The sequence below is a fragment of the Ochotona curzoniae genome, unplaced genomic scaffold (genome assembly GCF_017591425.1).
Source record: "Ochotona curzoniae isolate NIBS_2020 unplaced genomic scaffold, NIBS_Ocur_1.0 scaffold_4683, whole genome shotgun sequence".
Taxonomy (NCBI): domain Eukaryota; kingdom Metazoa; phylum Chordata; class Mammalia; order Lagomorpha; family Ochotonidae; genus Ochotona; species Ochotona curzoniae.
The window spans coordinates 32,253,232-32,325,320 of record NW_024467121.1 but is presented as its reverse complement, the minus strand read 5'-3'; the positions used below and the strand labels follow the sequence as shown (position 1 = coordinate 32,325,320).

The 72,089-nt window shown below is 40.5% G+C and overlaps 1 protein-coding gene and 1 non-coding gene across 4 annotated transcripts; both read left to right on the top strand.

The window, feature by feature from the left end:
- Positions 1-36,323: 36,323 nt before the first annotated feature.
- TSNAX (translin associated factor X) lies at positions 36,324-71,643 on the top strand. Of its 3 annotated transcripts, none has more exons than XM_040967819.1 (6): positions 36,324-36,726; positions 37,154-37,261; positions 43,445-43,559; positions 48,122-48,252; positions 66,088-66,215; positions 69,834-71,643. In XM_040967819.1, exons 1-6 carry the CDS (start codon positions 36,711-36,713, stop codon positions 70,212-70,214), a joined length of 879 nt encoding a protein of 292 aa, XP_040823753.1. In that variant the 5' UTR covers positions 36,324-36,710; the 3' UTR covers positions 70,215-71,643. The 3 variants fall into 3 exon arrangements, with proteins under 3 accessions (XP_040823753.1, XP_040823755.1, XP_040823754.1); XM_040967821.1 differs by having other exon boundaries at positions 36,325-36,729; positions 37,160-37,261; positions 69,837-71,643; XM_040967820.1 differs by having other exon boundaries at positions 36,327-36,726; positions 69,837-71,643.
- Positions 48,358-48,461, top strand: LOC121148270. Its single transcript, XR_005882543.1, has one exon. It is a non-coding gene; the product is annotated as a U6 spliceosomal RNA (small nuclear RNA).
- Positions 71,644-72,089: the final 446 nt, after the last annotated feature.

Genomic DNA, 72,089 nt, shown 5'->3' with positions numbered 1-72,089 from the left:
AACTCCACTTCTTTAGTCTCTTCCTGCTGTAGCCTATACTCCTCCTGGCTGTGACCTTCTGGCTGCAAGGAAAAAGCTTTCTCAGGAGCCATGGCACGCTTGTATTGTGCTGTTTATCTTCTGTTCTCTGCAGTAATGACCACATCGTCCTAGCTGGATCTTGTCTTCAAAGCATCCTTAGGTGAGGTCTGCAATCAGTGGAATTTGTAGCTGGGATCTCTCAGCTTGATCAAAGGCCAAGTGGAACTTGCAGTACAATTTGACCTTCCTATTAATGGAAAACAGACTTTGTTTTAATCTGCCTTCTTTTATGGTCTGGTGCATGTGACCCACTTCCAAGCTCTTGCTATTTTTCACGTATTAATCCTCCACCCCCATTGCAGCATCAGTAGTTCCCAACTTGGCTATTTGCTGTGTTCTCTGTTGCTTGCTGCAATTCCTTGGTCCTTCATAGGAACTACAGGGGCCTAAGAAAAGCTGAAAGACTGCACTGCTTTTCTTTCTTTCTTTTTTTTTTTTTTACTTCCCAATTCCATCTATTTTAATCTGATATGATCTTAACTTATTTAACTAAAAGAAAATTATCAGGGCCCATTGTCTCTTTACTTCTTTATAAAAATTTCTTTATTTGGAAAGCAGAGTTCTATTCTGCCTATCTTAAAAAAAAAAAAAGTGTCCTATGGTGCCTTTTCCCCAGGCCTGCATCTATAGATTCTAGGGGAAGATAAGGAATTTGAAAAGTCCTCTATCTTGACTGTTTTACAAGACTATTGCCTTTTTTACAAGGCAATAGTTTTACAAGACTATTGCCTCTGCATGAAATCCGCATCTTAAATGCTGCAAGCCGTGTATTAGCTCTTTATGTTCTTTACGCATTCCCATGACAGTCCTAATTGCCATTCCCTGACTTCCTGCAGATTGGCATTTTGAACTAAGAAAACTAATTAGTAAGGCAGAAAATAAAAGGAGGAAAAAGGCACATTAATGTGGTCTAAGCTACTAGCACTGTCACAGATGTACTGGAATTATTAAATAGTATGATTTATAAATAATAATCTAGGTATTTTATTGTAAATAGAACATAATACAATAAGAGTTCTGTCTCAGGGTTGAGTGATGCACGCTGCAGAGAACAGCCTGTGTGCTGATTTGTGCATATTGCGGGGTTTGCATAAGGGAGTACCAAATACCATTATAGAAAAGAGAACTGTGACTTCTTACAGTCCCACCAGTGCTATCCTGGAACAGTTATTTTTATTAATTCAAGCATGGGTTCTCATATATACAGCTGCAGGATCTAGAGCTGAGCCAATGCAAACCAAAGAGACTGCAACTTCTGCTGGATCTCCTGTATGGGTGCAGAGGTCCAAACACTAGAACCATTCTCCACAGCTTTCCCAAGCCATGAGCAGAAAGCTAGATTGGAAGTGGAGAAACTGGGACTTAAATCAGTATCCATCTGGGATGACAGTGCTGCAGGGAGAGGATTAGTTCACATGGGCAGGAAATGTTTTTTAAAAATCAATAGAGCATGGCTCAAACTTTGGGGACCCTATACTCACATGGGAGACCTCAAAAAAGCTCCTGGCTCCTGGATTGAGCTCAGGTCAGTACTGGCCATTATGGTCATTTGGGGAGTGAACCAGCGGATAGAAGGCTTCTGTCTCTTCTTTCTGTAACTATGCCTTTCAAATAAAAGTAAATATCTTAAAAAAAAAAAAAGGATAACACAAACATAAAAGGCAGGCAGTTTCATTGGCCATTGCTCTATAGCCTGTTCCAGGTAATCTAGGAAGATAAAAAAAGACTAACCCTGGTCCCCAGTGTGGGACCAATAATACACTGCCACTTAAATTAGGACCTACACAGTGTGCATATGGAAAGCAGAAGAGCTTGGAATTTGGAATATCTAATTCATGACCAAAGGGGTAGAGCTCAAGGAAAATCTAATTCCCTCCTGCACCCTTTGACAACAGGTTGGTGGTCTTAAATTAACATCTCATGAGAAAATTCCTCTCTCCCAAGAAGTTCCAGGTTACCTTAGGTTCAACATGGCTGATCTGCGTGTTCATATGTATTCATGAATGCTCCATCTAGCTCTTGGAAAGGAATCTGCTAAACTCCGTGCTATTAGAGTTAAGCCACACAATCAGGGGGACTTCTTGGCTGTCTTCCTTGAAGAACTTAAGGATCCTAAAATCATCTCAGAAGACTTTTTTTTCCAAGGTTTTATTTTATTTTAATTGGAAAGGCAGATTTATAGAGATGAGAGACAGAAATATCTTCTGTCAGCTGGTTCACTCCCCAAATGGCCACAATGGCCGGAGCCATGCTGATCTCAAGCCAAGAACTACAAGCATCTCTCAGGTCTCCCACACAGGTGCATCGCCCCAGGGCCTTGGAACATCCCCTCCTCTACTGCTTTCCTAGACCACAAGCAAGGAGCTAGATGGGAAGTGGAAAAGCTGGGACACGAACCAGTGCAGATATGGGATCCTGGAGCATTTAAACCAAGAATTAAGCTGCTGAGCCATCATACCAGGCCCACCAGAAGACATTTTTAGTTTCAAGTTAATCCGTAAGTATTGATCCACAGTCAGGTGGGACAGGATGTCAACATTTAAACTAACCATAATACTAATGCAGACTAATCGTTGAATCAGGGTTAGGCAATATTTTATGAGATTCTGGAATCTTAACAGTTTCAAATTGACTACTCACTGATCAGGCCTTGAACACTTCCTAACACCTGCATACTGACTACTAAACATAGTTTTGTAAAGGATTCAAGTGCTATAAATCAAGCAGGACACCCATCCCATAGTATTCCAATTGTTATACTATGTTACCTAATCTGTCATGTGACAGGAGATATTATACTGTCCTAGACTTAAAGGATATATATGTTTGTTTGCATTCCTCTGGTGGGAGCTTTGGCTGCCCAGCCCTAAAGATGGTGCCTTGACTGTATGCCAGGGTCACGAGGAGGAGCCTAGTAGAACCAGGAACTTCATCCTGATTGGTCCCTAGAGCATGCTCACCACGTGTGTGGCACGTGATCTGTATTATGATTGGTGCGCTCTGCGCATACTGGATTGACCTTTACGCTGATTGGGTCATGAAGTGTATATATATTGTGAAGCTTGTACGGATTAGGGCAAGAAGAATAAAGTACCACAGAAAAGGACATGTACGGTATGAGAGTCTTTCCCTGCAGGTCAGGGAGCTCTCCACATTCCTCCAGACTCTGAATCTTTAAAACTATCTGCCTATGAGAAGACCCCAAAACTCACGAGAAGTCACAGTGCTGTTAGACTGTTCTGCCACAAAAGATTTTAAATTATCCTATTATTTTCAGAGAAATTATAGCACATATCAGAAGGAGCAACAGTTAGAAAAAGGGGTAGTCTTACCTATGTGGATGATATTGTTATCATTAATCCTCCAAAGGATACTTCTGGTGAAAATACCATCCAAAACCTTGACTATTTGGCAAGGAAATGATATGGAGTACCAGAAGAATTCCAAATTTCTAAAGAAACCGTAAACCATCTAGGTTTTACAATGTCCCAATATCCCAAGACTACAAACCAGTGATATATAATTTGGCTTCATTGAAGACTATAAAAATAACTACACAACTTCCTGAGAATGGCCAGATTCTTCTGGATTTGGATATACAACATTGGGCTAAAGGCAAAGCGATATGTTAAAAGGAAAAGAAACCTTGAGAAGAACGTGACCAGGTCTTTAAGTGTCTCAAAGAGGTCCTGTTAGAAAGTCCTTCTTTGAGATTGCCTGATATAGATAGGTTCCTTTTCCTGGATAGACATGTGATACAAGAACCTATATCCAAATCTTGGGACCATCAAAAGTAGTAGTAGCTCATTTTTCTAAACATTAGATAAAGCAGTAGCCACCCTGCTTACTGGAACTTGCAGCTACTTCCTTGCTGATGGGAGAGGCAGAAAAGCTAATTGTGGAACAAGCTGCTGTCTAGATCCCACAGTACGTTGAAAATGTTGGAAATACAAAGATTGGCTGACAGGTGGCCAGATGCTGTGGTACTTTCAATGTAACCAACAGGATGGGAAGTAGGCAAGAAGGGGGTACTAGTACATGGGCAGGCAATCTGGAAATTTTATTTCTGAGCTTGTTTCTGAGAGTATGTTCTACGAAAGTTTCTCTTGCAACATTGTACTCAGAGAGGCCAGACCACTACAAACAAGATACTAAGTTTAAAGCAAAAAAAAAAAATTTTTTTCTTAGTGAGATTTTTGAAGATACAGGGTATAAATATATATGTCACAAGCAGGAAGGGCCCTCCCACTCCTCCTTTGCCATATCCTGGACACTCCCCTAACACTTGCCATAAACCCTAGTAAGCTGCTTCTTGGGGAGGCAGTTTTTCTGTGGGAACTATACCTTCCCATTGTCTCCTTTACTTGTTACAAGTAAATAAAGCTTTCCTCTGCGCAACTCCCACGTTAGTTAGTGAAGCGAGTATTTGGCAACATCCCAAGTACACCGACACCTTGTGTTTGCTAATACAGACTTCGCTATTGCAAGCCGGTGAGACTCTGACCCCTGCCACATTGTTGCATATCCCAGGGTCCTCTGACACATGACTGCACTACATCGTTTTTGGTGACCAAGTGATTATGTAGGAAAGATCCCCAAGTGAAGCTCTACCTAATTCAGAAGAAAGACAACTTGTAGAGGCAGCAGCTTGTGGAAACGGTCAGTGGAAGGGGGATAAACAATAGTATCTTTAAATGACACTGTTGAAGCTAAGAGTTTCCCTTTGTAAGGATATTTACATAAAAGGCAGAAATAATGTCCTGACTAGGATACTGGCCAGAACTGGGAATAGGAAAGCCATAAATCATCTGTAATGACATCTGACATGGGTGAGTAGTCCATGCTCAGGGTCAACTGGGAAGAAAGAAAATTGCTAAGTCCAAAATTAAATATGGTAGAGAAATTCTTAAGTGGCTACAGTTTATATAAATGGCTATTGTATATTGCAGAGGACATCAAAAAGGAGATTCTGAAGTAATTTTTAAAAAAGCCAGCAGGGCCCAGCGGCAACATGGCCTAGTGGTTAAAGCCCTTGCCTTGAACGCCCCGGGATCCCATATGGGCGCCAGTTTTAATTGCGGCAGTTCCACTTTCCATCCAGCTCCCTGCTTGTGGCCTGGGAAAGCAGTCATGGATGGCCCAAAGCCTTGGGACCCTGCACCCGTGTGGGAGACCTGGAGGAAATTCCTGGTTCCCGGCTTCAGATTGGCGCAGCATCGCCCATTGTGCTCACTTGGGGAGTGAATCATCAGACGGAAGATCTTCCTCTCTCTCTCCTCTGTGTATATCTGACTTTGCAATAAAAATAAATAAATCTTAAAAAAAAAAAAAAAGCCAGCAGATTCTGCTGGGCCCCTCTATCCACGTGAGAGGTCTGGAGGGATCTCTTGGCTACTGACTTTGCCCTGGCTTAGTCCTATCTGTGGAAGCCATTTGGGGCATGAACCAGCAGGTGAAAGACCTCTTTCTTTCCCTCCCTCCCTTCCTCCTTTTCTCTCTTCTTCTGTGTATGACTTTCTTTCAAAATAATAACAATAACAACAACAACATCAACAATATGCAGGGGTCCGTGTTGTGGCTTAGCAAGTGAAGTTGACGCCCAAGATAGGAGTAATCCATTTGGTTACAAGTTCACTTCCTAAATGCCTCATATCCAACCCAGCTCCCTACTAATGGCCAGAGAAAAATAGCAGATGACAGTCTGAGTGCTTTGGCCCATGCCACCCATGCGGGAGCCTGGGTGAAGGTCCTGGCTCCTAGCTGTCTGGCCACCAATGGCTATTGTCATCATCTGAGGAGTGATTCAGAAGATGGAAAGTTTCTCTCTTTCTCTGTCTCCCCTTTCTCTAATGATGACTTTACAAATGAATAAATATTTAATAAAAAATAATGTGCAGACTGTGCCTCTCCTACTTCCATTACTGGAAGTGGAACAGATAAGGAGTACCTTACCCAGGAGAGACTAGCGGTTCCATTTCACAGTTATGTCTAACAGAAAACACTGGAAAAGTCTTTAATAGCCTACTAGCTGAAATTACCCAGAGATTTAGTCTGCCCTCGGACTGCAGAAAGAGGTAATAGGTGGTGGTTGGAAGCATCTCAGGGTTGAGGGATAACTTTACAATGATCTGGAGATTGCCTCTACTCAGCATCAGCTAAATCCTATCTGGATGGGACTCTACTTGGTTTATAACAACTCATTCTTCTCTTAAGTGCAAGAAAGCTCCCGAACCTTTCTGCTAGACATCTTGTGAGCAAGTATCGGACTTAAAACCAGTCTTCAAAAAGCACAAACATTGTTTGCAAGCATACCATTTCTACGGGGCTATCCCTGATGGCACAAAACCTAATTTTACAGCATAAGAGTTTCACTCCTGTCACCTGGGAGATGCTGAAGCCCCTGTTCAACAGAAAAACATTACAAAGAATGACCTTGGGCCCAGCGGCAGCGTTGGCCTAGTGGCTAAAGCCCTCACCTTGAATGCCCCGGGATCCCATATGGGCGCTGGTTCTAATCCTGGCAGCTCCACTCCCCATCCAGCTCCCTGCTTGTGGCCTGGGAAAGCAGTCGAGGATAGCCCAGAGCTTTGGGACCCTGCACCTACATGGGAGACCTGGAAGAGGTTCCTGGTTCCGGTTGTTGTTACTTGGGGAGTGAATCATCAGACGGAAAATCTTCCTCTCTGTCTCTCCTCCTCTCTGTATATCTGACTTTGTAATAAAAATAAATAAATAAATCTAAAAAAATGACCTTCTTTCTTTGCTTCTCAATAATGAGGAGTGAGAAGTGGTTATTATGGTATGGTGGGGTAAGTCATTGTTTGAGATGCTCATATCCCATGTCTGAATGCTAGTTCAAATCATGGCTCCTCTGCTTCTTCAACAATTTCCTGCTAACGCATCCGAGAAGGCAGTAAATGATGAGCCAAGTACCTAGGCCTGCGGCACCCACATGGGAAACCTGGATGAAGTTCCCAGCGTCTGGCTTTTGCCAAGTCCTACCCTGGCTATTAAAGGCATTTGAAGAGTGAATTTGCAGATGGGATCTTTGTGTCTTTCTTTTTTCTTTCCTTCTTTTTATTTCTTCTTCCTTCTTTCCTTCCTTTTCTTTTTCTTTTCTTTTTCTTTTCCTTTCCCCTTTCCTTCTCCCTTTCTCTCCCTCCCTCCCTTTCCCCTCTTTCCCTTCCTTCCCCTCTCCTCTGCTCTCTTCTCCTCTCCTCTCTTCCTCTCCCCCACCCTTCTTCCCTGCCTTTCAAATAAATACATAAATCTAAAAATATATGATCAATGAAGTGTTCCATTTTGTTGTCAAGGGCACAGGCTTGTATTTCATAAAATATTCTAATAAAGTTTATCTAGCAACATGGTACTCAGCAGAGGACAGGCCACCATAAGTGAGGAACAGTTAAAGCTGAAAGAAGCTAAAGTCACAGCTTTTGAAAAAGAAAATTGTTTTCATTTTATTTGAAGGGATCTGGCTAGGGATCTTGGATCTGCTGGCCCACTCCCCAAATGCCCACAATAGTCATGGCTGCACCACGCTGAAGCCAGGGTCAAAGAACTCCACCTGTCTCCCACATGGTTGGCTGGGACCTAATGTTTAAGACATCTTCTGCTGCCTCCCAGGATGCACGTTAGCAGGAAGCTGGACCAGAGCAGAGTTGTCAGTACTCCAAAAAGGCAGTCATACATCCTTATCTCTTTAAATACTATATATGCATATTACACACACATACATACACGCACATATATGAAATGTCACTGGATCAATGACTACGAAGGCTAGGAAGGCCCATGATTAGATCTCTAAAGGTTGGAAGCTGAAGAAAGCTAGCAGCATAGTTTTGGCACAAGTCTGAAGGCCTGAGAATGAAGCTTTATTCTAAATCTGAAGATGTGAGAACCAAGAACACCAGTGATATGAATCCCTGTGTGAGGAATGCATAAGATGAATGCTCCAGATCAAGAAGTCAGGTATCTGCATTATTTTCATTCAGGTGCTCATCACAACGGTTGATGGCTACTGACATTGGGGAGGTCAATTAACTTTACTCAGTATAACAAGTCAGGGTCTGCTGTGGTAGCCTAGCAGCTAAAGTCCGTGCCTTTCACTTGCCAAGATCTCATATGGGCACCAGTTCTAATCCCAGCAGCCTGCTTCCCATCCAGCTCCCTGCTTGTAGCCTGGGAAAACAGTCAAGGACAGCCCAAAGGCTTGAGATGCTGCACTCACGTAGAAGACCAGAAAAACTCATGGATCCTGGCTTTGGCTCAGCTTCAACTGTTGTGGCCACTTGGGGAGTGAATCAACGAACAGAAGCTCTTCCTCTTGGTCTCTGCTCCTCTCTGTATATCTGCCTTTCAATTAAGAAAAAAAAAAATGAAATACAGGAGCCACGGTGGTGGCTTAGTAAGCTAAACCTCCACCTGCACAGCTGGTATCCCATATGGGTGCCAATTCAAGTACTGGCTGCTCCACTCCCAATACAGTTCCTTGACTGTGACCTGGGAATGCAGTGGAGGAAAGCTCAGGTTCTTGGGACCCTGCACCTACATAGGAGACTTGGAAGAAGCTCCTGGCTCCTGGCTTCAGACCACTCAGTTCTGGTGGTTGTGGCCATTTTGGAGGTGAAACAGTGAATGGAAGATATCTTTCGCTCTCTTTTTCTCTCTCCTCTCTCTGTAAATCTGCCTCTCAAATAAAAATGAGTAAGGTTTTTTTTTTTTTTAATTCTAATGGTGATCTTTTCCAGAAACAGCACAACAGACATGTCCAAAATAATTTCTAATCAAATATCTGGGTACTTTGTGGCTCACTCAATAAAAATGGGAACTGGGGAGTGTCCTTTCTGCATTTCTGTGCCCCAGGCTGGTGGCCACTACTCCAAAAGTTCCAGTATAATCTTCATTTGCCCTGTGAGATCTTTGTAAGAACAGCACATCATGTAACTCTGTCCTGTAAGTCCTAGGGACATCTGTGCTTCCCCATGGGGGCTGAAGAAGGCCCTATCTGCATTTAAGTGCTCCAGACCTGCACCTGCTAGTATACAGTTGCTAGTATAACCTGCAATCACCCTGTGAGACCTGGATAAGTTACACTCTGAGTTATGGAGCTATGGGACTAGAACTATTGGAGTTATACTTCATAGATTTACCTGAGCCTTCCCTGGGGGAACCGTAATAAAGAATTCATTGTATTGTACAGTTCTGGCTATATAACTGTTTGTTCTACACCCAAGCTCACCAAGTGGTACTAGATTGGATCTACATTCTACTCCTGCTGCCAATGCACAATACCCAACATAACTTTTTCATAAAATGTGGGACTTGGGTAAGGTCTTTGCTGCATCCTTCAGCTCCAGTACTATGAAGACTGGCTCCATAAGTCATAGGAATGCCTATTCCTGCCCTCTGGGACGTGAGGGAGGTTCTATCTCCATTCTACTGCTGCATACCCATGGTTTTCAGGGCACAATCCCTACAGTAGCCTTCTTATGTGGGGTAGGACTCTGGAAACATGAATATGAGTGCTGAATTCCTCAGTCACCTGAACTAAGCCTGTGGGACCCCTAAAAGACCCTACATACATTAATTTCCTTGGGGTCTATGTTGACAGATGTAAAATCCCCCCAGAATAACCTGTATCCACCCCCCTGGAACCTGGGAAGTGTCCCCTTAACATTTACTGCTTGTGGTCCTGGGGACTTGGCGCTATTATCCATAACATCACCCACATGACCTGGGGAAGGTCTTATCCACATGACACAGTTCTAGGGACACCACCGCTGGTGCCACAAGTCCCAGATTCACTCAGCCTTGCCACCAGAAACATGAACACTGTCATCATATATCCCAGGGTGATTGACAACCAGCTTTCTGGAGCCTGAACACATACACCTTTGGAAGTTCATGTCCACTTCAAAGTCATCTTATTACTTCCATGGCCTACTGTAGACGAGACTATGGGACACTCAAAGACAATGCCACCATTCACAACAGGTGAAAAGAAAAAAATAACCACTCAGGGATTAAACTTCTGGAATCACCTATAAGCAAAGCCAAAGCATCTAGGAATCTGATAATCTGCTTTTTATTTGAACAGAAAAGTTGTTGCCAATGAAAACTATTCCATAAAGAAGAAACTATTACACCAGATATGGAGACAACAACGTAGGGACACAGGAAACATCAAGAAGCAAGGAAGCATGACACCACTAAGAAAACACGATTGTTCTCCAGAAATAGAACTTGATCTGAAGGAAATCTATGAAATGCCTGAAAAGGAATTCAAAATAATGACTCTAAGGAAACTCAATTACATGCAAGGGAACACAGATAGATAATTCAAAGAAATGAGGAAACAATGCATGGTATGAATGACAAAGTCAACAAGAAGAAATTATTAAAAATATTTTGTCAGACAATTTAGAGCTGAAAATATCAATCAATAACATTTAAGAAATAAAATTGAAAGTCTCAACAGTATAATAGATGAAAAGGCATGGACATTTTGATCCTAAGGACAAGGCTTTTGAAATAACACAGTCAGATTTTAATAAGATAAATAAATTTTAAAAGATTAAAAAGAATGAAAAAAAACATAACACATATAGAGTACCAGTAAGTAAACAAACATTCATAATACAGAAATACTTCAAGGAGAACAAAAGGAAAAGGGCACTCACAATCTATTGAATGGAATAATAACTGAAAACTTCCCAAGTCTTCAAAGAGAAATGCATGTTAACATACAAGAAGCTTAAAGGACCCCAGCCAGTCTCAACCAAACAGGAGTACTCCAAAGTATTTAATGGTTAAACTGTAAAAAGGAAAGGACAAGACAAGAACTCTAAAGACACTGAAAGCAAAATTTGAAGTAACGCATGAGGTGTAACCCATTAGATTAACAGCAGACTTCTCAACAGAAACCATAGAGATATGAAGAGAATGGAATGATTTGCTCAAGGTCTTGGCAGAAGAATTTCCAACCAAGGACACTGTTTCCAGTGAAGACAGCCTTTAGAAGGGAAGGAGAAACTAAATCAGACTAGCACAAATGTCATCACTAAACAAGCCACACGAGAAATTCTAAACAGGTCCCATTAGTAGTAAAAGGATCGTAACAACCATAGCGAAAACATATTTCAATAAAAGCTTCAATGACCGCAGATATGAAGAAGAGAAAGAGAGCCTAAATCTATCTTGAGAGAAAACTATCAAAACACAAAGACAAATTATGACAGGTAGACAGAGATTGAAATAGAAACAATGATTGTACTCAGCAAGCAATGAACAGAATGGCAAGTCTGATCTATAAATGTTAACCTCAAATGCAAGTGGTTTCAATTCCCCAGTCATACACACACACACACACACACACATACACACACACACACACACACCCCAGACAGAAATATATATTGGACACATGAATATAAAATAAAAAGACCCAATTACGGGCCCGGTGCGGTGGCGCAGTGGTTAAGGTCCTCGCCTTGCACTCCCGGGATCCCATATGCGCACCGGTTCTATCCCGGCAGCCCCGCTTCCCTTCCAGCTCCCTGCTTGTGGCCCGGGAAAGCAGTCGAGGACGGCCCAAAGCCTTGGGAACCTGCACCCGCGTGAGAGACCTGGAAAAGGCTCCTGGCTTCTGATCGGCATAGCATTGGCCATTGCGCTCACTTGGGGAGTGAATCAAGGACGGGAGATCTTCCTCTCTGTCTCTCCTCTCTGTGTATCTGCCTTTCCAATAAAAAAATAATAATAAAAATAAATCTTTAAAAAAAAAAGACTCAATTACATACTACAAGAAACTCACTTCAAAGATAAAGATATACACAGACTGAAAATGAAGAGTTGGAAAAAAATACAACATGAAAACCAAAAAGGAGCAGGAAAGCTATATTCATATTAAATTAAAGAGATACTAAAAAAACCGTTTAGGACCTGGCGTGTTGCCCTAGCGGCTAACATCCTCGCCTTGAACATGCCGGGATTGCATAGGGGCGCCAGTTCTAACCCTGGATGCTCCACCTCCCATCCAGCTCCCTGCTTGTAGCCTGGAAAAGCAGTGGAGGATGACCCAAAGCCTTGGGACCCTGCACCAGCATGAGAGACCTGGAGGAAGTTCCTGGTTCCTGGCTCCTGACAGGCATAGCGCTGACCGTTGCGGTCACTTGGGGAGTGAATCATCTGATGGAAGATATTTCACTCTATCTCTCCTCTCTGTATACATATCTAACTTTGTAATGAAAATAATAAATAATCTTTAAAAGAAAAGCTATTTGGGCCCAGCAGCATGGCCTAGCAGCTAAAGTCCTTGCCTTGAGTGTGCCGGGATTGCATAGGGGCAGCAGTTCTAATCCCGACAGCTCCACTTCCCATCCAGCTCCCTGCTTGTGGCCCGGGAAAGCAGTCCAGGACGGCCCAAAAGCTTTGGGACCCTGCACCCGTGTGGGAGACCTGGAAGAACTTCCTGGATCCTGGCTTCGGATCGGCATAGCATCGGCCGTTGTGCTCACTTGGGGAGTGAATCATCGGACAGAAGATCTTCCTCTCTGTCTCACCTCCTCTCTGTATATCTGCCTTTCCAATAAATAAATAAATCTTTAAAAAAAAAAGAGAAAAGCTATTTAAAAAGATAAAGATATTAGATATTGACAAAAGAATCAATTTACCAAGCAGTTTAACAATAAAAATATATATGTACCCAAAACTAAATAATCCAAATATATAAAACATATATTATTAGGACTCAAAGGAGAGATAGGCTTCAATACAATAATAGTGGGAGACTTCAACACCCCACTGCCATCACTAGATTATCCAGACAGAAAATCAACAGAGATACATCAGATTTGAGCCATACTACAGAACGAATAGATTAAGCAGACATTTACAGAACGATGCACACAACAGCTATAGAATATACATGCTTTTCATCAGCATGTGAAACATTTTCTGGCATAGACCATAACTTAGGACACAAATCAAGTCATGGTAAAACTTTTTAAATTGATAAAAACACATGTAAGTTCTCAGACCACAATGGAATTATACCAAAAATCATCAATATGAAGAATAGTGGAAAATTTATAAATATATAGAAACGGAACATGCTCCTGAATGACCAATGGATCTTCGACAGAAATAAAAACAAAAGCCAAAACATTCTTGAAACAAAATAAAATCACAACCTACCGAAATTTGTGGGGATATCCATGGATGTTGTGGAACAATAGGTTAAGCTGCTGCTGCATAAGTGGCCCACATTCCATAATGGAGTGGCTAGTTCAAGTCCTGATTGTATCCATGCTTCCTGTCCGGGTTCCTGCTAATTCCCAAGAAGCAGCAGATGACAGCCCAAATACAGTACTTGAATTCCTGTCACCCATGTATGGAACATGGATGGAGTTCTTGATTCTGGCTATGGATTGGCTCAGCTCCAGCCATTGTGGCCACTTGAGGAGTGAACCAGCAGATGAAAATCTTTCTTTCTTTCCTTCTCTCTGTAAATCTCCCTTTCCAATAAAAATAAATAAATCTTCCTAAAAAAAAAATTGTCCGTAGCAATGATTATATGTCCTTATGAATTACTATTTTTACATTTCAATATATACATACCATGTGTACTACAAGGTAATCAGCATTTCCTCTTCTTTAAAATTATTTTATGATTGAAACTCTTTTCTTATATTTATTCATAAAACAAACTTGGTTATTGTGAACTATACTTACCTCATGATGCTATAATGCTGTGTAACCCTAGAAACTCCTTCAATCTTACTAATTTTTCATATCCAATGTTAAAATTCCCTCTATTTACCCTACTTCTGGGTCTTCCATGTGGGTGTGCAGGGCCCAAGGCTTTGGGTCATCCTCTGCTGCTTTCCCAGACATAAGCAGGGACAACTTACATGGGAAGTAGAGCAGCCCAGTCACGAACTGGTACCCATATGGGATGAAGGCACGTGAAGAGAATTAGTCAATTGAGCCACTGTGCAAGATTCGTAACAATAATGTTAATTTTAAAAATTAAGCTGCTCAAGGTGGAGGAATCCACCATGGGGGGAGGGTTGTAAGAAAGGTGGGGGGAATCCCAGTGCCTATAAAACTGTATCACATAATACAATGTTATTAACAATAAAAAAATAAAATAAGTTATCTTCCCCCCCCAAAAAAATTAAGCTGCTATCTTCCAAATAAAGTATGATGATATAATACATATTGCCTCCTTTTGTAGCCAGCATGCTTTATTAACAGGGAAATATTGGAGATGTTTCTACTGAAGTCTATAACAAAGAATAGATGCCTATCTTCTATAATAAACTCGACCTGGCATTTATGAATTATTTGATGGTACTTGATTTTATTAAATATAATTTTACTTGTAATTTTTCCAGTGACACTGAGCTTGGGTTACAATTTTTTTTCTCACTTTTGTCTTTATCAAATTTTGAAATAATAATATTTTCCTAACTTTATAAAATGTTGAAAGGAGTAAACAATTTAAAAATAATATATTACATACATCTCTAAAGTTTGTAGTAAAAATGCTACACCTGAAGTCATGAGTAACTGATAAAATGGGATGTCACAGCATTACACTACACTCCTGAATGAGTAAATGCGATGAATCAGAAATCTGCAGCTATATAACATTTCAATTTACATTCAGTTGCTATTACGCTTATTCGAAGGATTTGTTTGTCAGTTTCTCCATTTGATCCTTAGATGTATCCTGATTCAGGATGATTAAAATCCTGATAAAAGGAAATAGAATGCTATCATATGGCCTCTCTAAGTCCTAACTTTTGGAATTAGTGGGGAGGGTAAAATACAATTTACTTATATATCAATCAAATATGCTACACATGTAACAATTCTTCTATATGCTAAAATATGCATGTTTGAAGGAAGAAGGAAACATTTTTGTTTCATTCTTAGAAATCAGTATACAATATTAATAAACAAATTCTTTCCATACATCATCTCACGTATCATCAGGGCCCAGAATAAGAAAGTACATGACTGAAATTTCTTTTTCTTTCTTTCTTCCTTCCTTCCTTCCTTCCTTGTTTCTTTCTTTCTTTCTTTCTTTCTTTCTTTCCCTTTTTTTTTTTTTCGGAAAGAGAAAGAAATTTATCGAGAGGAGAGACAAAAATCCTCCATCTACTGGTTCACTCTATAAGTGGCCACAATGACCAGAGTTGAGCCAATCCAAAGCCAGGAGCTAGGGGCTTCTTCCAGGTCCCCCATGCAGGTGCAGTGTCCCTAGGTTTTGGACCATCCTCTATTGCTCCCCCAGGCCACAAGCAGGGAGCTGGATGGAAAGTGGAGCAGCTGAGACATGATCTAGTACCCATATGGGATTTTGGCACTTGCAAGGTGAAGCTATTGCACCAGGCCCAACATGATGTTTCAATTCAGTGACAGTTTGTGTTCCAAAACAGGCGCATTTAACTCTCAAAACTATGTTATTTCGGGCCCGGCGCGGTGGCGCAAGTGGTTAAGTCCTCGCCTTGCACGCCCGGGATCCCATATGGGCGCCGGTTCTAATCCCGGCAGCCCCACTTCCCTTCCAGCTCCCTGCCTGTGGCCTGGGAAAGCAGTTGAGGACGGCCCAAAGCTTTGGGACACTGCGCCCGCGTGGGAGACCCGGAAGAGGCTCCTGGCTTCGGATCGGCATAGTATCGGCCCGTTGCGGCTCACTTGGGGAGTGAATCATCGGACGGAAGATCTTCCTCTCTGTCTCTCCTCTCTGTATCTGCCTTTCCAATGAAAAAATAATAAAAATAAATCTTTAAAAAAAAAAAAAAAGAAAAAAAAAACTATGTTATTTCTATAATACACTTATCAAATGTTATTTGAGTGTATGTTTGTTTATACCATACTCCAACATAAAGACATGTTTTGGCACTGATCATTTAAAATACCTATACCTAAGCACAAATCTCTGAAGTTGTATATGAACTACCAAGAGTCACATTTTTTTTTTACTATACAGGTTGATCACTGAGAACTAAGAAAATTCTTCATAAAATATGATGTGTGACAAACTGGATTTTCAGAAAATTTGAAAGCAGAAAATATATTACAAAAGAACTCATATTTTTACAGGTTTATCTAGGTACTTAGGAAGAATGCCATTGAAAATTAAAAATACGCATTTCATTTCTCTCCCAAATGCCAGGTAAGTGTACTTCTACTTTCCAGAGTCTTTAACAATTTCACCAAGACAAGAGGCTGATTTGAGATTAAGATCAGATGTTCTCCAGCAAACTACAGTCTGGGCATTACTCAGTTCTGAGTCAAGCAACAACATTGAGAGTCTCCTAAGCTTGTGTAAACTTTGACATGCTCTTGGTTAGGTACAACAGTGCTGCTCCCAGCTGGAGTGTGCAGAAACTTTGGACCTTCAGCATGTCATATTCACAGAGAAGCCGCAGGCGAAGTTTCGGCATGGCTCATGACAGAGTAGAGTCATCTGTTTTGCCCAAACATGTTGATTTATTTAGAGATTTTTTTACTTATCCTGACCAAACAAGTTAATCAAACCTAATTTGAGCCTAGCAGTAATAGGCCATGCAGTTTACCAGTAATAGAGGCAGAAATAAACTTTGTTTGAAGTCAAGTAGCTTGACTAATCACAGAAAGAATATGTTCTACACTTGTACACACCCTGCATCAGAACTTTCACTTACACTAATTCATCAATTTAAAGAAAGGAACACTTTTCATTACAGAGGGTTTAATCTGTACCTTTGAAAAGATGGCATGACAAAAAACAAATATACATCTAAGTCAAGTCACCATACGCTTATCAAGTGCTCATTATAAGCAAAATGTGATGCTTTAAAAAAAGGAAGTAGAGAAGACAAAAAGTGTCTCCTATTTGGGGCTGGGATAGAAGAGTGGTAAGTATGAGGATTTGGTCTTCTTCCAAGAAATCCCATTTCAAAGAGCCTAAATCCTTAGTGCTCCTCTAAGGGTAAGTAAAGGTAAAATGGACTTCTAAATGGCTATATCTTTCAAAAACACCTTGTATCCAACACTCACAATGTTTGACAAGTTTATCCTTGAAATTCTAGAAATTCTAGAAAAAAAGAAAGCCTAGAAACATTCTATCTCCTGACAAAAAAATAAACTGGATAGGCTGCTGGTTTCATCTCCTCAAACCTTAGGTAAGAGTAAAGCAAAGACTGAAACACCCAACAGAAAAACTATGAGAAAACTCAGTGGATATAGGATTCATTATCTTACCTGAATGAGGAGACGGCCCATGCGGGAGGAGGCCCAACAGGGCAGGAGCAGAATCCAAGGCAAGGCAGAGCTGCTTCCTACCACACTATCATGGGAAGATCGCCACAGAAGCAAATTTTAGATTTATTATTTATGAAAGGCTAAGTTATAGGGAGAGAGCCAAAGACAGAGTTCTTCTGTTCTCTGGTTCACTTCTCCAATGGCAATAATGCCTGAGACTGGGACATGCTGAAGCTAGCAGCCAGGAATGCCACACAGATCTCTTTTGTGGGTGGCAGAAGGCCCAAGGACGTAGGCCACTCTCTGCTGTTTTCCCAGGCACATTAAAAGGAAAATGGACCTGAAATGGAGCAGCTGGGACACAAACCAGTGCCCAGCATGGGGAAGGGTAGCTTAACCTGCTGTTCAACAATGCCCAGAAACATCTTTTGAAAAGTTAGTCTTCTTGGGCCAGCATTGTGGTACAGCGCGTTAATCCTCTAAGAGATAGCCTTAGAGCTAAAATTGTAATAGTGTGGGGTTGGCAGGAGTAAAAGAGCTATGAGATGGGGAAAAGTACTTGTTTCAAGTAGGGGAAGATACAGATATGAAGACTAAAAAAAATCAATTCAGTTTGGTCTTAAGATAATCGCCATAGCAAAAAACACAGAGAATAGATAAGTTCAGAACCAACAGAAGAAAATTTTAGACAACAGAATGTAGGAAGTAGGGGGGAGGGAAGAAATAAAACCCAAGTGCTATTGCTGGGAAATATGGAATTGGGAAATAAGGTACAACAGTTACAACTTAGATAAATTCAGCAATTAAAGACAGAGACACAGAGCAGGCTCCTGAAGTACATCTATATATCTATATCCCACATCCACTTGTTTAAGTTTGATACCTGCCTCCTACTCTGGGCTCCAGCTTCCTGCTGGTGCAGACTCCAGAAAGCACTGGTCCCAGCCCACGTCATTGGATTCTACCCCTCCACCCTCACCCACCCCCATGCAGGAGACTTCGATTGTGTTGCTGGCTCCTGGTCTGCAGAAGTTACATATCCTGCCTGTGGTAGCCAAAATTTCATTCCAGAATGGCCAAATCTTAATTAGAACAATAAAAGCAATTTGTCATAGGTGTGACAAGGAAGCTGGTATATGGCATGATATGAAAAAGTGACTCTCTTCTGCTTGGTGCAGGCATTCTCCAGAATGGGAAAATACTCCACCACTCACTGCTGAAGTGGTATCACACACTTTATGAGGATGGAAAAACAAGAAAACAAAATAGAAGTTAAACAGAGGTAAATAGATGGAGATTATTAAAAAAAAAAAAAAAGGATTACTTCCCAGCACAACTCCTGAGAAGAAAAAAAAAGAATCTTCCAGAGAAGGAGGACGTAGATTTATGATGAAAACCCTTAAATGCAGTATGGTCATGCTGAAAGATGAAGGTTTTTCAGATGCCTATGAGAGCAAACACAGTAGTGCTTCGGAGAATAGCTCGCGCATCACAGAAGTATCCAAGGAAAATGTGTGACAAATATTACCTTTAGCCACTGTAACAGAAGACATTCTTGAAGACAAAAACAGAGAGAGGAGGAAGCTTATACATTTAAAGAATTTAGGAAAATTAGAGGAAAAAAACCATTTAGACACTAATTAAATCCATGAATGCCTTAAGTGATGGTTTCTTTTTCATGAAATTGCCAGATTTTTGCAGCATTACTTAAAATTGCTTAATTTGGTATTAAGAAGGCATTTTTTTTCTATAATGAATACAATACACCAATGAATAAACAATGGTTTAAAAACAACCCGAAAAAAGGAAATGCTGAAGATGTCATTATATAAATGATGAATGGTTAAAAAAAAAAACTATTTGATTTTTGCAAATTATTTCATGCAAATCAATCATTTCTCCTTTGTTTATTATCTGGAATGCTTTTATTTAATCCTTTTTAAAAAGATTTATTTTATCTTTTTTAACTGAAAAGGCACATATACAGAGAGAAGAGACAAAGATCTTCCATCTGCTGATTTACTCCCTAAACGGCCACAACAGCCAGAGCTAAACCAATCTGAAGCCAGAAGCCAGGAGTTACTGAGTCTCCCACACAGGTACAGGGTCCCAACACTATGGACCATGCTCTGCTATTTTCCCAGGCCATAGACAGAGAGCTAGAAGGGAAATGGAATAGCTGGGACATCATTCAGCACTCATGTAGTATCCTGGTGCTTATACGGTGGAGGAATAGCTAACAGAGCCACCATTCTGGGCAAGAGGTTTATATTTATTTGCAAGGCAGTTACACAGAGCATTGAAACATCTGTTGACTCACTCCCCAAATAGAAGCAATGGCCAAATTGAGCTGATCCAAATCCAGCACCAGGTTCTTCTTCCAGGTCTCCCAAGTAGGTGCAGGAGCTCAAGTACTTGGGCCATCATTTGCTGCCTTCCCAGCTTCCCAGGGAGCTGCATCAGAAGTGGAACAGCAGAGACAAATATATGGTACCCTTATGGATGTCAGTGCCACAGGTGGAGGTAAGTGTGCTATGTTGATGCGCCAGCCCTTGGAATACTTCCCTAAAATATTATTTCTTCTACAAGTTTGGGAGGGGTTCGGGCCTTGGGGTTGGGGGAAAAGTAGCTCCTGACAGTGTGGCGGCTATAGGCCAAAGCCACTGCCGAAAGGCAATGACCGAATTCTTGGGTTTCTCCAGGCCCAAGAGAGCTCTTCCCTCAGGGTAAGTACACCATGAGGAAAATTTGGGAACTGGATTAAAGTCCTAGCTCCACCCTGCCACTAACATCTTGCAGCAGGACGAATTTGGGAGGGGTTTGGGCCTTGTGGTTGGGAGCAAAAGCAGTTCCCGACAGTGTGGCAGCTGTGGGTGGTGCCCCTGCCAGGGCCGGACCCAATGCTGGAGACTCAGGCCAAAGCCACTGCTGAAAGGCAGTGACTGAGTCCTTGGGTTGCCAGTGCACCAAGTGGTTCCAGATTGTGCCTGCTGGCCACCCTGCAGCAAACTCTGGGGTTTTTAGGATATGTAATTGCTGCCTATGGACACCCATGAATAAGGATAGTGTTAGTGTATGTGAGAGATGAATTCTAAGTGGTTCCCAGAAACAGGGTTATGAAACTTTTGGGCAAGCGTGGGGACTGAGATCTGATGGTTTGGAGGGGAGCATCCATAAGATCTATTTGGGCCAGACTGATTCACAAGCCCAATTAGCAATTCTGAGATGGGATGTTAGCATAGAGCATCACTGACTGCAACATACCAGTCCACACCAAAGCTATGGATGGGGGCCTGTCTGGCAGGGCTGGGTGGTGGAATAGTGGACTGGTCACACTTGGCAGGTCAAGACACTAACCAGCATGTGAGAGAACTCGGTCCGGGGGTAAATTCTATTGGGGAAGTATGGGCCCAATCCTGTGGAAATACAAGTCCTGCAGGTTAGCTCGCGAGCTGGGATAGTGGTGGACTGAGTTAGGAGTGACCATGGCACCTGCCATCACTTATGGCTAAAGGAACCAATAGCAGTCTGGGCAGGTCAAGGCAGCTGCACCCAAAGGTACATCCTAAAATAGGATGTGGGGTGGGCTAGGCTGCAACTGGAAGGGGGCAGACTGGACAGGGCCAAGCAAACCTCAACTCACAGAAAGAATAGAAATCAGGATGGAGTACATGTCATGCTGAACGAGGCTCTTACACTGAATGGTCTGCAAAGTCAGGGATACTAGGCCACAGTATGGAGAAGATGATGAGAAGGAGAAGTGTCTGATCAGACCTGCCCACTGGGGGCACCAGATGGCCTGGGAGGGGGTGAGGCTCACCTCTAATTAAAAAAAAAAAACACAAAAAATTTTGTATCAAAGGCAAAGGTTGAGACAAGTGGGGGTCTTAGCCAACTGGGTCAGGATAACTACTGGCATGCGAATAATCTATGGCTGGGAATAGACTCAGTTGGGGAGCTGTGAGAGCACACCTTTGCTGGGTTGAGGTTTCCATGGGAGAGTGCGGGGGCTGGAACAGGGGCTGCATTCTGCTCTGGATATGGATGCAATCTCCCTTGGCACAAGTGTGAACTGTACCTGGGCACACCAAGCCAGGCTAGATGCCAGCACCATCTGGTGCTCTGGAGAACCTGAGTAGATATAGGACGGACTAGGTTGGGTCTCTGTCCCTACTGAGCCATGTGTGAGCAGTGTCTGGGTTTGGATAAGCCTTGGCTGGCTGAAACATCCAACATCAAGAACTGGAATAGACTGAAGGCCAGCAATGAGGGCTGACCCATGGAACCACCAGTATGTGCAAGATCTGACATAGGGAGAGGTTCTGATGGAGGAGCTTGAGAAACTCCTCTGTGGGTATAGCATCCCTACAGGTGAGCGCAAGAACCACGATAGGGAATAACCCAGACCATGCCAGAGGAGGATACCCATGAGCATACATTTGGCATAGGTGGGGGGCAGACCAGGCTGAACCCATTCACATCACCTGCTGGTGAATATGACCACCAGAATAGAGTGTGGGTCAGGCCGGGTTCGGTCTTGACACAAACCAATGCACATTATGGAATGCCAAGGTGGGTTTAGCCATACCAGATGTGGTTGCAATGCCCGAACAGCACACATGAGAATCGGGGTGGGGGGGAGGAAGGGGGCAGAGCCGGCAAGGGGAATGTCAGCTCCCCTGCTGGACAACCACTCCCACTGGAGAGCATGAATGGGATGGGGCAGACCAGATCAGGCAGGGCTACAACACCTTTGGGCCTCAGATGAGCTAGGTTAGGGAACGGCCAGGTTGGGTTGACTGTTCCGACTGGTGCAAGCAATAATTAGAGTGAGTGAGGGTTGGTTGGGCTTTGCTGCAGCATCAGCTGGCACAGGCTGGCACTGGGAGCTTAATCTGTCAAATTCAACTCCAGAACCACATCAGGGAGTGGGAGTAGCCTAGTGAGGAGATAGTGGGCACCTCCCTCTTGGATTACCACTCCCAATGGAGAGCATGAAAACCAGGACAAGGACAGAGGTGGCTAGACAGAAAGGCACCTGCCAGTATGTGTGTGGGCTGGATAGTAGGGTTGTTTGGCTTGGACTAGACTTCAATGCCCATTGACATGTACGAGAGCTAAATGGGATGTGGGACAGACTGAACCAGTCTGCGGTACATACTGGCAAGCATAGAAACCAGGGTAAGGGGAAGGCCTGGTGGGGGTTATGGGGAGTCTCCCCAGCTAGGCTGCAGCTCCCACTGGTTTGTGTGAGAACTGAGTATGAAGTGGGCAGGATCGATCTGGACTACAAAACCCATCAGTTCACGTGGAAGACAGGGCTGGAAACAGAACTGACCCAGCAACTGAAATGACCAGCATGTGCCATAAGCTAATTGGGGCGACGGACTGTGCCAAACCCTATACTGGCAAGTACGCACAAGAATCAGGTCTGGGATCAACTCAGATGAAGTTTCTTTGGAGATTCCTCCAACTGAACTGCTGATCTCAGAACCCCAACCATGAAGAGAGTATGTCAGCCACTAGATTCTGAATAGATTTCATCATGATTGGAATGGCGAGACTGGCAGCAATTCAGAACTGTTGAACTATTAAAACTGCTTGAGCAGGACCCTTAGAGCACGCCTCGCATCGGGGACCTGGGATGGGAGGGAGGTTAGGCGGGGCTTTCCCCTTTGTTTCGCCTCTGACCCCAGATACAGGGGAAAAAAAAAATTTGTGTGAAAACAATGGTCTTACCCACTTTCCTGTAACCCTTGACCCTTTGTACCCTAAAACTAAGTAAGATCAATCAATCAATAAACAAATAAATACATACATATTATTTCTTCTCACCTAATATTGGGTTACTAATAAACAGAATATGAAATAGGAAAAATTAAAATAAATGCCACATATCTTTATCAGTTTTCTAAATGATAGTGGTTTTACATCTTTAAAGAACTTGGTGGGGGTGGAGTTATGATGTTATGAATTTAAATATGTTGGATATGTTTCAATCCACTAAAGTTATCCTCACTCTCAAATTATTTAATTTTTGCCATGTCTTCATCCTTAATACATTTGTTTAGCTTCTCCAACTTGTCTAATGAGTTTTTTTTTTAAAGATTTATTTTTATTATTTTTTCATTGGAAAGGTGGATATACAGAGAGGAGAGACAGAGAGGAAGATCTTCCGTCCGATGAGCGCAACGGCCGATGCTATGCCGATCCGAAGCCAGGAGACTCTTCCAGGTCTCCCACGCGGGTGCAGGGTCCCAAGTCTTTGGGCCGTCCTTGACTGCTTTCCCAGGCCACAGGCAGGGAGCTGGAAGGGAAGCAGGGCTGCCGGGATTAGAACTGGCGCCCATATGGGATCCCGGGCGTGCAAGGCGAGGACCTTAACCACTGCGCCACCACGCCGGGCCCTCTAATGAGTTTGTAAACCCAACTAATTCCTCACAAAATTTTTTATTCTTTTAAAAGATCAAGGAACACAAATAAAATTTTTCTGAGGAAATAGCTGAACTTAAAAATACTTCAGAGGGCTTGAAAAATCTAATCAAGCACGAGCAAAATCCAGACTATAGGAAACTCCATCATATAAGCAACCTCGTTTTTCTCAACATAGGAATAATCCCAGTCTATATGGCCAAGTATAAAAAGTTTTATGAACAAATGAAATATCTTTCAGCTGTTTGGATATGAACAATAGAAATAGTTCATACTGACTAGCTTAGTTTGAAATCCAAAAATTATTTCAAGTCAAAAAAAGTATATATTTTAAAAATAAATCAACATTTTAAAAATGTGTTTCCTGCCTCTTTTTTCCTAAAAGCTTGTGTTTAGCTTAAACCAGTGGCTCTCAGAAAAACTGGCATGAGGGGAATGCTTATTATTTATTTGCAGTATGTGTTCTAACACAGCAAATAAAAGAGCTCTGAAAGGGAGTAGGTTTTTCTTCCATCTGTCAGCCACTAGTGCCCCACCTGGGAGTGTCCAGGTTGCATCCCAGGCTCTAGCTCCTGACTTTAGCTTTGCACACTACAGATTCTGAGGAACAATGGTAATGGTTCTGAGTAGCTGAGCTCTTGCTGCTCTTGTAGGAGATGAGGACAGCCCTTCCAGCTCCTGGCTCTTGCCCAGGCTTGTCCCAGTCATTCTGGGCACCTGGGAAATGAGTCAAAAGACGGGAGCTTTGGCCCTATGTCTCTGCTTTTAAATAAGTTTAAAAAAAAATAAAGCTTTATTTTAAAAAAATAGATTTATTTACTTTTTATTGGAAAGGCAGATCTACATAGAGAAAGAGACAGAAAGAAAGAGACCTTTGACCTGCTGGTTCACTCCCCAAGTGGTCGCAATGACCAGAGCTGAGCCAATCCAAATCCAGGACCAGGAGCTTCTTCCAGGTCTCCCATGCGGATGCAGGATCCTAAGGCTTCGCACCATCCTCTACTGCTTTCCCAGGCCACAAGCAGGGAGCTGGGTGGGAAGTACGATGCTGGGACATGAACCGGCACCCATTTGGCATCCCAATGCGTTCAAGGTGAGGCTTCATCCATTGAGGCACTGTGCTGGGCTCCTCAAATAAGCACATTTTTAAGAGAGCACTAAAAGCACAGGCCTGGTGTGGATGTTTAGTATACTGAGTGAGATGCTAACATTTCAGAGTGGAGCAGCATGTTTGACTCTCAGCTTTGGTCTTGATCCTGGTTTCCTGCCACTGCGGACCCTGAGAGGCACTGGTGATGGCTGAGACAACTGGGTTCCTGCAACCCGTATGGGACATCTGGTGGTGTCTCTGGTTCCTGGTTCCATGGCTTCAGCTGCTATGAGGCTTTTACAAAATAGGTCAGCAGATGCAGGAATGTGTTTTGTCTTTATCTTTAAAAAAAAAAAAATGAAGAAAAAAAGTAACCATATTATTTCAAAGTCAAACAAAAATTAATAGAGTCGGCCATGAATAGACACACACTGAAGGAAATACTGAATAGTGTCACTCAGGCAGGAAAACATATGATGCTAGATGGAAAATCGGAATTACAAGAAAGAATAAACGTGGAGAACATTATTTGAAGTCAAACAGGCCAGACACAGAAAGACAAATACCACATGATCTTGCTTACAAGTGGAATCTAAAAATGTTCAGCTCACAGAAGCAGAGTGTATGGGAACAACTTGCCAAGAGATTGGTCAAAGGATACAAAATTTCAGTTAGATAACAGGAAAAAGTTCAAAATATCTACTCTACACCATGGTGACTATAATGAATAATGTCAGTGTAAACTAGAAAATCACGAAGAGACATTCTACATGTCCTTGAGGCACAAAAAGTATGAGATAATGGGTATGTTAAATATTTTGATATAGTCATTTGACAATGTAAGCACATACTAAAATGTCATGTGGCACATATAAATACATACAAGTTTTTCCATTTAAAATTTAAAAAGGAAAACTTTTTTTTAAAGATTTATTTTTATTATTTTTTTATTGGAAAGGCAGATATACAGAGAGGAGATACAGAGAGGAAGATCTTCCATCCGATGATTCACTCCCCAAGTGAGCGCAACGGGCCGATACTATGCCGATCCTAAGCCAGGAGCCTCTTCCGGGTCTCCCATGTGGGTGCAGGGTCCCAAAGCTTTGGGCCGTCCTCGACTGCTTTCCCAGGCCACAGGCAGGGAGCTGGATGGGAAGCGGGGCTGCTGGGATTAGAACCGGCGCCCATATGGGATCCCGGGCGTGCAAGGCGAGGACCTTAACCACTTGCGCCACCGCGCCAGGCCCCAATAAAAATTTTAAAAGTATAAGTTTTTTCTAACAACAAACATATCACACTGAAGAAATGTGAGATAAGCAGTAAAGTTAATAATTTAATGAAAATTAGGTTGTTTTCCTTCATTATATGCCACTGGACTACATCTTAGAAGTACGTACTAGCACATAAGTCTAGCCTTACTGTTTTTAACAGCCCTGCTATTATTCTCTTGAATGGACATACTACAACTTACTTAACTAATCATATTGATGAGCAATGAAACTGTTCCAGATTTTTCACTATTATGAGTTTTGATAAAAAAAAATCTTTGAATAAATAGTATATTGACTTAATGTTTCTGAATCAGTCTTTCTATTTAAAGATGCACACATTGTGTGTGAGCCATATGTGGGTATGGATGAGCCATGGCTGGGCTGAAACATCCAACAGCAAGGACCAGTTTTGGTTGAAGGCCAGTCAGGAAAAGCCACTGTCCCTGTTGGACAGGAGGTGAACTGAGTAGTGCTGGCTCACAGAACCCCTGGTATGTGCAAAATGACATTGGGTGAGGTTCTGATGGAGGAGCCTGGGCAACTCCTCTGGCAGGACACACACCCGGCAGGTAAGTGCAAGAAACATAGGAAACAGCCCAGAACAGGCCATGGAAAGTTTCCCACTGGCATACATTTGGCATGGGTCGGGGGTAGACCAGGCTGAATTAGTTCACATCATTCACTAGCAAATCCAAGCACCAGAACAGAGTGTGGATCAAGCCGGGTTCGGCGGCAACAAAAACTAATGCACAATACGGAATGCCAAGGTGAGGTTGCCTGTACCAGATGTGGCCGCAGCACCCAACCAGCAAGCATGAGAACAAGGAAGGGAGGAGGTGGAGCCAGCAGGGGGCTTATGGGGGAGGTTCCCTTGCTGGATAGCTACTCCCACTGGAGAGCGTGAGCTGGGATGGGGACAGACCAGACTAAGCAGGGCTACAACCTGTGTGCCTCACGTGGACTAGATCAGGGAAAAGCCAGGCTGGGCTCATTATTCCTACTGGTGCAAGCATAAATTAGAGTGGGTGAGGGTTGTTTGGGCTTAGCTGCAGCATCAGCAAGCAGAAGCTGGCACTGGGGTCTAATTCTGTCAAGTCAAACCACAGAACTACCTGGAGAGTGCACAATCTGGGAGTGGGACAGGCCTGGGAGGGAAATAGTGGGCTCTTCCCTCTTGGGTTACCACTTCCACGGGAGGGCATGAAAACTAGGACAGGGGCTGGGGTGGCTAGACAGACACCCAACAGCATCTGTGTGGGTTGCATAGTGGAGCTGATTAGAGGGAACAAAGCTTTAACACTAATTGACATGTACGAGAGCCAAATGGGATGTGGGACAGGCTGGACTAGTCTGCTACACATACTGGCAAACTAGGGTAGGGGCAAGCCTGGTGGGGGTTATTGTTGGTTGCTCCAACTAGGCTGCAGCTCCCATAGGTTTATGTGAAGGCCGAGTATGTGCTGGGCAGAACCACGCTGGACTCCAACACCCATATGTTCCAGTGGAGGTCGGGGCTGAAAACAGAACCAACCCAGCAATTGCAACCACCAGCTGATCAGGGTGATGGACTGTGCCGGGCCCTGTGTTTGCTAGAACACACAAGAATCTGGTTTGGGAATACCTCAAAGTTTCTTTGGAGATCTCCCCAATTGAAACGCTGGACTCAGAACCCTAACCAAGAAAAGACGAAGAAAGAACAAGTCAATCAACCACCTCAGCTATATGTTGGCAGCGAAATACTGGGCAAATGGAGACTCTATGATGGACTATGTCAATCAGTGGATTCTTCAACGACCTCATAGTGTTTGGAGTGGCGAGATTGACAGAGATTCATAACTGTTGAACTATCAAAACCACTTGAGCAAGGATCTCAGAGCATGCTCCACATCCGGGACTTGGGGTGGGTGGGAGACTGGGTGGCGCTTTTCCCTCAATATCCCCCTTTACTTCAGATACATGAAGGAAACAATATGGAAATAATAGTCTTACCGCTTCCCTATAGCCCTTGAACCTTTTTATCCTAATTAACTATGTAAAGATTGTCAAAAACATAATTTAAAAAGACCAAAAAAAGTGCTAGAAGAATAAAACAAGTTGAGAAATTACAAGATCTTATGTGCATTAACACTTCAATAAACTCATATTTTCCTTAGTAAAAAAAAAAAAAAAAGATCATTTACCAGCTAAACCTCTAGCTTCTAAACTTAGCTGTTTCATAGTAGCTTTCCAGATCTCAATTGGTGTTTAACATAAATATCTTAGCACATGACCAAAATTTCCTAAGGGTAAGTGTAGGAAAATTTACAGAATGTGCTAATGATGCCAATACTGGTGCGTTCATCAAGAGTATCTACCTAACCTCCATCTACCCGCAATCCCTTTTTTCCTTAAGGAAGTCAAAGTTAACTGATTTATTTAGGATGCAATTAGGTGAGAGGCAGTGATATCTAACCAGGGTGACCTACATGGAGCTTCTACTTTCTTTCTTTTTTTTTTTTTTAAAGATTTATTTTTTTATTATTTTTTATTGGAAAGGCGGATATACAGAGAGGAGAGACAGAGAGGAAGATCTTCCGTCCGATGATTCACTCCCCAAGTGAGCCGCAACTATGCCGATCCGAAGCCAGGAGCTTCTTCTGGGTCTCCCATGCGGGTGCAGGGTCCCAAAGCTTTGGGCCATCCTCGACTGCTTTCCCAGGCCACAGGCAGGGAGCTGGAAGGGAAGCGGGGCTGCCGGGATTAGAACCGGCGCCCATATGGGATCCCGGGCGTGCAAGGCGAGGACTTAACCACTTGCGCCACCGCGCCGGGCCCGGAGCTTCTACTTTCTAAGAACTTAGTTTGGTCCTAGGGTTTAAATGATCTAGAACCACTATAATCATCACTCCTAACCTGCTGTCTATTATAGTAATCCAGTCCATATTGCTTTTTAAACCCATTGAAATTAAGAAGTCCATTTCAACTGTAAAATCAACAATCTGCATCCCTATATGACTGAAAATAGTCATGATAGCACTTTGCAAATTCTGACATACCATTATCTTTGTGCTTTGCAATGCTGTTATGAAAGGAATGCAGTCAGAGCCTTCTTATTGACCATGGTTAAAGGATGACTGAGTAGATGCATTGAATAAGCACACTCTGATTTGCATCTATTCTTTTCTGTATTTAATACAAAAGTATTCCTTGCAACTTCATTCCCTTTTATACTGGCCACCACTGAATCAAGTTTTCAGAAACTGGAATGCAAATACTATTAGAATTACTCTCTTCTTCTTTTGGGTATCAATAAGCTTGGAAATATTTTTATTAAGAATATATATTTCCTTATTTCAACACCAGAGAGATAGGAAAAAGGAAGATCTTCTGTCTGCTGTTTAACTCCCCAAATGGCTACAACAGACAAATCTGGGCCAGGTCAAAGCCAGGAGCCAGGAACTCGATTCTAGTCTCCCACTGGTTGGCGGGGTCATGCATTAGCAGGAAATGGATCTGAAAAACAGCATCCAGGACTCAAATAAGCACTCCAATATGAGAGTGACTTAACCCACTCTGCCCCAATACCAGCCCCTGGACTCTCTTTTCCCTAAAAACTTCAGAATGCACTATAATTGCAATTCTTAAGATTCTTTTTTTTTTTTAAAAGACTTGCCTTTATATTTGCAATTCAGTTACAGTGAGAGAAGGAAAGACATAGACAGAGATGTGTTGGTTCATTTCTCAAATGGCAGCAACAGTCAGGCCGTGGCCAGGCTGAGGTAAGCAGCCAGGTCTCACAGAATGCAGAGGCCCAAGCACAGGATGAAATGCCAGTGCTTGCAGGTGGTGACTTAACAAACTTTGCCACAGTGCCAGTCACAATTAGCTTTTCACTGGCAACTATGCAATATTCTAATAAATTTATAAAAAATGAATATCTTAAAGAGAATTAATTGATTTACCAAAAATGAACGTCTTAGAGATTTTGCAATGATGTTCTCATTAAAGGTATAGTTATGATAAGAAATTTTTTTTTTACCCAAACACAATCTTCAGAATTTATTCAGATAATTTTAAAGATAATCCTAAAAATGCAACTGTTAATTCCCTCAATTTTCCAAACATGGCAAGGCAAATCATGAAATATTCTTCATTGCTAATTCCTAAAAGATTAATGTGATCCCAACCAAATCCAGCTTCATTAACTTTTTTTTAAAGATCTATTTTTGTTTATTTGAAAGGCAAATTTACAGAAAGGAGAGTCAGAGAAAGAGACCTTCCATGTGCTGATTCACTATGCAAATGGCTGCAATGGCTGCAGTTGAGCTAACACAAAGAAAGGAGCCAGGAACTTCCTCTAGGTCTCCCACATGGGAGCTGTGGCCCAAGAACCTGCACCACCCTCTGCTGCTTTCCCAGGTGAACAGAAGAGAGCTGGATGGCAAATGGAGCAGCTGGGACACAAATTAGTACCAATGGAGGAATCTGGCACTGCAAGCAGAGGACTGGTCTGATGAACCACTGTGCCACCCCCTATTTAACATTTTTTAAAATATATTTATTTATTTTTACAGGAAGATTTACAGAGAGAGAAGGAGAGACAGAGAGAGAGAGAGATTCTCTATGTTCTTGTTCATTCTCAGATGGTGGCAATATCCAGAGATGGACCATGCTGAAACCAGAAAGCTGGAGCTGCTGCTGCTTTTTTTTTTTTTTTAGGACTTATTTATTTTTCTTGGAAAAGCAGATATATGGAGAGGAGGAGAGACAGAGAAGAAGCTCTTCTGTCCACTGACTCACTCCCCAAGTGGCTGCAACAGCTGCAGCTGAGCCAATCCAAAGCCAGGAACCAGGAGCTTCTTCTGGGTCTCCCATATGGGTCCCAAGGCTTCCACAGGCAGGGAGCTGGATGGGAAGCAGGGCTGTCAGGATTAGAACCGTTGTCCATATGATATTCCAGGTGCATTCAAGGTGAGGACTTTAGCCACTAGGCTATTGACTGTGCCTTGGAGCTGTTGCTGCTGCTTCTTTTCTTTCTCTCTTTTACTTTCTTTCTTTCTCACTCTCTCTCTCTCTCTCTCTCTCTCTCTCTCTCTCTCTCTTTTACTGGAAAATCAGATATACAAAGAGGAGAGACAAAGATCTTCCGTCCAATGTTTCACTTCCCAAGCAGCAGCAAGGGCTAGAACTGAGCCAATTCGAAGCCAGAAGCCGGGAACCTCTTCTGGGTCGCCCACATGAGTGCAGGGTCCCAAGGCTTTGGGCTGTCCTCGACTGCTTTCCCAGGCCACAAGCAGGGAGCTGGATGGGAAGTGGAGCTTCGGGATTAGAACCATTGCCTATATGGGATCCTGGCGCGCTAAAGGTGAGGACTTCAACCATTACACTATTGCGCCGGGCCCTGGAGCTTCTTCTTATACCACATGGGTACAAGAATCTGAGGACTTGAACCATTTTCTGCTGCCCTCCAAGCACATTAGCAGGAGATAGATTGGAAGTGTAGCAGATGCAACTCAAACTAATACCCATATGGGATGCTGTACCACAGAGAAAGGCAGAAAGGCTTAACCTACTCCGCCCCTCATTAATGTTCTTCTCTTCTTTTTTCTTTTGCTTTGTTTTCTCTTCTTTTGTTTTTTCTTTTCTTTCTTTCTCTTTTTTCCTTTTCCTTTCCTTTCCCTTTGTTCCTTCCCTCCTTTTTCTTTCTTTCCCTTTCCTTTCTCTGTCTCTCTCTTGCTTACTCTTTCTCTCTTATTTTCAGGCCCTGCACAGAATCCTGGTGGCTACTCTCTTCACCTTGCATGCACCAGGATCCCATACGGGCACTGCTTTGTTTCCTGGCTGCTCCACCTCTCTTTCTGCTCCCTGCTTGTGGCCTGGGAAAGCAGCTGAGGACCAAAAGCCTTGAGACCCTGCATCTACGTGGGAGACCCAGAAGAAACTCCTGGTTCCGGGCTTCAAACTGGCTCAGTTTCGGCCTTTGAGGCTACTTGGGGAATGAACCAGCAAATGGAAGATCTTTCTCTCTGTAAGTCTGACTTTCCAAAAAAAAAAAAAAAAAATCAAAACAACAACAAAAAACCCTTTCAATCGAAAGTCAGATTTACAGAGATTTTCCAACTGCTGGTTCACTCCCCAAGTGGCTGCAATGATCAGAGCTGAGCTGATTTGACCCAAAGCCTGGAGCTGCTTCTTGGTCTCCCATGTGGGCCCAAGGTATTGGGCCATCCTCAACTGCTTTCCCAGGCCACAGGCAGGTAGCTGGATCAGAAGTGTGGTAGCCAGGACACAACTCGGTGCCATATGGTTGCAGGTGCTTAGAGGTGGAAGATTAGCTAATTGAGCCATTGCACTGCCCCAACTGTTAATTTTTTTTTAAACTATGGAAATCCCATGTGATCGCTAAGTCTCTGTGCCTATTAGTTACCTACATACAGAAACCTATCCACAGTTTACAATTTCTATGCTTAGGCACCTATAAAGATTCAATTTTTCAGGAAATTCTTCTTTTGACATTATTTTTTTGTGCCACTTTAGAACTAGGAATTAAAAATATTCTGAGTATTGTGAGGACACTGAAAGACTCCTAATTCATTTATACTCTAGTTCAAGGCCAATACTCTGTCCACAAAGAAGGACAAGTCACCATTGCAACTCATGCACAGTTATGTGGACAAAGAGGAGAAACAAAGAAAACTGTCTATGACAGAGGAAGAAATAGAAATAGCCTGACAATTCTTGTTTCTGCAGCTGATCTTGAGGCTATAGCTGCTGTTTTCCTCCCCTGCCCAGTAATCTCTATTTTCCCAATCTTTGGTTTGCACTTCACCTGGGAGGAGTTCTTCATACAATGGGGCAATTCATACCTCTTATTTCTGTAAGTGTGAACAGTCCTGTCTGCTATGTGTTGCCACAGCCTGTTGACCACTGTGACCACTGATGACAGTACATCACAGAGGACCCCTGACAACTTCCTATTTAACAGATCTTCTCTCAGCATTTATCCCCAAAACAACCTTCTTTTGTTTTGATAGCTGAAATTAGTTACCAAGTATTCCTGTACTGCACTACTATGCCTGCACCTGTTTTCTTGGTGTTGGATTTCTCAACCACAACCTTAATGAAATTTTGAACAAGAATTTCTGTGCTGTGAGGGAGTGTCCTGTACATTATATTTAGCAATATCTCTTGCCTTTAATGACTGGATGTTAGTAGCAACCATACCCTCTATTACAATGACTGAAAAGGTCTATTTATTGACAAATATTCTCTCAGAGGAAAAGCATTTCTTGTTGAGAACCACTAGTTTGGCAATTTGAAGAGCCTCAGAGGTACAAGAGATTCTTAATTCAGTGTTCCTTAGTGAATGTTCTAGGTTCACTATTATGTCTCATATAAAGTGAAGCATAAAATAAGTGGTCTTTTGCGACTTGCTTTTTTCACTTTTTCACGTTTTCAAGGGTCATTCATGCTTTAGCAAATATGTGATTCATTCCTTCTTTATTGTTAGACAGTATTTCATTGTCTTGATATACCATTTAAATGATCTCTTATCCACTGGACATTTAGGTTGCTTCCACCTTTTGTTTATTGTGAATAGTGCTGTTATGAGGATCTATGTGAAAGGTACACGCCGAGGAGTGGAATTGCCAGATTGTATGGCAATTCCTTTTGAGGAACTGCCAAATTGTCTTTTACCTTAGCGCACCATTTTCCATTTCTACCAACAATGTTTGAGAATCCAGTTTCTCCATACTCTCTTAAATTGTTCTGATTTTCTGTTTGTTGCTGCTGTTTTAATTTTAGTCATCCTGATAGATATGAAGTGATAGCCGACTGGTTCTGCCCATCACACTTCCCTACTTGACATGCTAGCCTCCCTCTCAGCGTGCAGGAGTGAGACATCACTTTCTCCTACTATTGTCTAGAACTGCTTGAAAAATACATTTGTAAATTGGTATCTACATGTTTCATAATACCAACTATTTTTCAAAATGTTATGGTTATCTTTTAAAAAGGTCATTCAAAAAAATCTGACAATTCCATGATTTCCTCTCCCTTTCTCACCACCTAGGGTCAATGTTGAAACTACATAAGGGAAATGATGACACAGCCTCTTAGGTTCCTGTGTTTCTTCTCTTATTTGATTATTATCTGTTTTCAATATCCAAAACCAATGATGATAGGTTTATTGTCTCCTAGAGAATGTAAATTTATAAGCTAAGAAACAACAGGTAAATTTAAAAGGTTTAGGCTTTATTCAGATTCAGATATGGACAAGCAGAGTGAAACAATAAAGGGAGTTAAGAACACTACACCAGAGATAAGCTCTTACTGAAAACCTTTGTTCTCTCTTTGGGTGTTAGGTTTCCTTCAAAAACAACAACAACAAAAACACCAAATCAGTCTAGCATCAAAACTACATGTTTGCACGTGAAGCAATGAAAGAGGGCTGAGGGTCCAGGTTGCCAAATGCAGTTTGCCAAAGAGGTTGAAAGTCATATCCTAATGGGAGGTGAACACCTGGGGAAGCCCAGGTTTACTGCAGATACACAGATAAGTACTAGGAACATGCTCCTAGCATTCATCCTTAGTAAATACTTTGAGAAGTCATTATGGTTATATGGTTAGGAAGCTTACCATTCTGATCATTACATTTATGGGAAGCAGTGAAAAGCAACTTAGGTAATATAGATGCAGTTGAACAGGTTAAAGGAGTGGTAACTGCAGAAATAACAGCAACAAAGTATGACTGATCTAAGTTTTTGGAAATTTGAGAACTTCAGAGCTGCTATTCCAGAAAACTAAGGAAAACATATCCTTTTTCCAGATTACAGTAAAATAAGCACTCTTTGTAAAAATGTTTCTAATGACTGACTTCCTTGGATCTGAAGGAAGTCACATGAGAAAAACAACTACATTTATATCAGAGTTGCCTCTCTCTCTCTCATAGTTAAATCATCTCCAATCAAAGAGGAAGCACTGGTGGATATCAAGAGGGTCAGATGTCAGAATCTCAGGATAAATATTTGCTTAGTATTCTCAAAACAAGACACTGTGATGTATTTTGCTAACACATCCCATTAGATTCTTCAAAATCTAAGAATACTGATATCTTAATCATGATTAACGTAACTACGCATTGAAAGCACCAATTCCATTTTTGAGGTTTTGTTTTGCTTGGTACCGGAAGCTGTAAGTGGACAGATGAACTGACTGATAGTAAGGAGGGCTATTACATCACACTGGCTCGCTGAGAATCACATTGACAACCGCTGACCAACAGCAAGGAGCCTTGTTACTTGCCTCTGGCCACCCACTAACCTTTCTGTAGGGCTTCATCCCTAAATTAACGAGGAGACAGTGTGCATGCCGCACACACCTGCAATATGGAAACCGCCTGAAGAAAGCTTAAGAAAATATACTGTTATCTTCCCCACTGGGCCGGGGCCCCCAATGTACCAAGCTTTGCCTTGAGTTGATCTCTGGCAGGTGTTGCAGTGCCACCTGGTCCCTCATCTTAATGTTCTGAAGACAATCCTTCCATTGGCTAACCAGGGGCCAAGGCACGACATCAGGAAAAAATATATATATTGGGGGCCCACAGGGTCAGAGTCTAGTACGACACATGGCGCACGCGCATAATTAAAAGGCTCACAGTTTTGTGCTACATCTGTTATTATTACCAACCCTTCTTTTCTTTTCTTGAAGAGCTCTGGCTGGAGTAGCTCACTCTGAGAGAGCGCCAATATGTGGGTTCCTACCACCTCAGCGACAGATACTATTCTATCCCCATCATAGACACTGAGACACAAAGGCTATCTGGAAGGGCCGTCTAGTTCCGAGGGCCAAGAAAAATGCCGGCAAGCCAAGTGAGGAAGCGGGGAAAAGATGGAAGAACTACAGGGCGCGCTTCCCAGCCGTCAGAGACCAACACGAGCCACTGATTCACTGGCAGTATTCTTTACTTAAAGCTCCCGGCGTCACTGCCAGGAGCGGAAAGCATAGCATCTCCTAACTGCAGGTTCCTCCGGAATCCGAAGGACTCCCCTTTAGCTCCGAGGAGCGGTGGACCCCGAGACTCTCTCACCAGCCGCGCCCCCCACGCCTCCGGACCGGCTCCCGCGTGAGAACTACAACCCCCACGGTGCACCGCGCGCCACGCTGGGCCCACGCTCAGGGGGCGGGAGGCTCTCCGCGGTGCCTTGAGCGAACCTTCACGAACGTTTTTCGCCGCTGTCCCACCTGCACGCAGCTGCCGCCTCCAGGACTCTGCGTCTGTGAGCCGCGTACGCTCGCCGGCTGCCTTTAGGCACAGCGTGAGGCAGGCGCCACAGCTGGCGCGCGCGAGGTCCTCGGACCGTGGGAAAGGCGGGACTGACGGCAGCGGGACCTCGGGGAGCCAGCCGGAAGTACGCGAGAGGCGAAGGGCGCGCGCTTCCGGTCGGTGCGTGGACGTCGGCCTGGCCGCACAGTGCTGTCTCTCGGTGGGCTGTGGTCCTGTGCTCGGTGGGCCGCTCGGGCTCCACACCTTGCGCCATCCGCTCGACCGAGGTCTTCAGTTTCCGCCAGGTCTGGCCGTCGGCCGTGACGACATGAGCAACAAAGAAGGTGGCGTCCTCCGCACAGCCGGGCGTAGAGTATCCCGTGGGGGTGGTCCTGTAGGCTGTGCGAGTTCACCTGCCCGCGGTCGGACGGACCCCGTGCTCTCCCCTCTCCCCCTCGCTGCCCGCAGCCGGACCCCGTGCTCTCCCTCGCTGCCCGCGGCCGGACCCCGTGCTCTCCCAGACAAGCCTGGGGGGTTGGGGGGTAGAGCGGCTCCGCTGCTGCTCTCAGCTGGAGAGGTCTCCTGGAGCCCCTGGTTATGGTAGTCCCCTTGGGTATTGTTGCACCTATGGCGGGTCCAGAGCCTCTTTGGCTGATGGCAGGAAGATCGCTAGGAAAGCTTTTGTGGTATCTGGCTTTGAAGGAAGCCGGGGATTTGCTTGTAGTGTTTTTCGCAAACTCTTGGTGATGGAAGATCTCTCTCCACTTTAAGGATCAGGAGGAGGGTTCAGGAAAAGGAAACACGACAATTTCCCACATAACCAGAGAAAGGAAGCCAAGGATGTTAACTCGTCTTCACCTGTGATGTTGGCCTTCAAATGTGAGTTCTCTGTCGGGGCCGTTGCTGCAGCGGAGAGAACTGAAGTCTGGAAAGGGGGGTGGGATGACTTTGTGATATGATGCACGAGGAAAACAACTCTGAGGAATGTTACGGTGTGCAGATGTGAAGTAAAAATTTTGTGGGAGTTTTGTGATAGTGGTAGTTCTAAAAGTCTGGGTTTGAAACATGAAAAACATGACTCCATCCCAGTGACACTAAACGGGAGTTAATGTTAGAAGTGCCACGTCCTTGAAAGCAGTTGTGCTTTCAGTATTTTCTCATTTAGTCGCAGGCCCCTTATATGAATGCGGTCAGGTTACTCCTTTCAAAACAATTAAAAAAAAAATCTTTCCTCTGTCCGCTCTTTGCACTCCCCTGTTCAGTTTCTGTGGCTCAGGTGGGACCTTACTAGCTCCTTCTGACTTCCTTGGTGGTCCTTTGAAGGTGCCCCTGGGGCTGGAGGGGTCCACGGCCATGGGCAGTGTGGACCTGCTGCTCGCCTCCATGGCTGGCGCTCTGCCTGTCCCTCCCCGCAGCTCTTCGTGGAAGGCACCTGTTTCACAGAGCAAGGAGGAAACCATACAGCCCCTCATGTCTTAATCTCAAACAATATGACTGGTACTTTTGTTACATTGTATTTGTTAAAACTCTGCCTTATTTTTAAGGGGAGGAGGATTGGGTTGGTGAGGTGGGAGTCCCAGATAGCCTAGTCTCTGGGTGCATTTCAAAACCTCTGTGGAGCACTACCACCAGCAGCAATTGAGGGAGGAGCAGCAGGCCATCACGTGTTCCCCACCCTCTCACTTTCACAAAGTCGTTTATGTTCAAGCATGTTTTATGTTTCTGCTACCTTTCAGTCTGGGATTGTATCTGCCTTGGTGTCCCCATTACTCATTGGATGAACTCTTTTTTTGTAGTTGTTGGCGTTTGTTTTTCAATATCCAACTTTTCTGATTTTTCTCTCAAGCGAGCTTGGCAATAAATATTACAGTCGTTCATTATCCAGTCACCCTGCAATGAAATACTTAAGCATTTGCTGTGTTCTCACATGTGTCAGTAGAGTGAGGTTCTTCCCTAAACCTGTGTGTACTTACTATGTTTTATGTCGTTTGTTGGCTCCTCCTCTGTGTCTTGTGCTGGAACAAGCTTCTTGAGAAGAAACTCTCTTTTGTATTCATAATATGTGGTTGGGTCCTTACAGTATGTGTAGTAAATACTGAAAGTGGGTTCAGGTGCATTGTCTTATTGGGCAAAATCCTGGCCAGGTTATTACTTTGGTGAAAGACCAGATATGTTGACATCTAATACTTTTAAGTCCTTTTACAAAAAAAAAGTATGTTCAGTACAGTTTTGGCTCCTTGTGGGTCAGGCACCTTAGAGTAATAATGCTAGTGAGGGTAAGTAGTTATTAAGAGAGTTAAGGGCTTATTGGTACTTCAGCCACTAGGGATCCAAGTCTATACTTGAAATTTGGTTAAGTAACTGTCTTGAATGTTCTTACCACAAAAACACACAAAAAAGATTTCTGTGTGAGGTGATGATTAGGTTATTTAGCTTGATAGTTGTAATTTCATGAATTTGCTTGATAGTGATATTGTATATGTATTGTAAAACCTTGCATTATCTATTTTGCATAAATACTATTTTTTGTCACTTATACCTCAGTAAATCAGGAGAAAAAAGATAGCAAGAATAAGGGGAAACATTATAAACTTAAAAGACAAACCTTATTTGCTTGTTGGGGATATTTATATTGTATGTGGTAAAGTAATTTTTAAAATCATATAACTTGGATGATTAACAGTAGTTTCTATAAGTAGTGTGTGTCATCACTTTGTGATAATCTCAGATTGACTAGATGATATTTTACAGTAGGTGTAGAGTGCCCATTGTGAGGTTCAAGGTGGTAAAACAACATTGTCATCCCTGTATTTAGAGGAAGAATGTTTTAATTACTAGCAAAGCCTTTGATTTCTAAGTCTTTAAGAAACAAGATGGTCTTGTCCCCTTTAGCTTTTATAAAATAGATAATAATTGCTTTATTGAATGACAACAGTTTTTTTTAAGTATAGTCTGCCTTTCCTGACTCGTTATTTCTGTTGCAAGAAAATTAAAGTCATTTCTCCTTTTTATTCCCACTCATAAGATTTGCCAGGTACGCTTGTAAAAAACATTTACGTGAAAACTTACTGGTCTGCTGGAAGTTTTCAGGAAAGAGGAGTGGTTACATGGGAAGTCTTTAAAGGAAAGCATGAATATTTGAGATCAGTGTTGTTGGTCAGACTCATGCCCAAGGCATGATACTTAAGTATCTTTGAAGTCCCAAGAATTACTTTGCCAGCAAAAGTTAATTTCATTAAAAGGAGTTAGAAAAATTTTACTGTTAATCGATTAATTTAAGTGGAGACATTTTCTCTTAACTTTATTTTGGAATGTCAGCTGTGTGATCAGGGCCATGGACTGTGTTGGGCCCTGTACCTGCTAGCACATACAAGAATCTGGTCTGAGAACACCTCAGACAAAGTTTCTTTGGAGATCTCCCCAATCGAAATGCTGGACTCAGAATCCTGATCAAGAAAAGACAGAAGACAGAACAGGTCAATCAACCACCTCAGCTATATGTTGGCAGCAAAATATAGGGCAAACGGAGACTCTATGATGGACTGTGTCAACCAGTGGATTCTTCAAAGACCTCATCATGCTTGGAGTGGCAAGATTGGCAGCAATTTATAACTGTTGAACTATCAAAACCACTTGAGCAAGAACCTCAGAGCATACATACCCTACATGTGGGACCTAGGGAGTGTGGGAAATTGGGTGGGCTTTCTCCCTTAATACCCCCCTTTAAATACGAAGGAAACAATATGGAAATAATAGTCTTACCCACTTCCCTATAGCCCTTGAACCTTTTTACCCCAATTAACTATGTAAAGATTGTCAAATATATAATTTTTAAAAAGGAAAAAAAAAGTCAGCTATGGAAATAAAAAATAATATAGTTGGGAAAATAGTATAGAAAACTTATTTATAACCTTATTTATTAGTTTTTGGTGTTTTGCCACTTTGTCACTATATGTAAATTTATGTAGATGTGCACTTTTTTTTCCGACATTGGTAAGGAGTACAGGCCTTATTTTATAGAACATGCCTTTCCTTGGGTTTGATTAATGTTTCTTCATGATTGGATGAAATGTATACCTTCTTCATTGGGAGACTATGTAATTATATGGTGTCCTTGATGATGCTGTGAAAGACCAAATTATGTAAGACCTCATAAGGAGTTTATAGTTTGTCAGGTATAACTTAGGGCTATTAGGGAATTTTGAAGAGACTTGCTTAAGGTATCAAAAAGTTAGAGGAATGTTCCATCCTCTGGTTAAATCCCCCAGATGTATGCAGCAACCCACACTGGACCTTATTTAATTTTAGGAACTGGAAACTTAATCCAGATCTCCTGCATGAGTGGTAGGAAGCAAAGTAGTGAGCCATCACTGCTGCCTGTCAGGGTACAGATTATCGGAAAGCTGGAATTAGAAGGGATTTGGGGTTTGAACCCAGGTACTCTCAAGCAGGATGTGTGGTCCAAGCAGCATCTAACCTCTCTGCCAATGTCCTGCTAAGATTCATCAGCAGAAAGGCAAGGTGGGCAGGAGAAAAGTGACCGTGCAAGATTTTTTTTTGAGGAATAGATAGAAGTGGTAAATTAGATTGGGTTGGCAGTAATGTAGGCGATAATTCTGGTTAAGCAGTGCTACAAAATTACTTTAATAGAGGTAAGTGTTTAGCCTCACAGTCAAGTTCCCTGTGTCCATATCAGACTTCTGGGGTTCTACACTAAACAGGCTCCAAGTGCAGTTTCCTGCTATGCTGACCCTGCGAGGCAGTAGCTATTACTAAGCAGGTAACTGGGTTCCTGCCTCCCGTGTGGGAGGCTTGGGTGGCATTTGTGGCTCCCAGCTCTAGCCCAAGCTGTTGCAAGTGTTTGGAGAGTGAAACAGTGGATGGTGGATGGAAAAGCACACACTTACTCTCTCACTCTCTGTCTCTCAAAATGATTCAAATTATAAATGAAGCTGATTTGCATTACTAACCTGAATAATTTGCTTCGTAAATCGCAACAGCATTAACATATATTTTAGCAAGTAGTGGCTAAGATGCTATATAATACTTTCATGTTAGAGGCATAGTTTTCAATTCCTTGGAGAAAGCCTTCTTAATTCCAGTTGCATACAAATGGGTAGAAACAATGATTAGGGTCCTGCATGATGGGTGACTGGCTAAATCCTTCCCTTGCAAGCACCAGGTTCCCAAATGGGCACCAGTTCCTATGCTGACTGCTCCACTTCCCATTCAGCTCCCTGCCTGTGCCATGGGAAAACCAGTACAGGACAGCCCAATACCTTGGGATCCTGCACTCATGTGGGAAACCCAGAAGAAACTTCTGGCTTTGGATCAGCTCAGCTCTGGTCATTGCAGCCACTTGGAAAGTGAACTAGTGGATGGAAGATCTTTCTGTCTTTCCTCTATGTTAATCTACCTTCCCAATAAAAATACATCTTAAAGATTTTAAAGATTTTTAAATCTTTGGGCCCAGCGGCGTAGCCTAGTGGCTAAAGTCCTCACCTTGAATGCACGAACACACTGGGATCCCATATGGACGCCGGTTCTAATCTCAGCAGCTCCACTTCCCATCCAGTTCCCTGCTTGTGGCCTGGGAAAGCAGTCCAGGACGGCCCAAAGCTTTGGGACCCTGCACCCATGTGGGAGACCCAGAAGAGGTTCCTGGTTCCCAGTTTCGGATCGGAGCAGCACCAGCCGTTGCGCTCACTGGGGAGTGAATCATCGGACAGAAGATCTTCCTCTCTGTCTCTCTTCCTCTGTGTATATCTGACTTTGTAATAAAAAAAATTTTAAAAAGATTTTTAAATCTTTTCAAGATTTATTTTTTATTTATGGGAAAGTCAGATATATAGAGAGGAAAAGAGACAGAGAGGAAGATCTTCCGTCAGCTGTGGAAGTGGCCACAGTGGGTGAAGCTGCGCCAATATGAAGTCAGGAGCCTGGTGCTTCTTCTGGGTCTCCTTCGCAGGTGCAGGATCCCAAGGCTTTGGGCCGTCCTCGTCTGCTTTCCTAGGCCACAGGCAGAAAGCTGGATGGGAAGCAGGGCTGCTGGGATTAGAACTGGCACTCATACGAGATCCTGGTGTGTATAAGGTGAGGACTTTAGCCACTAGGCTACTGTACCTGGCCCAAAATAAATACATCTTTCTTTAAAAAAATTTATCTCAAACCATAGCATCTGTTAGTAGATGTACTGGCCTTGACATCAACAGGCACTTTATTGATGAAAAATCTTTGAACATCATCTTTCAGGCACTGTTCTGTGCACTAATGGTGAAGACCTGACTGTAGTCTTTATGAATTTGTATTCTATAAGTTAATGAATAGGCAAGTATACAAATAAATAACATAACTTTAGTGAAGGATAAATAATGAAACATAATAAGGGAATGGTCTGAGTAAAATTATAATTTGATAAACGTGTAAAATATGATCAGAGGAAATAATCAGAAATAGAGTATCTTGAAAGGTACAAACTTAAAGAATCGGGGCTAATATGAACATAGTTTGACACATAAGCTGCAGAAGAACATAAAAGTTGATGTGAAAATTTACTTTTTTAATATTTCTTACTCAATAGATTATTTTTTTCTGTAGGTGATTTAATGTATCGAGACTCTCAGTTGTACTGGTTTATTGAGTATTAATCTATTTATATATTATAGTATATAAACTAAAAGGTAATAGATTTGTAGTCTAGAAAAGATAAGCAATTTTTTGTTTTTAATATATCATTTTGTGCTCATAAGTATACTTACAGTACCCAAAATGGAGTCTTTTGAACAGAAATAAAAAGTTTTATTTGTTAAAATTCTTCAGTAAGGAATAATATTTGAATCTTTGAGTGGCCTAGGCCTATATTTGTCAGTTAATACTGTAGACAGTAAACGCCAAAAATTATTTGCAGTGTTCAGGTTTTTTTGTTTTGAAAATTAGTGTTTTTAGCACTGTGATGTGTGTGTGGTATTCTACTTAAATGATAACAAGTATGACATGCAAACTTGATGTTTTTGATGGGATTTAGGAATAGACCATGTGTGCTCATGGGTACCATGTCCTTAGCCTTTCAGCAGGAACTTGATGCAAGACATGATAAGTACGAGAGACTTGTAAAACTTAGTCGGGATATAACTGTTGAAAGCAAAAGGACAATCTTTCTCCTCCATAGAATTACAAGGTGAGTAAACATCTTTAAAAATTATTATAGTTTGATAGATTTTTTATTTTAGTTTCCTAGTTTTTTGTTTGCTTTATGATTCAGTGGACAATAACTAGCCCCTAGGATAGGCTGTGAGTTTGTGGACTCGGATCATTTAGGAAATAAATATTTTAATAAAGATAGAGAAAATTCTTATTTTTTGGAGTTACTGGAGATGTTTTGCTAAAATATTAAATTTTGATAACTTATTAGAGCTCATTGTGTTAAAGCTAAACTTAGATTTTAGATGTGAAAATATCAATATTAGATAAATATAAAGCATCTGCTTAACTTATCTTTTCATTTTTCATTGCATTGTGATCTCGTTTGCTTACTCACATTGTTGAAGATTCTCTTTGTGTTTAAATTTAATGCACATTCTTGTGCCTTTCTTATTTAACAGTTTTGTCTAATATACTGTTGGCTTCTTAATTGTATAAAAAACTGTCTTTCAACTTAAACATTTTCTTCCACTGGGACATTTCTTTTTTAAATTTTTAAATTTTTTACATTTTGAGATAAATTTTATTTTTTAACTTTTATTTTGTTTTATGACACAGTTTTATAGGCTCTAGGATTCCCTCAGCCCCTCCTCAGGCCCTCCCCCCATGCTGGATTCCTCCACATTGTTGCAGTAGTACAGTTCATATCCAGTCATGATTCCTTCATTGCGAGCATGTACCGTACATAGAGTCCAGCCTTTTATTGTCCAGATAAATTCAACAGTTTCCTTGGGAGACCATCCCTGGTGTGAAAGTAGAGCTGGCAGAATATCATCCCCTCCAATGAAAAGCCACAGCATAACATCAACAATAATTTACAATTTACAGTTTTAAGATACACTCAAAGGCTTAATACTCTACTCAAATGAAGAGTTCAGCAAGTGGAAAGTAAAATGACCATATTTCAGTGGGACTATATAGCAAGGACTATAAAGTAATCACATGAAAAGATGTTGATTTCACTCATACACAGTATATTTTAAAACTTTAGTACTATAGCATTAAAACTTTAGTAGTATAGCATGCTGAGTAATTTGACAAAAGGGCCCGGCACAATAATGTAGCGGTTAAAGTCCTCGTCTTGAATGTGCCAGGATCCCATATGGGCGCCAGTTCTTATCCCAGTGGCTTCCCATCCCGTCCCGCTCCCTTCTTGTGGCCTGGGAAAGCAGTCGAGGACGGCCCAAAGCCATGGCACCCTGCACCCATGTGGGAGACCTGAAAGAAGCTCCTGACTTCGGATTGGCGCAGCACTGGCCATTGCGATCACTTGGGGAGTAAACCATTGGACGGAAGATCTTCCTCTCTGACTCTCCTCCTCTCTGTATATCCACCTTTCCAAAAAAAATAAATAAATCTTTAAAGAAATAATTTAACAAAGGTATAAAACAGCTTGATGAGTTATATTTGTATCAATCCCAGTAAAGACATTTCTTTTTGTTTTCTGATTTTTTAAAAAATATATTTTATTTTTTTATTTGAAAAGCAGAATTACAGAGAGAATGAAAGACAAAGCTCTCCCATCTGCTGGGTCATTTCCAAGCTGGCTGCAATAGCCAGAGGCGGGCCAGTCCAAGGCTGGGGTCCAGAAGCATCTTCTGGGTCTCCCACGTGGGTGCAGGGGCCAAAGGACTTGAGCTGTGCTCCTTTGCTCTCCCAGACCATAAGCAGGAACTGGATTGAAAGTGGAGTGGGTGGGAAAGGAATTGGCACTCAAATGGTATACAGGCACTGCAGGTAAGATTTAGCCTACTGGGCCAAATCTCCAGCTCTTGATTTGTTTTCTTAATTTTAACTTGAACATATAAGGGAGATCATGCATTGTTTGTAGAACTTTGTGGATATTTTTCTAGGCAGGCTCTGTGTAATTGATAAGTTTCTCGGTGGTTTAAGTAAAAGAAAGCTTCAGACTGGTGTTGTGGTGCAGTGAGTAAGCTGCCAGCTGTGTGACACCAGTTCAAGTCTTAGCTGCTCCACTTCCAAATCCATGTCTCTGCTAATGTGCCTGCAAAAGAAACAGATGGAACAAGTTCCTGTTGTGTAGCCGTGTACCTGATTTCCTGGGTTGAGTTCTAGCTTCTGGCTTTAGCCAGGCCCATCCTGAATTGTCACAGCCATTAGCTGATTTCACTCTCCGAGTGGCCACAATGGCTGGAGCTGAGCTGATCCAAAGCCAGGAGCCAGAAACTGCTCAGTCTCCCTTGCAGGTGCAGAGTCCCAAGGCTTTAGGCTATCCTTGACTGCTTTCCCAGGCCACAAGCAGAGAGCTGGATGGGAAGTGGGGCCCACTGGCTATGAACCGGCACCCATAGGGGATCCTGGTGCTTGTAAGGTGAGGACTTTAGCCACCAGCCTGCTGTGCTGGGCTCACTAGTGATTTAGTTTTTATTCTGTTTAAGTCAGGCTTGGGGAATGTTCAGCTCATGAGCCATGTAGAACCTGAAAAAATCATTTGATCTGGACCTGCCAAGACAACTATAGGTGGGGCTAGAAACTCAATAAATCTGTTAAAGTTGGTGACTTTTTATGATCTGCAAATGATGTCATGAATATCCACATGACCCTTCACAGAAAATATTCCTGATTCGAGTGGAAGCAGATTTGCCCTTTATACCATAGTTTATTGAAATGTGCCTTTAATCTTTTTTTAACTGTTAATTTCTGTATAGTCTTGTATAATCAAACATGCACAAATATTGTAAGAGAGCCAATATTGTTTAATTATGATCCTTTTTTGGGAAGCAATTATAATAAATCCCATCAGTTTTCAGTAGCTTTAAAAAATAAAAATAGTAGAAATGTGACAGGAGAACTTTTTTTGTAAGAAAAAAGCTACAGGGGCTAGCATTGTGGCTTAGCAGGTAAAACTGCAGCAATACTGGTATCCCATTTGAACACTGCTTTGTGACCCAGCTGCTCCACTTTCAATCCAGCTTCCCTGCTTTTAGCCTGGGAAAAGCAGAAGATTGTCCAGCTTCCGTTGCACCATGTGAGAGATGCAGAAGTTGTTCCTGCCTTAGGCCTGGCCCAGCCCTGCCCGTTGTCAGCCATTTAGGGAGCGAGCCAATGATGGAAGATTTCTGTCTCTGTCTCTGTCTTCCTCGCTCTCTATAACTCTGCTTTTCAAATAAATAAATCTTTGGAAAAAGAGTCTACATTTGAGTATTTGCTCTTGTATTTTTCTGCCAAAAACAATACATATTGAACATATAGTAGAAAATATCAATTAGAAAAAAATGTTTAGAAAACGAATAAATGACATATAATAAAGGAAATTAAATAAGACAGTCATACATACTACTCCAAGATAGCTACAATCAAATTTTATTTGTATGTTTTTAAGATTTATTTTATTTTAGTTGGAAAGTCAGATATACAGAGAAGAGGAGAGACAGAGACAAAGATCTTCCGTCAGCTGACTCATTTCCCAAGTGACCACAATGGCCTTAGCTGAGATTATCCAAAGCCAGGAGCCTGGAGCTTATTTTGGGTCTCCCACACGGGTGCAGGGTCCCAAGGCTTTGGGCTGTCCTCGACTGCTTTCCCAGGCCACAGGCAGGAAGCTGGATGGGAAGTGGAGGCACTGGGATTAGAACCAGTGACCATATGGTATCCCAGCTTGTGCAATGTGAGGACTTTAGCCACTAGGCTATTGCACCAGGCCCTAGATTTTATTTTTATAAAAAAGATTTACTCATCTAAAAGGCAGAATGACAGAATAGAGTGATCTTCCATCCTCTGGTTCCTAACTCAAATGGATCAGACAGGTAGGGCTAAATCAGGCCAAAGCTGTGAGCTTTATCTGGTCAACCAAGTGAAGAGCAAACTCAAGTACTTGAGCCATTCTCTGCTGCTTTCCAAGCATCTTGGAAGGAATGTGGATTGTAAGCAGTGACTCAGTAGTGCTCACCTCCTCATCTGCTGCATTTCATACATTATTACATACTCTTTTTACCGTGTTATGTTCATAGTGAGCTTGCTTTTCATGAGTAAAGAGAGTTGCTAACTTGAAAAAAGTAAAAATAATTATGAAAGCAGCCAGTCACCATACACAAAGAGACTGCTGCTTCGATTTCTTGTTTTTGTCCCTGCCATGGGACTTCAAAACTCTTCAGGCAGTAAGATGGGGCAGTCATAGAGTATGTATCGTCTCTCCCCGTCCCCCCTTCAGTGCCCCATGCTGCTTCAGTCTAAAATTTGAAACCGTTGTTTTGGTGTTTTTTTTTTTCTTTTTAGTTGTTTAAAAAGGATAAATCCAGTCCGTGTTACTTCATCCTGACTGAATACAGACATTGACAGATATCATACTTCTCTGAACAGAGTTTTTCTTGTAAATGTAAATATAACAATTTTTGTGTACTTTTTAAACTTGATGGTATGTTACAGAATTTTTCATGTTCTTGCACACTATCGATAAAATATACTTGTGATTTTTTTATAAGTAGGAAGGATGAAAACATACAAATATTTAGTCATGTTGATTAGTTTTCAGTATTAAATCATCTGCTGTTTTAAAAGTTCCTGATATCTTGATTGTAGTGCCCCTGATATGGAGGAGATATTGATTGAATCAGAAGTGAAGTTGGATGGTGTGAGACAAAAGATATTACAGGTAGCCCAAGAGTTATCAGGAGAAGATATGCATCAGTTCCACCGAGCCATTACTACAGGTAAGTCTGGGTTCACTTCAGGCTAGGTTTTTTTTTTTATAATGTGTGAGTTGCATCGATTGTAATCTTTACCTAGTGAAATTTAAAAACTATGTTTTAAAAATTATGCTCACTTTGGCAGCACATATACAAAAATTGGAATGATTTAGAAATTATCATGGTCCCTGCACAGGGATGACATGCAAATTTGTGATGTGTTCCAGATTTTTTTTTGTGGAAAACAATAATAAATAAGTTAAGTAAATAACAGCTTCATAAAAAATGGGGTAGGAAATGAGAAACTTTTAAGTTGCAGTGTAAATTGAATCTAAACTATTGTTTTCTTAACAGTATGTGGTAGTAATTACTGGTTGATTGCAAATAAAAGACCATAGGATAAACTGTTAGTAGGTAGGGATTATTAGAACATATTTAATTTCCAGTTGCAAATGAATTTTACTGGTGGTGTCTCTTAAATTTTTGTTTTGGTAAGATCATGAAAGAATTATCACTTAACATTTCATGTTGTAACATTTGAAAATTTTAGGTCTGTATTGGCTTTTGCATAGTCAGTTTTCAAATTAGTTGAATAAATGTGTAAAGTTCTAATTTCTTTCCTGTCTTTTTCTTAATGTGATCTGTTGGCTAGAGAGATAGCCTATAATTCAGATAGATCCTAAGATTTGCAGGAAGAGCAGGAATTGAGTTCATTTGGTTTCTTTTAAGCATCTTTGTTCAGTATTAGTCTGAATATTTATAATTTCAGCATTTATTTTCAGAAATGTTGAAATATATTTTAGTATTGATAAGGTACTAGCATTTATCAGTCAGTTAAAGCCAGGAATACATTTTTTGAAACTTGAGTTAGAGCTGCAAAAGTTTCTGTGAGGGCGTTTAACATGTTCCCAAAGGGGATTAATTCTGTAATTTATTAGTGTCAAGTTCATTTGCTTGGTTTTTAAATAGCACTGCACATGATTTTTAAAATATTTTTCAATATGAAAGAGGAGAGGGAGGGACTTGTGCTGATTTACTCCTCAAATGCCCAGAATAAAAGCTGAAGCTGGAGAGGCCAAACTGAGCCTCCCGGGTCTCCTAAAAGGATAGCAGGGCCCCAAGCACTTGGGTTATCCTGAGCTGCTTTTCTGTGTGTTAGCAGGGAGCTGGAGTGGAAACAGGGCAGCCAGGACTTGAATGGCATACTGATGTGGTACTACCACAGCTCCTTCATCAGCACACGTAATTTAAAGAATTAGTGCTGTCGAATGGCTTACTTTAATATGACCAGTTTGGCTGAGAAAAGACTAGAGAAATTGATAGAAAAAAAAGGAGGAAGAGAAAGCTAACTCAAGCTTTTGGAAGAAAATATATGAGAATATTTTTATGATCTTGTAATAGGAAGGACCTCTTTGAAGAGACACAGACAAGAATTAACCATTAAAGGAAAAAAATTAAAATTTGAATTTCATGTCAATATATTAAACTCTGAGGAAAGTCTTTTAAAATACGTATTTTGGTTAAAATATAAAACTGGATGATGATTTTTTATAAGTCAAAAATAGAAATAATTTAAAAAATGAACAAATTTGAACACAGGCTTCAAAAAAGAAACTATTTAGAAATGCTAATAAGCTTATGAAAAGGTGCTTAGTATTGTTATACACTAGAGTGACATGAAATAAAACTCATCTGCCAGCATGATTACATTGTGAAGTCAGAAAACAGGTACTTCAAAAACTGCTTAGCACTGTCTCCTTCAGTTATGCATGTGCCTACCCTGTAACCTAGCATTCTGTGAACATGTCCAAGAAAGCTCATAGCAGTTATAGTCATAATACTCCTTCTAGTAAAAGCTTAACTAAATGTCGGTCAACAGGAGAATGGATAAATAAATTACAGTAGAGTTGCACAGTATAGTACTGCATAGATTTAGGAAATGCTAAACCTGAATATGAATTTCACAGAATGTTGGAGAAGATAAGATACTGTATATCTACTGAATACTTCAAATACAGGCATTATGAACCTGGAGAGAAAAGGGGGAGCAGTGGTCATGTGGAAGTTTAATATAATGATTATTGACTGTAGAGGCATGAAAAAACCTTGTGAGGTAATAAAAATGTGTTTTGATCTCGGAGGAGTTATACAGATAAACACATAAAATTTCACTAAGCTAGACTTTTGAGATTTGTATAATGCATTATGTATAAATTATAATTTTTAAAAAGACAAAGGGGAGTTAGCGTTCACTGATTAAATTCTTTGCTTCTTTTTCCAGAATAGTTCTTTGTGTTGGGAAATTACACTCACAGTAATTCTCCTGTGAGTGCTATAGTGCAAATGTGTGCCATATTTACGGAAAGAGTTGTACCATTCATCTTAATACTTTCTGTCAAAACCCCCTTGATAAAGTTTCTCTTGGTTACTCTCATTCACAGTTGTTGGACAGATCAACTATGTTAGTAGCGACTTCTATTTCTGTTTGATCTCCTGGAGTTGTTATATTCCTCCCTAGTACAGATGAATGGGGAGAGGATGAGCTGAAACTCTCAGTTCTCAGTGGTGGTTGGGATCCTAAGCTGGTGTCTTCAGGCCACAGGCCTGAGTTAGATGTTTTCAAGAGTACAGGTCAGAAGTGATAGTGTTTGTCCGTTGTTTATGAACCTTGTTCTGTCATAAGGAAATTCAGGTGATTACTGCTGATATTCCATCACCTGTAAGCTGGAATATTTCAGAAACAGTAATTATTCTGAGTATTTGTTAAATGCACGTGTAACATCTTGAGGGCCATCAGTTGGTGCAGTTGGTAGAGGAGCTAGTCGGGTGCCCAGTTTCTATACAATCATTCATCTGAAGAAGTAGGGCAGCCTTAATTTCTTATAGCATTGAAGAAAAATCCCATTCCACAGTTTCTCCAAGGTATCCTGCTAATGTAAGTCACTAAAGACAAGATTTTGAGTAACTTTTATCATTTTTTCTATTTCATCATATAGTAATCTTGCAAAAATTCATGACAATGTAATGTAATAAAAGCTGGCTGTAATAATCCTCACTTTTGACTTCAACTTTTGTTAAAGCATTTTTGTTTATATTAAAAACCTGTGTGGGCCTGCGCAATAATGTAGTGGTTAAGGTCCTCGCCTTGAACGTGCCATGATCCCATATCGGCGCTGGTCCTAATCCTGGTGGCCCTGCTTGCCATCCAGCTCACTACTTGTGGCCTGGGAATGCAGTCAAGGACAGCCCAGAGCATTGGGACCTTGCACCTGCAAGGGAGAATTGGAAAGAGGTTCCTGGCTCCTGTCTTTGGATCAGCACAGTACCGGCCATTGTGGCCACTTGGGGAGTGAATCATCGGACGGAAGATCTTCCTCTCTGTCTGTCTTCCTCTCTTGCATATCTGCCTTTCCAATAGGGATAAATAAATCTTTTTTTAAAAAAATTAAAAATATACATATATAAATATAAAGCCTTTGTATTTTGCCCACAGTATAGTTATTTAATATATTTACATGTTTAGAATAAACTCAGTTCCTCATGAGTTCTTGATTAGTATCTACTGATAGATACAATTTCAAGTTCCTGACATATTACTCATTCATCATTGAGTACAGTGTAAGGAAATAAATAAGGGCAAAGATTATTTATTAGTAGATAATCAAGCCAAAAGAAACCTAGAATGTTGTAAACTGGCTTTTAGAACATTGCAGAAATGGAGGGTGTAGAATGTTTCTTCATGCAGGAAGGAAGCGTTATTCTCTTGGAGAGAATTCAGGACAATGAAATCGGAATTAGATTTCTTCAGATATTACCATTTTACTACGGTCATTGAAGATTACTGGAAACACCATGGTTTGTTTTAGAACTCTGTTTATGATTTGTGAATTTTCTTTGAGGATTGTTTACTCATTAATTTAAAAACTTAAAGATTCCTTATATGTCTCACTCTTCTGTAAGCATATTTAAAATGTTCATTCAATCAGTAAAAATGTTTCTGAAGGAATAAATTAGTCCAGAAGGTATCTGGGACTTAGAAATGTGCTGATATTTGATTTGATAAAATTAAGTTATTTATAATTAGAGTAGCATTAACAATGTGATGCTTATGAATGGTCTACTGCTTGTAATTGTTAACTGCTTGTTTTGGTGTTCCTCCAAATAGTTGTTCTTTGGACTTGAAGATAAAACAATTCTGGCATGGAACTAAAGGAGTTCTGTGCTTTTCCTCATTAAGAATAGTGCTAATGGCATGCAGAGCATTTCCCCAAGGGATGCTTGCATGAGCTCCAACACTGAGTACCCTAATAATTGAGTAACAGCAAAAATGTTAGGTTTGTTTTCTACGCATTTGTTATCAGAGTAAATTACAGATTGTCCCAGGGGAGGGGTAAAACAAATGGATAAATGATTAGTTCCTTGAAATAAATGACTTAAAATTTTTTTTGGCTGTTATTGAGAAAGTAACTCTTGGTGGGACCAGTCCTCCATCTCCAAAAAGGAATTTTAAAACTTAATTTATATTAATGATGATTTAAGTTCTCATGGTTTGAGTGATAAACCATGTTCAGACCTGAAGTAATATACTAAATATTCACTGATGCAGTAGTATACTAGATCTTATATTCAGTAATATAATATTCTGAATCTTGCATTCAGTAATGTGAATGATGGGCTAAGTTTTAGAGGACAGTTAGATACTTTTTGATTCACTGTTCTTTGTAATGATGACCTCATTGAATTTTCACAATTATCCCTAAATCATGATTTTGTTTTCACTACTTCACATAGGGAAATGAACAGTGACAGAAATTATCCTCAAGGTTCTAAGATAATAAGAAATAGTAATAAGAGATTTCTATAAAAATTTACTTATTAACTTCAGAACTTATGTAGAAAAGGCTTACACTCCTTATAAATTTAGCATTTGTTGTTCTTTTGTTCATAGCACTTAACAGTTTCTAATGTACTCTGTAGTCTTCTCATGTATTGTACTTTGTCTCTTTGCTGGCATGTGGAATTCATCAGTCTATCAAGGTGTTATTTTTGTTATTTGGTTACTATATCTTAGATACTTCTAGATCGTCAGTGAATGAGAAATAAACAACATAGCCTTTTTTAAAAAAGCCTTTCTTCAGCCATATCCTTCATGATTGTTTTTTGTAATTTTTATTGTACTTTTTATTCTTCTTCCAGAAAGAAAACATACTTCCAGGGACTATTTTATGCATGCGAGCATAAATAAGAGTAACATTAACATTTAGGGAAGTCTAAAGCTCCCTGTATAAGTGTGGATAAACTGGATACAGATTCAGCATGTTTGCTCATTGGGAAAGTGAACTAAGATCTAACTCTGAGCTTTTGGAATGGTAGTAGGAAAAATTTTCTATTAGAAAAGAACTGAAAGATAAGGTGAAAAAAATCGTCAGTTAGATAAAAGCAAGAGTTGCATAGATGTTGGTTAGTTAAAGCTAAGCATGTGAGCAAATGAATAACCTATAATACTTCAGTGGCCTACCAAAACAGACATTGTTCTCACTTAAATCGAGACTTCGGTGGGAGTTTGAAAGTGTGCTGCCCACTTAACCATTCATAGTCTTATGTGGGCTCAGGCTGTGTTGTTACTAGTACATGATTTGCAGGATGATCATAGCATCAGTACAGAACAGACAAGTTGTGTAAGAATAGAGGATGGCGCCAAAGGGTCTTGTGGGCCAGCCTAGCAGTGGCAAAGTCACTTCTGTCCACATTTTATCAGCCAGTCATGTGATCACATCTAACTTACAAGGAGCATGAACATTATAGGTTCAGTGTTTGCCAAAGAAAACAAAAACAGATTTGTTAAGTAACTCACTTTTCTCAGGCTTATGTATTAACTTGATATCCTTTTGGTTTAGTGGGGAAATCCAAGGCATATTGTTGTTGATATATTTTTTGTTTTTTAAATTTTTTAAAAGATGTATCTGATTTATTTTGAAAGAGTTACAGAGGGAGGGAGAATAAGAATAAGCAAGGTAAGAGGGAGGAGACAGAAATTGTCCATTTGTGTTTTAACTCACCAGATTGTCACACAGTCAGGGCTGGACCAGGCTGAAACCAGGAACAAGGAGTTTCTTCCAAATCTCCCACATGAATGACAGGGGCCCGAGCACTTCCACCATCCTCTGCTGCTTACCAGGCCATAAACAGAGAAGCTGGATCAGAAGTGGAGTAGCTGGGATACTAACTGGTGCCCAGGTGGGATGCCGACATATAGGATGTCAGCTTTACCCAGGTCATCACAATGCCAACCCTGATATTTATAGTTTGATTTTAAGCAACAGTTGTGAAATATTTTTTGAAAATTAAAGTTAGCAGAGAGAGAGGGAGATCTCGCATTCGCCACTTCATTCCTCAGCCAGACTGGAGATTCCTTGTCTCCTGTGTGGGTGGCAGACACCGGGATCTTGGACCATCATCCACTAATTTTCCAGCTGTATAACATAAAAGGGCATATTGTAACACCAACTCATTTTGTAACTAATATTTACTGTGGCATTATAATCTGAATCTGACTTGGTTTGTCTACTTTGATATATTTCCTGCTGGACCATATTCCCTTTCTCGTAGCCATTTGTATAGCACTTTAAGTATGAGCGTTTTCTCCAAAGCCAAACTCTTTTTCTAAAAGAACTCAGACCGTGTATCTAGTTAAAATACTTTTATTTTTCTTTACTATTACCTATCCATGTAAGTAAATGGATAAAGTTTAAATTTGTAGTCATCTGTAAAATGATTCAGTAAACATTTTTCCTGATTGTATAAATCACAATTTTAAAATAAGTGTGCATTTCATACTGATAACCTTAAGAAATCCTTTCCGTTGACACTTTCTGATGTGTAGAAACAGTGAGCCTTCTTCCTAGATACATGTGTGGTGCATATTGCTTGGACTGTCAAAGTATGTGAAGGTCTTTTGTTTCAGTTACCTTTCACTTCTGAACATTCCTGTTGCTTTTCTGAAATTCTGTTTTAGAAAGTTATTCTTCTGGGCCTGGCACGGTGGCCTAGCAGCTAAAGTCCTTGCCTTGAGTGTACCAAGATCCCATATGGGCGCCGGTTCTAATCCCGGCAGTTCTACTTCCCATCCAGCTCCCTGCTTGTGGCCTGGGAAAGCAGACGAGGATGGCCCAAAGCCTTGGGACCCTGCACCCGCGTGGGAGCCCTAAAAGAAGTTCCTGCACCTACATGGGAAACCTGGAGGAGGTTCCTGGCTCCTGGCTTCAGATCGGCATAGCACTGGCCATTGTGGTCACTTGGGGAGTGAATCATCAGACAGAGGTTCTTTCTCTCTGTCTCTCCTCCTCTGTGTATTTCTGGATTTGCAATAAATAGATAAATAAATCTTTTTTTAAAAAGTTATTCTTTCTGAGCTTGGGTATGTCTTGATAAGGATGGAGCCTGGGAAGAGAAGAGACAATCTCCTGGTCTGTTTTGTTCACCCTGTATTAAATCAAAGAGGTTTTATTCCTTGACAGACTCTATCTTATGCCTACAATGGATTAAACACATTATTTGTTTCTTAGCCAATCAGAAAATATCTTAGGATTGTAATACATGTAGAGCTAGGATAATTTTTCAAAAGAAAACAGACCTCTTTTAATTGTGAGATATAATAAAATGAAGCCAAAGAAAAACCACACTTTAATGAAGTTATAAAATAGTGCCTAACAAAAATTAATGTATTTCCTAAATTTTAACTATTCTTTCTTTTGTTTCATCCAGCAAAGTTACAGAGTGCCCTTGTACTGTTAATTCTTTAGTACATTCTATATAAACCCACAGTACAGGTAGTTGCCTATTTGCCAGTGAGGGAATTGGATTGCAATAAAGTTAATAAGTTTACTTCACACCACTAGTAGGAGACTAAATTTGTTGTTGAGTCTGGAATGTCTTCATTTTAAGTTTGTGTTTTCGGTTACATTAGGTTCCTGGTTTACATTCTATATATTTTATTTGGGGGAAGGCTAGGTGTCAATTAGACTGTGGATCATGCTTGGGGTGCAGTGACTAAGGCCCAAGTTTGATGTTACCAGTAGGGACAGAGCGGAAAGGGCATGTTTTTAGAAGGTTTTGTGGTTTTCTGGGTTCTGTTTTGTTTTTTAAGGATAGGGCATGAGGAATAGTCTCTAGGAAAGCCTTTAGATTTCTGGCTTGGCCAACTTGCTGAATCGGAACATTATGTTAGGAGAAAACAGGAAGGGTGGGAGGAATGTCGGATATGGCTGACGGGAAATACGGACCATCCAGGTAGCTGGCTGAGTGGCAACTTGATGCGTGGGTCTAGAATGCAAGTCTAATCTGCAGTGACAGTCTTGGGATCATCATTCTATAATCTGTGGTTGAGTTTGCAGACATGCCAGGGAAGTGCAGAGGGAGAAGGCTGAAGATTCAGCAGCTTAACTAAAGGAATTGGAATATTTCCTGGAATAAGGTCCTTGGAGTAGTGGAGAGGAAGAAATCCAGAGTGTACCTGTATACCCCACTGGCTCTGTGGGAGGGGAGAAGAGCTCCCTTTCTGGAGCCAGGCAGGTAAAGATGTGCCTACAGGTAGGGAAGAAGTTGAGGAAACTGTTGTTCAGTAACCTCTGTTTCCTGTCATGTACTAAGAAAGTGAGGGATTGAGCTGGGGGGATGGTTTTGAATTGGTGGAAAACTGGAGATTGTAGAACGACTCAGTCTAGATGTTTGGCCTAGCAATTTAATCATTCTTTCTTCAAGTATCCTTTAATTTCATTTCCCACTGACTTTATATACACACTTTTTTTATATAGTAAAAAGAAATATATAGTAAGAAATATATATATATATTTAAAGTCTGGAGTCTTTAGCTTAGTGTTTTCAAGGCATATTAAGAGTGTGTTTCAAAAAGTTGTTGGAAACACGGAATTAAAAGATAATGCTGGGGCTAGTGCAGTAGCCTAGAGGCTAAATCCTCACCTTGCAACTGCTGGGATCCCATATGGGCACCAGATCATGTCCTGGTTGCTCTACTTCTCATCCAGCTCCTTGCTTGTGGCCTGGAAAAGCAGTGGAGGATGGCCCAAAGCCTTCCTGTCCCTAAATACCCTGTTCCTGTGTGGGAGACCAGAAGAAGCTCCTGGTTCCTGGCTTCCGATTGGCTCAGTGCTGTCTGCTGTGGCCGCTTGGGGAGTGAACCAGCAGATGGAAGATCTTTCTGTATCTCCTCTTTGTAAGTCTGCCTTTCCAATTAAAAACAAAAACAACTTTTAATTTTAATTTTTGAGTTTTATCGTACAATTCTGTAGAGTCTGGGATCCCCCTTCCCTCAGTTCCCACCCCCTGACTGATTTTCCCCATATCATCACAATAACACAGTCCTTCATAGAGCGTTACAGTTCCTTCAGTCTCCCCTGGCATTGCTGCTACAGACATTGTCAGACGGTCCACCATCCCATTGTCTATTCATGTGCAACAGTTTCACTGGGAGTCCATCCCTGACTTGCATTGTGTCCCCACACATGGTAGTCTCCACTACTCTTATCATTACACATTTCAATTTGCATGATGGTGTCCTTATATTAGAAAATAAACAAATCTTAAAAAAAGATAATGTACATTTTCATTAACTTTTTGAAGACCTCTTGTGTATCAAAGCATAGGTCATTCATTTTTTATGCTTGGGTCATCATCCATTGTGCAAATAATGCCATATTTTATTTAATGATCAGCATGTGGATATATATTTCTTAATTTATATGTTTTTATTGGAAAGTCAGATATACAGAAAGGAGGAGAGACAGGAAAATCTTCTGTCCAATGATTCATTCCCCAGGTAGCCTCAGTGGCCAGAGCTGAGCCAATCCAAAGCCAGGAGACAGGAACTTCTCTCAGGTCTTCCACATGGGTGCAGGTTGCCATCCTCAACTGATTTCCTAAGTCACAGGTAGGTAGGGAGCTAGATGGGACGCAGGGCTGCCGGGATTAGAACTGGTGCCCATACAGCATCCTGGCACTTGCAAGGCAAAGACTTTAGCCAATAGGCTAGTACGCCAGACCCTACTACTACACTCGTGGAGTACTGTAAATAATGCTGCTATTAACCTTTGCCTACAAGCCTTTATGTGAGCATATGCTTTCATTTCTGAGTCACTTAATACAGTTTTCTAAAAGAAAGCATCAAAAACATGAGAAGAAAGTTTTGTCCGTTTTTTGGGGGATTTGGGGCATATATATATTACTGAAGTATTGAAAAAAAAATTAGAAATCTTCAATGAGGTTTCCCAGTTTATGTTCTTATAAGTGAGCGAGAAGAAAAATAACAAAATACATAAGGGCAGCCTGCAAACTCCTCTCTTCCTGGTAGCTGATTCTGTAAATAATTCTAATTGGATTTCATCCAAGGAAAAGGCCGGGGGAAGGCATTGTTTGATGGAATACAGTAGTAGGTTGAAACTTTTCACCTTGGGAATTATTCAATAAAAATAGCGGATGTCCTTTTCATCAAGTTGAAACATAACTTGTTTAAAATCCTTTTACCTACATTTGACTAAAAATGCTTTTCAGTGTTTGGAGCCAGATGTCCTTGAACTTTTGGATAGTATAGCCAGAGTCTTAATTACTTAATTACTATAGAGTGGAAACAGCCATATCACTGCTGAAGGAACAGTTACCAAACACATCCTTGAAACAACCTGTGTATGCCTTTAGAAATACAATGAAATGTAATATTTCACAGCCACCACCAGTAATTAATACTGAGACTTAGAGATAAATTTTGTTCCGTGTTCTTTGTTTCTCATTAAAAAACAGAGACAGCCTCTAATGCAGAGCATTGTCACTTTGAACTCCAATCTAAAACTTTTTATCTGAGGTACTGTAAATTTAGTACAACTAGAGAGTTCTGAATATTTGAGTAGCAAATGTTAATGTTTTTGTCCAGGCACTCACAGTAGCTAGTGAGGGGGGTTGAGGGAGATTATTGGAAGAGTTTATAAACATTTTTACTGTTCTACATGCAAGATGTTAGGGATGGGACAAGTGGCAAGGTTATCAGGCTGTGATCCCTGCCTGCCTCACTGTTCTAGGGTGCGTGGTGGGTGATTTTGTTTTTTTATAAAGTAAAAACTTGATGGACAGGTTTCTTGGATTGAGAATGAAGAAATGGATGCTGCCTTGATTGAGGGTGTGTTCAAAACATCAAAACTTTTTTATGGATAGAAAAGTATGTGAAAAAGGTCTTAATAGACATTCCATAGCATGGAATTCTGAAAATATGCAGTATGTTTAAGAGATAGAACGTAAGGCTAAAGCATGGGAAAAACTGAACCAGCAGTCTAGTGGGGAAAAATGTTTTTTTAAAAAAGGAAATGTGTGGAATTGGAAGATAAAGAAGCAGGTAAGGTTGGAAGCTTCTGAGTCATAGAAACTTGAGTGATATTTCTAACATCTCTAAATTTTGTCATTCATTAAAGAGAATAATTACATTAAAATGAACATTGAAAACTGGATGTAAGGTATGAGATACAGTATCTTTATAATGTACATTAAAGACAGCATAGTTGCTTTTCCTTTGTTTAATGAAGTTCTCTAAGTTTTGGACATGCAAGGGTAGAAATGGAACTAAGTTGAGAACGCAGACTAGGGTTGAAATGGTTTGAATGTTACTGGAGGAATAATTATAACTGTCCAAGATTAGCAATGATAAAGGAAAACAATTTTAAAAGACAATCCAAAAGCAAGTTGTTTTTTAAAACTATGTCTGATAATGACTGTTAACAGAAATGATAATTATAGGAAAATATTAGATATCATTCATTTGTAAATGTAGAAGAAATCCAAATGCTTTAATTATAGAATAGTTCTAAACACATGGATCAATTCAGCTAGTTTTAATGACAGTATTTTTTAAAAACGACTTTTTCAGATCATTTATTTATAAAACAATATGCTAGACGTGATGGTCTTTTTCAAATTCGGGATAATGAATTTTCCTTCCTACTGAAATCTGGAAAAAAAATCTATCTTAATGAAACTAAATTATGTGATAACCAAGTAGGAATGCTAATTTTTTTTCTGGAACAAGACACTGCTGGGGAAAAATTAGTATTTTGTTGCTAAAATGCTAATTTTGTTAATAATATTATTTTAAACCTCATGTAAAATAATATTAAACTCAACAAATAGAATAAACAAAACTAAAGGGATTCACTTTTTTGTAGTAATTGGGCCTCTAGAGTTAATACCATTTTATAAATATTTGTGCCACTTTTGAAAACTGAACCAGTGTAAATATGAGAAAATATGACCTCATAAAAGTAGATATGTGTAGGTAATGCTTTGATTTTTTTTTTTTTTTAATGTAAGGTTTATTTCATTTTTGCTGGAAAGTGAAATATACAGAGAGGAAGATCTTCCAAATGCTGATTCATTCCCCAAGTGATCGCAATAGTCAGAACTGAGCTGATCCGAAGGCAGGATCCCAGAGCCTCTTCTGGTTCTCCCACACAGGTGCAGGGTACCAAGGCTTTGGGCTGTCCTCCAGTGCCTTCCCAGGCCACAAGCAGGAAGCTAGATGGGAAGTGGGACTGTCAGGATTAGAACTGGCACCCGTATGGGATCTCAGCGAGTGGAAGGTGAGGACTTTGGCTGTTAAGCCACCATGCTGGACCCTACAAATTCTTACGTTGAAATGGAACCCTACCATGGTAGAACATGTTTGTACCTGTCATAGAATTTACTATTTAACTATTTTCAGTTATGTCCAGAATTTTTTCACCTTTCCAATATAAAACTCTTTACCCATTTTATATGGTATTTTCTCAAAGCAGAAGTTTTTATGTTTATTAAATATTCTTCTAAAATGTAGTTTTCACTTACTAATAATTTTTTTATTATAGAAATGTAACTTATTTTATCATGTTTTTATGCCTGTCATAACAAAGTATTAGGCAGTGAGAGTATAACAATGAACAGGGTACTCATGAGTTTAAGCTGGAGTCTACACATCATGCGATCACATTGTTGGTGACATCATTCATCTTTACTTGGTATAGAGGCCCAGGCAAATTTGTTTGTACCACCTTCGGCCTATGTCATCTTAGTTGTTGCATTTACTTCTCCTGCCCCCTATGTAGCATAAGCGCCTCTCTTACCTGCTGTTTCCTCCCTCCCTCCTGCCTTCCTTTTCCTCTCTCTCTCTTTTTTTAAAGATTTATTTTTATTGGAAAGGCAGATACACAGGATGAGAGAGAGGAAGATCTTCTATCTGTTGATTCACTTCCCAAATGGCCGCAATAGCCAGAGCTGAGCCAATCCAAAGCCAGGACCAGGAACTTCTGGGTCTCCCATGTGGGTGCAGGATCCATAGGCTTTGGGCCATCCTTGACAAGCAGGGAGCTGGGTGGGAAGCGGGGTGCTGGGATCAGAACTGGCGCCCATATGGGATCCTGGCATTTGCAAGGCGAGGGCTTTAAGCTGCGAGGCTACCATACCAGGGCCTCTCTCTCTCTCTTTTTTTTATCATTTGGTAGTCAGACACAAATCTTCCATCCTCTGGTTCACTCTCTTAAGTGTCCATAATAGCTAGGATTAGGCCAGGCTTGAAGCCAGAAGCCTGGAATTCAACCCACTGCCACTCACATGAGTAATGGGTACCCAAGCCCTGAGTCATCATCATCTGTTGCCTCCAGGATGTATAGTAATGAGAAGCTGGAAAAGGAAGTGGAGCCAGTTCTTTATCCTGGCACTTCGAAATTTAACAAGTTATCCTAAACAGTGTCCTAACTGTTGTACCCAATGCTTTCCTCCATCTATTTGAGTCTAACATTTTTCTTATTAAATTTTATTTTTAATGATACAGTTCCAAAGGCTCAGTGATTTCCCCTTCCACTTCCTGCCCCATTTACTCTTTCTCCTACTCTTTCTCCCTAAATTATTACAATAATGTAGTCCTGTTACAGTCACAAGTAAATCATTCTTCTATTTAACTGTATCATGAAATTGTAGGTATATACATTTTTAACATTTTTAAAGCATTCTAACATTTTGAAAGCAGTGCTATTTTTGCTCAACATGGCTGAAATGTAAACCAGTCACAAGAATTTAAGAACGGGTTCATTACTTGGAATGTTGCAATAACTATTTACATTAAGTGTCTAAATATGCATATTATAGGGTACCTGTTACAAGATCAGGCAGCCACATTGCTCTAGGTGTTTGGTGAGGCTAGAGGCTGGTGGAAGGTGATCACGTGGTGATCCAGGGAGCAGTCTCTTCACACCCATGGGTCTCTGTATGGGCTGTCCCTCAAGCTAAACCCAGTGTAATCACTTTCCAGTACTCTGCCTTTAGACTCCATCATTCACTAAAATTCAGACCTTAATCCATTAACAGAAGATTTTGAAGTATTTTACTTGGACCTTGAGGGGCTACTCTGGTTAATTTCCAGTGCATAACATGTGTCCATCTTATAAATGTAATCCTTTGTGAGTTTTGATTTGACCACGTGCTGAATTGAAACTATTGATGTAGGTTAAGTGAAATTAAGCAAAGTTTTTGTAATTCTTGTTAATGATTTGATCTGTATTCTAAGAACCACAAGATGCTGCTTGGACTTTAAGCAGGGGAGTGATGTGATCATAGTCATGAAGATGGTAAACAGTGTGCTGTAAAAGAATGGATGAGAAGAGGTGTGCAGCAGATGAGTGGAGTGGACCAAGTTTGGGCAAATTGATTGTGAGGATGCTATGATAGGGGTATTAAGTGAGCATTGGATGTATAGAGAAAAATATTATCAAAAATGTTGAAAGCTGCAAAGATTTAAGATGGAAATATATCCTTTCCACCTAGGTAGAATGGTAATTGTAGTAAGAGCTGTTTGGGTATAGAGATGGGATCAAACTAGGTTTAAGTGACGAAGTTATTGAAGAAATGTAGCTAAAACCTCAAGAAATTCTGCTGTAAAGGAAAAGAGAAAGATGGGAAAGTCATTGAGAGTAAAGATGACTTGGTCAGTGGGTAAGAAGAGACCTGAACATGTGTCCATATTGACCTTGAGCATCCAGTATAGACCATCCCAAGACCATGGAGGCAGAAGCCAAATTTCACTTTCTGCTGAGTTTAGATCCTGGTTCTGAGCCTAGGTGATTGACTTCAGAAGATAAAACACTTCCTCTAGATATTAAGGGTGAAGGGGAAATAATTTTCCTAGTTCTCCATTGTATTCATCAGGGGCTAAACAGGAAGTAGAAACTACCCAGTGATTTAACAAGGAATGTTCAACACAGCAATTAACTGAGCAGAGCTTGTGTTGTAAGGAAAGGGGTACTAGTTGGAAGAGTGCTGGAGTATTAGTTGGAATGAACAGCCACCACTGTGGGGCTGAGCAGAGCAGCCAAGGAAGTAACAATGCAGACCTCGTTAGAGAAGTGCAGGGGTGGCACACTGTGAGGCAGAGACCTTCACTGAGGTGTGGCTCTGAGTGGGGAAGCTGCCTATAGGAGGTACCATGCTATGCAATTCCCTTTTTACCCAAAGTGCCTTACTGAAAGCTTCTCTGAAATGTAAGCTGTGCCTAGGGAATTGCACATAACTGCTGGCCGTCTGAAGGCTGAGAGAACACCGGAGTCAAGAAGGGGCACTGTCCTTTTCTGACCTTTGAACACCTGGTACCTTCACCAGTAAGGCTTTTACTGTCTTCCCAGCTGGCACTGGAAAAAGCTTTAAGGATCCACCTCCAATATTAGAGGTGGTGGAGCTGAGAGAAACAATAAATTGACAAGTGGCATACCTATTATTAGTCTCACTTCACGCGCATATGCACTATACAGTGATACACATTCTTGTATATAAATCCTGACAGATGTGTGTGTGTATGTGTACATATTCATAAGCTAACCACATTAGATTGTATTTAAAGATGTGGTTACTGATTCCTGTGTTTTGCTGTTTGTGTGAATGATTTGTCTGGAAGGAAATGAGAAATACAACTTTTCCTTAGGGAAGGAGACTAGTTCATAATCTAGAAATTTACAGAAAGGTGTTTGAATATAACAAAGTATCTGGTTAAACTCCATCTGTTAGGGTTTAATTTTTCAGCACAGAAATGGCTTGTTGAAAGGGTTTTGCCTTTCTGTCGTGTCCTATCTGTGTAGGGCGCCTATTTTCCTACCTGCACGTAGGACTCCTTTTATCATGAGCAACACCAGCTCATCTGTTTCCCTCTGTACCCTTTGACCCTTGAATTCATTCAATATTATGATGTGTCAGCTCTTAGCTTTCCCACACTGTTGCTACCAAACTGGATTTGCAGTGTCAGGTAATTTAAGATTGTCTAAATAGCAGGATTGTGTCTTATAAAGTACTAGCTTAAATACTAATGATCTAATTAAATTCTGTGTTTTCTTTGCATTATCAGAAATTTAATTTACTTTTTGCCATTTTTACAATACAGTCTTGAAAAAAGCTGTATCTGTCTCTTAACGTGACACTTATTTTTGTAAAATATGCTTTATTTATGTGAAAAGTGAGTGACAAGAAAAGGTCAGAATAGCTGAGACTGGGCCTGGCAGAAGCCAAAAGCCCAGGACTCCATCTGGGTCTTCCACCATTGTGGCTGGAGCCAGAGAACATGCCTTCTTCTCCTGTCCTTCCAGGCACATTAGCAGGCAGCTCGGTAAGTAGAGTAGCCTGGATATGAACTGGCTCTTTAGTGTGGGATGGCAGCTTTGCGAGAGTAGCTTAATTAACCTACTGTGCCAGTGATAATGATTTTTTATATATTACTTTATCCTTGTGTGTATGACTTTGGATTGTAGCATAATAAAGTAATGTAGGAAATTCTTGGTATTGAAATTTAGTTGTTTTATAGTACATGAAAAGATTTACTACAATTTATTTTCAATTCATTGTAAACTTTTTTCATCTGGTATAAAATTGTATTTCTTAGCTTTTTATTTCTCTGAACTTAAAGCTACTAAAGCAGAAAGGAGTTTGCTATTTATCTTGGGCCCATTTTGAAGTATGAAGAGACAAATAGTATTTTCTATTTGGCCATTTTTAATTTTTTTAATGTTTTTACCTATTAAATATTAAGATTTAAGTGATTGTTAGTTTTACATATCATTACAATGATTTATTGTTGCCATTTAAAAAGACAAAAAAACTTCTGTGTAATTTCTGTTGAAACCTATCTGAATCTATTTTTTTTTTTTTTTTTTTTTTTAAAGATTTATTTTTATTATTTTTTTCATTGGAAAGGCGGATATACAGAGAGGAGAGACAGAGAGGAAGATCTTCCGTCCGATGATTCACTCCCCAAGTGAGCGCAACGGGCTGATACTATGCCGATCCGAAGCCAGGAGCCTCTTCCGGGTCTCCCACGCGGGTGCAGGTTCCCAAAGCTTTGGGCCGTCCTCAACCGCTTTCCCAGGCCACAGGCAGGGAGCTGGAAGGGAAGCGGGGCTGCCGGGATTAGAACCGGCGCCCATATGGGATCCCGGGCGTGCAAGGCGAGGACCCTTAACCACTTGCGCCACCGCGCCGGGCCCCTGAATCTATTTTTTTAAAACTCTGATATTTTTCAGTAGGAAAAAAATTTTTTATCATTGACTCGTGGAGTTGTAAAAAGAGGAACTGGATGTATTTCTAAACACAGGCTGTCAGGACTGACACAGCAGTGCTTGTCTCTGCTGTCTGTCCCAGGGAAGCTTCTGTGCACTCACAGACCCAGTCTGGGCTGTTGTTAGCATGGACATATGGTCAGTTGGTTTTGAACTGGATGATAATTAAGAGGTTTTTTGGTTATAATATTCTTAATAATTTAGTGCTTCCTACTCATTTTCTTTTTTCATTTTTCAGGATTGCAGGAATACGTAGAGGCTGTCTCTTTTCAACACTTCATCAAAACACGATCGTTAATCAGTATGGATGAAATTAATAAACAGTTGGTATTTACGACCGAAGACAATGGGAAAGAAAACAAGACTGTGAGAATTTAAAATCATATTCACATTTATTTTATAATTTATGTAATAGCATAATCATTGTAAAAGTTACTGTCTAATAATGCTAAGAAGATTCAGATGGGAATGTTCTTTCTAAAGTGCGGTTTCATAGAGCCAACTAGGGAGATAGACTTTTTAAGTATTTTGATTAGGGGATAGAAAAAGAACAACCTTAAGTATATTGGGGAAGTAATTCTGTTTACATCTACAAAGTGACAGTAAGTCTACTTTGTATTTTATTATGTATTTTCAGTGTGTTTATAAGAACTATTATAAACTTTTATAAATCTTTTCAGGTAAGCATTATCCGTTTTATAGAAAGAAACAGACTTTGAGTAACTCTTTAAGGACTTTAAGTAACTCTTCAAAAGTCACACAAGTAATAATTTATTAGCAGATATTTTGAGTATCCACCTGTGCCAATCTGCAAGTCCCTCTCAGATGTGCTGTCAGGCACCTACTGATAGGATTGCTTCAGAGGAGTCTACTTGAAGATGTTTAGTGAGGCAGTGTATGGCCTGGACGTGCTGGGCTGGGGTTCCGTGTTGGAAAGGAGTTGATACATAGTAAGAGTCACTGACTCAGTTCCCAGTGCTGCAACCTGAAATCCTAGAAGCTCTCCTGAGTTAAGAGAAGTGTTTGACTTTAAGCAAATATGATGTTTTTCTTCTTCTGGATGTCAAGATACAACATTCAATTAAAGAGGTAGACTATTTTGAAATGTTAGACATTAATACTTTTCAGACATCATTCAAAGATTCAGCTTAGGTGGGATATGGAAGAAGCAGTTAAAAGAGGGAAAAGACAGAAACACAGAAATATTCCACCTATTAGTTCAATCCTCAGATGGCCAGAATGGCCAGAGCTGAACCAAACAAGAGCCAGGAGCTTCTTCTGGGTCTCCCAAATGGGCCTATGGGTACAAACACTTGGGCCATCCTTTGCAGCCATGTATGGAATGCCGGTATTACAGGCAGCAGCTTTATGTGCTATACCACAATGCTGGCCTCACAATTTTCTTGAATATCAACTAAAGTGGTTATATGACAAAATAAAATTAACATGGTATGGCATATAACTTACTTTAAGAAAGCCATATGCTTTAACTTTTAAAATTGTATGAACAAATTCATTTTGAAAAGTGAAATTGCTTCATAGTGAAGATTACGGAATGAGATACAATGAATCTCTTTGAACTGCATTCTTAACATTGCTGAAGTACCTCATCCTTCTTTCAAGTGGTCTAAGTACAAGTGAAAATATTGGGGAAAAGGCAAAACAATGAGAATAAGGATGTAAGTCCTAAAGAATTCTAGGTTTGTATTGCCATGATGAACTTCAATTTGTTAAGACCACGTTCATACACTTTCCTTTTAGTGCTGAAGAAATTCTTGGTGCTAAAAATTCTGGCAATTTGATAAGGAAAGGTATTTTGTTATGACTTGCCATTGCAAATATTGTTTAAAACTATTAAATTTAAATTATAAAAGCTTTGTTATGAAAAATTACAAACAGTCTGAGATGTGGACAGAATAGAGGAATACGACAAACACTCAGTTATCTGCTACTTGGATTGATCATGGTTTACGTTTTACCATATCTATAATGTTTTTGGCTAAGCGGTTCCAAAGGTAGAGATGTCATATTTCACCCCTTAAGACTTTGTGTCCTTATTCAAAGCAGCATTTTAAATAATTTACTTTTTCCTACTATTAGATTGTCAACAGAATTTATTTATTTAGTAGTGTATTAGTTGAAATTTGTTAATTCAAAAAATATCTTTCTCCAGGATTAATTTATAACCATAGGATTCCATGTGTATAATAGTAGAAACAAAAACATGAATGTTTTCTTGAGCAGAGGTTTCTTTTATGGCCTATGAAATGCAGTCCATCTCCACATACACACAAAATCTACCCTTTCTAAAAAGATGTTGACTCTGATAAATAAATAGAAACAAAGCAAGCACATTTATGAGGTAATTAAAAAAGGCATCAGAATGATGAGGAAACAGGCTTTTAGGCTGCCCATCCAGGTCTGTTAGCTGGCTACTCAGGATGTTTTTTGGATCTAGTTCGTTAGGCTGTATGCTGAAGTCATTGGACCTTATGATCTGTAAAGAGTCTAAACAGTATCTAAATTCATGTCTTGAATACACAGCAACCATAGGGATCTTAAGAAAACCTCAGTTTGTCTGCTTGATAGCCCTATAAAGTTAGGATCCTTTATTGTGGCAGTCAGTGGATCACCCCGGACTCATGCAATACTAATCATTAACTTTAAAAACTTAAAAGCAGTTACCTCACCACTTTCTCAAATATATTACACAGTTTTTCTATGCATGCTTAAATCTTTCTCACTGTCTAAAATGTTCTTTGATGTAATTGTGCTTCCCTTAGCTATGTCCCAATAATAATTTGGGTTCACCTCTACTAGTAAGATCCCTGTAGAGAAAGAGAAATTGATGATAGAAACTGAAAACAGTGGAAAGAGATTTTCACAGTGATGGAACTCATGCCAGCTAACATTTACTGTTGACTGTGTTGGACATTATACCAAGAACCTGGTAAATGTTATCGCATTTAATCCTTAAAATAAACCTCTGAGGTAGGTACTGTTATCCCATTTTACAGATGAGGAAACTGAGGTTTAGAGAGATGAAATAACTTGCCCAAGGGCATACGCCTTATGAAGCAAGGTCCTGGAAGAGGTGGGTGGAGATGGGTCAAGGTCATTTGGAAGAGTTAACCTCAAACAAGAGGAGGGACAACTCATCATCTGAGACTGGAGCATAGAAGGTAAAATGGATGTGGATAAAAACAAAGGGGTTTTGTTTGTTTTATTTTTTTTTCTCTTCCTTTTTTGATATGATTAAGGTATTTGAGAAAGATTGTGTCAGGGAATCTCAAATGACCAGGTCAGTGCAAACAGGCAAGATTACCTACTGAAAGTATAGGTTTATTTGAGAAGGGAACTGAGTAGAGTGGTGAAAGGTTAGAGTGGGAAGGTCTGAGAAAAGAGGAATTGGTAAGTAATTTGTAGTAATACAAATTTTATATAGCTGTGACTTTTTTTTCTTTTTCAACTCAGTGGTTTCCAACTATGTGAATAAAAAAGTATTGATTTAGGTTTCTGTTCTTGCTGGGCAGATGCAGTATCTGTGAGAATGGAGGATACAATGAAAAAGTAATAAGTTATAATGATTGGTGCCAAGTAGGGGGAGAAGAAAGGCTAGAAAGCGATTAAATGACAGAAATCATGAGTGGAACAATAGAAGTTTCTAATTTGACATTTATTAAGTGTTTGTCATACAGTCACTGCGCCTTACTTAACAGTACTTCCACTTTGTGTGTCGTGTGAAGTTGGAAATGGTTTCATACTGACAAAAGTATCTTGAAGTCCTCTGACTCAGTTCCCTAAACAGTGCTTGGATTCTAGTACTGTCCCAAATGATTGTTCACCAAAATGGATTTTTTTAGCAAGGTTAGAATGATGAATCTGCTGTTGATTTTATACCTTGTTATAAATGTGATAGTACCATATTCACTTTTTTACAGTATATTTTCTTTGTGTGTGTGTTTATTTTCTGTTTTGTTTCAGCAGCCTTCCTCTGATGCACAGGGCAAGCAGTTTGTCACTTGGAGATTGAAAATCACACCGGTTGATTACCTTCTGGGAGTGGCTGACTTAACTGGAGAATTAATGCGGATGTGTATTAACAGTGTGGGGAATGGGGACATTGACACCCCCTTTGAAGTGAGCGAGTTTTTGCGTCAGGTTTACGATGGGTTTTCCTTCATTGGCAACACTGGACCTTATGAGGTTTCTAAGAAGCTATACACCTTGAAACAAAGCCTGGCTAAAGTGGAAAATGCTTGTTATGCCTTGAAAGTCAGAGGTTCAGAAATCCCAAAACATATGCTGGCAGATGTGTTTTCAGTTAAAACAGAAATGATTGATCAAGAAGAGGGTATTTCTTAGAATAACACCACTCATTCCGTGAGAACTCCTAAGAGAGACCAGTTTGTACAAGACTGTTATTAAGTGTTTGACTTTATTGTGGCTTTTATGTAGAAATGTTTTCAGTTGTACTTGTTCTAAATTGTATACAAGCTGTACATAAAATTATCCAAATGAGTCATTTTGTATATCTTAAAATTTGCATACAAATTTTTGCATCTATGCCTATGTGAACTATTTGCTGGCTAACCATCATTTACCTTTGTTATGCAAAAATGCTTTGGATTGCACTTTCTGCCACGTCTGTGTTAATTTACTTCGTGTGAATTTTGCAGTGGTAGTTGTTAGTGGAAGCCATTTCTGATTTAAGCTGGTAACTTTGAATATATGTTAATCATCTCTTAGTTAAGCTCTGCACTTGTGCTTCCTGTTTAAATTTCCTGGTGATATTGTGCCACACCTCTAAAATAGGATTATTTCATGGAACAAGAATTAAAAATTAATAAGCTTCCAGTATTTTCAAGTACAAGTTTATGAAGTATTATAGTAAAACTTTACATTATGGTATGACTAATTTTAGGCCACTTGAATTAGTCCAAACTAGCCTCCCAGAAAAATTTGCAGCCATAATTTCTTCATTTAATTTTTGTTCATTGAAGAGCAGATGGGAAAGTGGAGCTAATGTTATAATGCTTTCACTGGTAAAACTGAGTTGAATTATAGATTTGTGTATAGAACTGGAAGTGGTGATTCTGTTGCCATTGTATTGTTATTAGGCATGTTTGGAGGCTTTCCTAGTCTAGCATCTATTAGAAATTACATTAAATAATTCTAATACAGTTTTGAGATACTAAGTTAATCTAACAATTGTCCTGTGGCATTAACTGATAAATGAGAGTTGCCAAAGAAAGTTTATGTACATTTCAGCAATAAGACAATTGTCCACAAAGTTGAGAACAACAGTGGTAGTCTCTGGTGATATTTAGAATTGGAATTTGTATACAGAGATTAGTTGTAGATTATAATTTGTGATGTGAAATTGCCTGGAACATAACACTGTTGACCCACAACTAGACATCTATAATTGGTTTGTGAGTTCTGAGAATCTAGATACTAAATTTTATTTTTGTAAATTTCAGTGCTCTGTTTGTAAGAGCTGATTATTTTACAATGTAATTTTCCAAAATCTACCACCTAAAGGAAAATAAAACATGAATATGCATATGAAATTAGTTTGGTTGCTTTGATGATGGTGGAGATTTTTGGTTTTCATATTCTGTGGTACATTGTTGAGATGTAGTTGGTCCCATTGCATAGCTTCTGTTTGTTCTGCTCACTTACAGTAAGTTTATAATGTTATAATGTTAAATGTGAACTAATAACGGATTGAAGAATGTTTTACAGATGTTGAAAACTGTAGTCTTTTGAATAAAATACTAAAATATGGAAATTAAGCTTATTCTTTGAGCATATTGAGAAATAGTAAAACTCTTATAGAATTGTGTTTGAAATGTAAAATCTAATATAGACTAGCTTAGTGTGAATATTTATTATTTCTTTAAAAACCCAGATATAGGAGATTTTCCTGTTCATTTAACTAATGTTTTAGTGAGGTTATCAACATTCCTGTCACACTGTCATGCACCCACTGGAAGGATTGCATTTCAGCATTTAAGAATACTTGACACTTGAACGGAAAAGTAGACTTTTTTGTGCTTCCTTAAGAGTAAAAGTATTGGGGCTAAGCAGGCTGAGCCTCTTCCTGCCTCACTGGCATCACATATGGATGTTGGTTTGAGTCCCAGTTGCCTCTTTTCTGATCTGCCTCACTGCTTATGACTTGGGAAAGCATGAGAGACTAGGAGGAAGCTCCTGGCTTCAGATGGATCCAACTCC

Coding starts and splice junctions, on each gene's coding strand:
- TSNAX (XM_040967819.1), top strand. Junction 43,560..48,121: donor CTCCTCCATAGAATTACAAG/GTGAGTAAACAT, acceptor TCTTGATTGTAG/TGCCCCTGATATGGAGGAGA. Junction 66,216..69,833: donor ATGGGAAAGAAAACAAGACT/GTGAGAATTTAA, acceptor GTTTTGTTTCAG/CAGCCTTCCTCTGATGCACA.